At 38.3% G+C, this 72089-nt stretch overlaps 1 protein-coding gene across 2 annotated transcripts; it reads right to left on the bottom strand.

The window, feature by feature from the left end:
* Nucleotides 1–42825: 42825 nt before the first annotated feature.
* im:7152348 (uncharacterized protein LOC559250 homolog) lies at nt 42826–60955 on the bottom strand. 2 transcript variants are annotated; one of them, XM_039763091.1, is made up of 5 exons: nt 60682–60955; nt 60081–60181; nt 54273–54656; nt 49553–49647; nt 42826–43869 (listed from the first exon to the last, which is right to left on the bottom strand). In XM_039763091.1, exons 3-5 carry the CDS (start codon nt 54602–54604, stop codon nt 43862–43864), a joined length of 435 nt encoding a protein of 144 aa, XP_039619025.1. In that variant the 5' UTR covers nt 54605–54656; nt 60081–60181; nt 60682–60955; the 3' UTR covers nt 42826–43861. The 2 variants fall into 2 exon arrangements, with proteins under 2 accessions (XP_039619025.1, XP_039619018.1); XM_039763084.1 differs by lacking the exon at nt 60081–60181 and having other exon boundaries at nt 60682–60954.
* Nucleotides 60956–72089: the final 11134 nt, after the last annotated feature.

Raw genomic sequence — 72089 nt, 5'->3', positions numbered from 1 at the left:
TCTTCATTCCTGTCCTTGACAACATAGCTACCCATCACCTCCTCATCCCCTCTGTTCCCTTGGCCATCATGTCAATTGAAATCCACTCTATTCATCACTGTCTCTCCCTGAATACACCCTCTACCATTTCATTCAACTCACTCCAGAAATCTTCTTTCTCATCTCCTCCATTGCACACCTAAATTGTGGCGCATATGCACTAGCAATATTCATCATCACACCTTCAATTTTAGGATTCATAATAATCACTCTATCTGACACTCTTTTCACCTCTAAAATCCTCTTGACATACTGTTCCTTCAGGGTAACCCCTACCTTATTTTTCCTCCAATCCACACCATGATAGAACAATTTGAACTTGCCTCTGATACACTTGGCCTTACTCCCCTTCCATCTGGTCTCTTGCATGCACAATATATCAACCTTCCTTCTGCCATAATATTTGCTAACTCTCTCAATCATACTGCCAACATTCAAAGTTCCTACCCTCACTTCCCCTCTCCTAAGCTTCCTCCTCTTCTCCTACCTCCAGACACACCTTCCCCTCTTCTTCTCTTTCGTTCAATAGTAGCCCAATATCCCGCAGCACCCTAATGGCTAACAGTACTGGTGTGGGGTGTTGTTAATCTGGGCCTCATCTGGTATAGAAATCTATATTGTTGTCCAAATATTGGTCTGGTAAAATTTTACACTGGGACCCCTTCCTGATGTATCCCTCCCCAATTATCTGGGTTTGGGACCATCCCAAAGAAACACACCAGTTTGTGCATCCCCCATGGCTGGGTTAGAAATGGGTTACAAAATGAAAACATTTAAGTAATATACATTAATATATGAATTAAATCCATAGGTAATGTGCAGTGTGGGGAGCCTGCAGGAAGCTGACCAGCGTTCCTTGCTTAAAAAGTATCGTACCGAGATCTCAATGGCAATTGATGACCCTTTCCCATTACTGTATGGTTTGGTGGATCATGACATTATTCCTGAACAGCTTTTTAAGGTAAGAAGAGAATATAATGGAGAATAAAATTAAATTATTAAATACACGGTAGGGTGTAGCACTGAATTTTAATTTTTAAAGAAAGTCAAACTATGCCATGCCAGTTTAGTCCAGGTTTTCTTTTGCGTCAGTCACTGGCACCCTTGTACACTCTCCAGCCTCTAGTCATAAATGCTAGTGCTTATGTATTCTTATGGCCCCATTTACTTTTATTTTTACATAGAACCTTAAACAGCAAGACCTTCCTCCAAAGAAGGTCTTATTTGTGGATGTTAGACATTATAACATTCTAAAGTGGACAGTAGATCTCACATGTAAGTGTACTCTCTATTCTTATTTCTGGACATTAGTGAAGATCTAGGTAAAGTGACCGACTTTCCTCAGTCTTCTTAAAAAGAGAAAGAAGGTGAGAAGCAGCTTATTATTAAACATAAATAAGGTATGTCAAAGGAACGGTTTTCTATTCACTTAGAAAAAAATGAGCATTATATGATCACCACAATCATTTATACATAGCTTTCATATATCCAATACTAATGAACACAATAAATTTTCCAGACTTGCAAAAAGCCAATCTGAAGCAAAATCAGTGATTTCAAAGAGAAAAGGGAACATTCAAGAAGCCTTTCTTATTTAGAGCCAACAGATTGAAGCAGGCCACGTAGGAATGCCATTTAATGGAAGGTTAGGTAAATTGTGTGAGCTACTCCTTGAGTCTCATAAAGCAGAAGGAGTAACAGTATGAACCTCAGGAGTCCTGTTAATCAAATGACAGTGCCTTCCTGTCTATTGCTCCTTTTTATCCTATTTCCACCAAAAGGGGAAGAATGATAAAAACTGAGACGTAATGTCAGTCTTCAGGTAGGATGTCCCCTGTGCTGGGGATAGGAATGAAAATCACAGTTACAGAAGGTCCAGCCTATCTTGTGTCCCTTTAGATCAGTCCCTGTAAGGTAAATGTCTCAATAAAAACACTGTACCCGTTACCTGATATAATAAGCTTGTGACACAAGCTTAAAAGAATATTAAAGACAAAATCAGACAAAAAAACAGAAGAGAAAAAAATAACATGACAAAAGATAACATTAATTAACTATACTGAAAAATATGTAGATAACATAGGTGCAATGAAACTACAAGAAGCCCACCTGAGTGCCTTTATCTTGTTCTTATGTTTAGGATTCAACTGACTTATGTGCTGTTTACACAATATTGCCACATGATACCAGTTATATATTAGCCAATTTAGATATTGGCTCACTGATTCTGCAAGATGACATGTTAAAAACTGTACATACTACCCTTAATCCTCAGGGGCTTACTTCTGTCCTTTGGCTTTGAAGAAGGGAATGATTCCCAAAATGCATCAGTCTTTCTTTCAAGCCAGTAGTCATCTGAACAAGTTACTGAACATGGAATTTTTTGAGAGTTCCTTGCACACTCTGAAATAATGGACTTTGCTTTGTGTTGTTTTTTTTGGCTCACTATCTAAAAGAAATGTTAAATTATTAAGTTGTTTTTGTGGTGGTACCTGTTTCCAGTGGCATGCAGAGGGTAGAAGATGCCCAGGGCAAACTTATTGATTGTATGCCTCCGAAGGTGAGATGCTGACAAAGTGAATAGTAAAGAAGGCATATGAATATGATAAAGAAAGGCATATTAAATAAGAAATAAACACTTTATTCGAATTAAATATTCATTTAAGTTTGTTTCCCCATTAGATCTCATGTTCAAAAACAATTGAACTGGTTCATTTTTACATTATCTGTGAGGAATTATTTTTCAATGGTGATTAAAGCTTGGTTGATCAGACACTCTTGTGACATGGAAGATCTCAGATGAGTTTGTATTAATTTAAATTTTGAAAATGATCTTGCACAATTTGAAAATGTGATCGTAAGTAGTAATCTGTGTGCAATGCAAACCGTGGGAAAGACTTCCCTTCCAAACTGTACTAACCATTGGAGAGCATCCTTAAGATCAGGGGGAACTTATTCCCCCCAGCTCAAAGGAGCATCACAAAGTCAATCATTTTGTCATATAATTAAATTGCTGTCATATCATTATTATAGCAATCTGCAAAGGCTGAACATTCCTTTTTTAATCTCTCTCTTTCTTTTTTGTCTTCAATTGTGACTGAATGCAAATCCAGAAGAAATGAAAATCAGTTTTGAAGGTCTTGAAGATGAACACTGCGGTCTTCACCTTCCATTTTCATAATCTCTACCATAACTGTAGAATCTTTTTAGTAATAATTTGTTGTTTGTAGATATAATTAAAAACAGTCAAATACTTTAATGTATTTTCATCACTGTTTATATCAATGCCTAACTTTAGTGTGCTTATAAAGCTTACATGTGAAAGGTCACGGACCCCAACCAAACTCCTGTACATGCAAGAATTATAACATAACCCAGATTTACTCTGCCTACACAGACTACATATTTCTCCAACTTACCTTACTGGACTAGCTAGAAAAGGAGATGAAATAAGTGAAGTAAACTCATTCTCAGAAAAACACTTCACTGCACCAAAGTTGGACAAATGACCCTTAACATGTTAAATGCGCATATGTGACTGAAGGAGAGAGAAGGAACAGAACATCTTTCTTGTGCTGAAGCCCTTTTCAAGGTCTTTTGATTTATGGGTTCAATTTCCTGTCTCCTGTGAAATAAACATAGTTATCACAATTTTTTCAAGGGAAGGCCTGTTTTTGCAGCATGGGGCTCAGTCAGGCCCAGTGCTAGCACTTCTAGTGCTAACAAGTCATAGTGCTGAGAATGAGCTATAATAATTTTAATTTGTTCATATTAAATTAAAATTATTTTTGAAACAGGGATCTTCTAGAGAGCAACATTCTCTGGATTGGATGCCATCCCCCAGATATGGATGCCTGGGGCTGTTTCCCCTTTGGCTCCTCCCTCTGCACGCCACTGCCTGTTGCATATCAGAGAAATGTACTGTACATCCTCCATTCTTTGTAAAATCAAGTAAAACTAATAACAACATGTCAATAATTCAGTTACTGAGCCTACTATAATAATTAGTAAAGCTTCTAAACAAAATATGCTATTCACGATCCTCAATAACTTCCTAAAATATAAAAGGCTTCATTTTCAGTTAAGCTTTGCAATGACTACAGATGAAAGTTGGGGACAATATGCTTGAAAAATCCATACATTTTGGCATTATGGGCATTTTGTATTGTAGCTAGCATCAGTATTGGTCCTGCCAAGGGTAATATCTAATGATTTTCTTCTAAGATCACACAAATTGAGAGCAAGCGATGATAATTTCCTGAATAGAAAACGGCAGACTTGTAGTTATTGGATGTGAGAGGATAAGACATAGTAGTATGTGGGAACCCCTTATTTAGGGTAAAATAATGCCATTTGTAAGGTCCAAGTTGGACAACAAGAATTGTAGCTTTGTCAATTCTCCTTTGTATATTTTTGTGAAGTGAGGTCCTCATCTTACACATTTTTGCAGTCCTCCATATTTTGTGTTCAGGCTCCTGGATAACAAGCTGCTATACCATGTAGATTAATGTTATGTATTATGCTTTTGAAGATAGCTTACATCCAATAACTATCACAACCCTCCTTCCCAAAATGGCAACTGACAGGAATTGCTGAACCTGGTGGCCATGCCTGATGTTCATTATTTGTAAGGATTTTTTTTTTACATTTGTTGGTCCCAGTTTTGTTTCTCATTCTATTTTTTATTGTATGTGAATTCACTTCATATATACGCCTTCACTCCAGGAAGCTCTGGACTACAAGAAACGAGAGGGGATACACAAAGTCATGCACTCTGTGCTGTCTTTCCTATTGGAAAAGGAGATGCAGACCATTCAAGAATTCTGGAGGAACCTGTTTAAGGAATACAATTTAGAGCGATATCCCAAGCTACAACCACTCTACACGAGCTTCCCTAAAGGTAAAATGGGTTGACCAGATTGGTGCTAAAAGATTTTCAGGGTTGTTTTGATCTGAAATGTGTGTAATTTCTGCATGCAAGTAAATTAACTAGCATTGTGTAAAAAGTGAAGGGGTCTGACCTTGTAATTTTTGTTTTATTGATATGGAAATCCTTCATAATAAAATTATATAGTGTGTTTGTTGGAAGGGTGTGAGTGTGTATTTGGAGAGAAGGGGCTGATTTGGGCACCAATAACCTCTGAAGTAGTTGTACTAACACCAGGATCGTATCCTAAGTTTACAAGCTCTTGGGCCTGACAAAACATTGGTCCTGTACCCCAATACTTGCTGCAAGCCAGAACTAGCCTATAGACATGGTTAATTAAAATGCATCATTTAACTAAATGCAGATGTTTATTTATGTTTACAGGTTATCAAATACACTTTATATTTCCATTCTACTGTCTGAATAGATAGCACATATTCATTTACACAACAATATTTTGCAGTGAGATATTTATGCTTTACATGAAGAGCTTGCAATTGGGTAACAATAAAACAGTAGCCTATACATATTTTTCATTCAATAATAAAACAAAACTACAACATAACCTAAGACTCACAGTAACACAAATTGGGAAATAATGTGATCATTGATTAAATTTCCTCCTTACCTACAAGCGATAACAAAAGTCACAGTCAGTATTTCGCTAAAATTGCATGAACAGTGAAGTACTGGATTTTGCTGATTTGCAGCATTCATGTCTGCAACTGCCAAAGATCACAAGCGAAGCTGTAAACATCCAGTGCTGCTTGGGCAATTCTGTAGAGCTACAAACAGTAATGTTATAGCAACCAACATTATCTTTGATTAATCCACTTAACTCAACCAACTGAAATAGACCAGTACCTATCACCAGGTTGAAATCCGAGGTGGTATATCACATTAGAGGTCCATGGTGTTGTACGTTTTAAAGATAAAAATAGTGCACTTAGGCTTCATTGGTGTAGGAATGTGCAGGGTAAAGCTGAGCAGCCCTGGAGGGGTGGATTAGAAGATTGGCTAAATAACATTTGCACATGAAGGCGCAGTCGGTTGAGCCAATTTCCTTATTGACAGTCTGCGTGGCATATTTAAGGCACCTGCACCCACAATAGAATAAAAGAAAAATGAGTAGATTAGAAAGGGGAGAAAAGAATGGAAAATGCATCAGTGGAGCTAGTGAGTGAGACAGCCAGTGCGGTAGCGAGGAAGCAGAGCAGTCAGTGGCCGTGAGAGGAGGGCGAAGGAAATGGCGTTCCAGGGCCGGATCACGCCTACTGAACACCATGGTGGAGCAGAGAGTGATTGAAGGTTCCAAGGGTCCTGATGGACCAACTTCAGGTGGCAGGTTGATGGGGGTCTGCCTCTGAATGTGTGGTAGGGACAAAAGCTGAAAAGATGGACTGCAGTGGTTGGTGACCTGATGAGTGTGCTGGGGAGACAAATGGAGTGAGATGCACAGGACTGTCAGCAGAATTAAGAGAGAACCCAATGCTTGACTGTTTTATGCAAATATTTTAACCTGTGTTTGAAATGTATTTATGAATGACCTTTATCCTCCCTATTACACTGTTTTTATGGATTATTTATTGTGGGAGAAACATTGCACTGCACTGTTTGCACCTGGATATTGCTAGGAGAGTAAAAGCACAAAGTACTTTGCACCAACCCTTGTGTGTGTGTCTTTATTGCTCAGTCCATCCTTGGATCACGACTATCAATGTCCCAGGTTCAAGGGGAGTATGCTAGCTGTGGGATACCCAGGCATCACACCAGGTGGAAAACATAACTAGAAGAAACATAAAAAAATAATTCATATTTCAGTTGCCCTTCCATACAGAAGCTTCTGCCTTGCTTTTCTCCTCAAAAATTCATTAATAATATCATCAAAGTCCAAGTTCCTTACCATTGCACTTGGGTTCAGTTTCCAAGACTTAGTTGATTAATTTTCATGAGGGTTCCCCGACTTTTATATCTCTGAAGCCTATTTGGGGATCCATGTGTGGTTAACCCTTAGGCTGATGGTGATGGTGGAGCATACTGTACATGGATTCAAAGCAATAATTCAAATTAAAAATAACACAAAAATTGAACATAACATTACTTTTACTCAGAAATTTTAATTTTCAGAACTATAATAATTAAATTTTCCTTAAAAAACATATACCTTTCATTCTGTTTTATTGCATTAAAATAATTTTTAAGGTGAAATGTTGCATGTTGATTAACGTATGACAGTAAAAATCTCTGAACATGTAACAATATTGACTCTATAAACTTATGAAGTCCCTCAAATAGGAACATGATGGGATTCCTATCTGCAACAGTTAGAAGAGGGTTGTCTACTTATTAGCTCCCAGTCTGCTAGCCATTTTAAATGTATATTTTCCTGACTTGGATTTGCTGGGCCTTCTGGGTAACTGCTAATATGTGATCCCATTGATAGTCATACAGTGAATCAAGTGTCATCAACAAGTGAGTCTGCTTTTTGGTCGGAACTGGACTGCTCAGACCTGACCTGAAACACATTTTATGGTGTTGCAAAGAGAGATGATATTTTTAGGAGAAAGCAGTGTAGCTAATTCCAGAAAATGAGAGTGGGAGAGTGAGAGAGTGGCATCATCAGTTTTGAGTTGTTATTTTCTACTGTGATGAGCCAAACACAAATGATAATATTCTGGAATACTTTTGATGGGATTGTCTATAGAGATGTCTAGCAATTGGTAAGCAATGGTAATTCATTTAAACTTAAATACGTATATTCATATAAAGCCACTTCTAAATTTAAAATCAGATCTTTATACAGTTTTACAAAGATATCCATCCAGCTACCCACTATTGAGCCTATTTAATCCAGTTCAAGGTTATGGTTGCAAGAGCCTATCTTCATAATGTCAAATACACGTTGGGAGCAGGACACACTCATCCACAATTCTACATTTACCCATACTGATGCAATTTATTTATTTCTGACTTTCTTCTTTTGTCTCAGAGATGACAGATGTAAGTGGGATCAACCTGAAAAGATCACGTAGGACCCAAAGCAGTTCCAAGCAACTTTTACAGCTACGGGCCCCTCCTGCAAAGAAGAAGACACAAGAGGAGGCAGGGCTTATGGGTAGCCATGTTCAGGCGACTAATCCTCACAATTCTGGTTAGTACCATAATCTTGACTATATTCATGTAAATTGATTTGTTAAACACTAACATAGTTGTTAAACTCTAAGTTTAAAGACTTTTATCAGTACAGTAAACACATTTACAATTAATATGATGTCTAACTTTGCTGTTACGACCAAAGTGAAAGCCACTATTAGAGTAAGTGGAAAAGTAGTGGAAAAATTAATCAGATAAATAAATTAATGAAAACAAAGGTAACGACAAATTGTTTTCCACATATAACATTTTACTCTGACTGTTGTATTAACAATTGACATGAAATGCTGGGTTGAATGACCTGTTGATGCCGTAACAGTTCTAATGTTCTAATGTCACATTTGATGTTGTACAATTGCTATCTGCTTGGTTGGATAAATATTTTAGATACTATGACCTCAGTTATTGCCAGATGCATATTATTGACTTGCCTAGTAAACTCAGTAGTCAATTGTTCCTGAAGATAAGAGCTGGCTTATTTATACAAGACTAACTCTATTTTTCTAAATTTAAATGTGGTGTTTTAGCTTCTGACGAATCCCTGCTAACTTGGTTAATTTTTTTTTGTTCTTGTCCTTGTCAGTTCTCAAATACAAATGAATTAATCAAATGGAATTTTTTGCACTTCCATAAGCCCCCTTTATCGAGCTGTTAAGATAGGAAATTTGGCCTAAACAGCAGTATGTGGTTTACTTCTTTAGGAAACACTCAACAATGTGTATAATGGGTTTCAAAAACATTCTGTATCTTAGATTGTTTGAAACAGTATTGATTGCCTTATATAGGTTTAATATGTTTATCGTCTAGGATTTCTTAATATTAACTAAACTTAGAAACTCTCCATTGGTAAAGTTAAGAAATACTTTACCCAAAAATGCAATTTTTTATATGTTACTTACCGCATGTGGTTTGTAGTGATGGCCAAAAAGCGTCCTTATAGACTGAAAGCCTATGGTGACCATCACTGGACAGCAGCAAGCAATATCAAAAATATCCATGAAAAAAATCTCACATTATGTGTGTTGCACAATCCACATGTCAAGTCATCCAGTTTTATGCTTACAACATGCAATATACATGCACTTTTTTGCTAAGATATTGTTAAATAAATATCTCTGTAAATTGGAAATAGTTGACAAACAAGAAGCTCATTCACACAGGATCTTGACAATCGAATGAAGGGGAGAGTGTGTTCATCATGAATTATCCATTTTTGTAAAATATCTGGAAAACAATGGAAGAGGAAAAGGTGAAAGATCACTGATCTGTACAAATCCTCTGAAAGGAAAGGAAAAATCTACAATATATAAGAATGATGTTATGTGGCAAAATGAAAGCCATAGAATTAAATGAAAAGTTCTGTTATTAGAGTTGTCTTTTGATTAAGAAACTGTGTTGGAAGACAAAAATGCAGCCACTTTGGCTCTCCAGAACTAAACTTTGTGATACCTGGTTTAGAGAATACATGTAGTGCACCAGTTAGTTACTTTTTACTATATAACAAGATCTTAGTAAGAGTATTATTTGACCTTAATAACTTACTGTACAATTCATTCTTCAGTATAAACAAGGCCATCCCTTTAAAATGATGACTATAAAAAAGTGTACTTGTAAAGTTATACAGTATATACCATGAAAGTCATTAGTAAAAATTAAAATATTTCTTTTTATCTAAATGTTAGTTTCTATTAAAGAAAAATAAGGCTACAGTTCAGACTAATGGCTGCATAGATAATTTACTGAATAAACTAAATCTGGAATGATCAGAGGTGGCTTTGGGATTATGTGATCCTAAGGCTTGAGGAATCCATACAACATTTTCTATTTTCAGTGTAAGTAATATCAGCAGTAATTAAATATTATTTTTTATTTTATTTCTATTGCACCTTTCCCATGCTCAAAGTGCTTCATAGAAGTTCATAAAGACCAACAGGGTATATACAACACTGGGTTCAAATAATATCTACATAAAACACTAAATAAAGATACATACAGGATATAAAGAGCATTGAAACAGAATAAGAGATGATAAGCCAAAATAATTATACAAAAATACTACAAGACAACCCTGAACAGATAATATAATTTACAGTATAATACAAACACAAACCTTTAATGGACATGTGGATAGAGTGGCTAAACTGAAAGAAGAGTCAGAAAGTCAGGATAAGTTAAATGTCTTTCTGAACAAATGAGTTTAAAGTTGTTTTGTCAAAGAATGAATTGAGTCGGCTCATCTCACTTTGTTAGTGTGGTCATTCCAAAGTCTGGGCACTATAGAGCTGAAGGCCATGTCACCCATAGAGCGCAGGTTAGTTGGGGGCATAATGAGAATGCCATAATCGACGGACCTCATTAGGCAAACGTGAGCATAGTGATGGAGGAGGTTACTGAAGTAGTTCAGTGTAAGGCCATTTAAAGCTTTATAGGTTAGTAACAGAATGTTATACCCTATTCTGTAAGACAAGGAGAGGCAGTAAAGGAGAATAGACAAGTTTCTTGGCATTGGAAAAGGAGAAGTATGAGCGAACACACAATATGTTACAAAAGTGGAATTAAATAAACATTTTAATGTACTTTATGTGGGTAGAACAATAAAGAGAGGAATCAAAAAAAAAAAAAAAAGACACCAAGATTTTCAAGGGTGATTGAAAAGATTTAGTAACAATTAGTGTGACTTTGGTTTTATTGCATTTTAGTTTAAAAGAGTTATCTTGTACTATCAATGTTTCAATTTCAATGAGGCAAGTTGTTACCTGAGCAAACTCTGATAACATCCACTTTTAACGATGAAATAGATCTCAGTATTATCTGCATAAAAATGATAACGCAGTTCGAAGCTATGAATAATATGGCAAGGGGCACCATGTAGATATAAAAGAGCAGAGGGCTGAGAACAGAGCCTTGAGAACTCCTTCTGTGACTGTTGCTGAGATGGACCAGCTGTTGCCAAGACTAACAATTGCTTGCCTATTAGTCAGGTAGGACTTAAACCACTAGAGGGCAGTGCAAGAGATAACCAGAATGTTCTCCAGTCTGGACAGTAGAATATCATGCATGACAGGAACACATGTTACACTAAGGTCTAACAGATTTAATATCCTGGTTTGCCTGGAATCTGCTGCCATAAGTGAATCATTAGCTACTTGAAGCAGATCAGTTTCACAGCTGCACAGTGTTCTGAAACCAGACTGAAAGGCCCCATCAGCCTTTTACAACTTAAGTAGCGAGCTGGGAGGCGACAACATGCTCACGTTAATAAGTAAGAGATAAGCTGAAATTTGTCTACATCAATACCAAACTTTTTAATGATGGGGTGACAGAAGCAATTTACAAAGTAGCTGGCAACGAGATGTATTAGTTATTGTCAAATTTTGGATTTTCATCGATTTAGTTTGTGTGTTATGTGTTTATGTGTTACTGACCCTAGCTTGCCTTCTAACTAAGAATCCATGAAAGACTTTGATTAGCTTTGATCTAAGAGATGTAATCTCTACTGAAAGTTGTTTGTATATGACACCTACTGTGTGGTCATTCCCTGACCACCCCACCATAATTTTTGTATTTGTTACTTTGACAAAAGTCACTTTACTGCAATTAAATACAGTAAGTTGTACCATTACAGGTTTTCATTATAGGGAATCAGTCACAGGAAAAATCTTTATTTGTCTAGAATTCTGTTTTTGTACTTTAATTCTCCCAGGAAATGTCCTGAAGGCCAAAGCAGTTAGGAAGACAGAGGGGACAGAGATGCCACGGGTCTCAGTGGGTAATGGTAAGTTTTTTCATCAATTGGTTTATCCAGACAGCATAACTGGAAAATCAATATCAAATGAAGGAGCTTCAGATCAGTGGATCATTAGGTGAAAACATTTCCTGTTACTCTATGCACAGGGTTTAATGTGTTGACTATAATGCAACAGTTCCATAAGAAACAATGACAATTTACTATGAAACCTGCCATCAAGTTCACCAAATTAAAATCAAATTGGCATTTATATTACAAGCCCATGCTGTAGCTTTGTTCACCAGTGCACATATTCATTTGTATCTTGTCCTGAATGCAGGAATTCAAGCAGTTGCCACTGTCCAGAGGGCTGTTACCTTGTCCAGTGAACTCCCAGTCACCCGAGGATCTGTGGAGGGCATCGTCATCAAGCAAGTCTTTGAATCAGGTGAGAAGCAGTGCATCTTCCATACATACATGCATAAGTAGAGTTTACAGCATTAAGCGAATCCTCTCCTCTTAAAATATGTTTTAAAGATCCCTTTGAAGAATCCATGTGGTATTTTTATGATTGATTTCCTGTTTCAGTGCTTTGGCAAATTTTGGTCTGCAAAGACATTATGTCAATATTCCATTAAAATGTAATAAAGCCTAGAGAAAGGGAATCTAACCTCAAGCAATTAATTAAATTCCACCAGCAGTTCCTTGCCTTCATGGTAAAGCTGAAGACACCTCCAGGACCAAGCGGCACACCTTAAAGGCATTGCCTATCTGCTGATTCTTGAGATCACTATCATGTCTGTCTGTTTTGCCCTAGAGAATTATCAAAATATCAAAGTAGTATTACAGTATGTCAGCCTTACTGTTGCCATTTTGCACGCAACAAAACATATAACACTTTCAAACCAGCATAATCCAATTTAGGGTCATGGGAAGCCAAAAACTATCTTGCCAGCATCAAGTGCTTGCCAGGAACCAATCCTAGGCAGGGTGCCAGATTAATGCAGGCCCACTGAAGCATACAGGTGCAAATGTCTTAGATGTGTCAGGAATGTTACCATGAATAGTTTTTATTAAATAAATTTCCTATAGAAACTTCGGAGAACATAAAAAACAAATTAAGTCAATAATTAGTGTGACCACAGCAACAGCTCTCTTAGGTCCACTTGCATGCAGTTTCTGAAGGTTGTCATGTGGGGACTGTTCCAAGCTTGTTGGAGAACTTCCCATATTTCCATTGCAGACTTTGCCTGTTTTATTTGCCCAGTCTGGCTCAGTGATGTTGAGATCAGGGATTTGTGTGGGACATACCATCTGTTGCAGAGTATTCTGTTCCTCTTTTCATTGCAGACAGTTTTTGATGATTTCAATGTCATGCTGCAAAATGAAGTTGGAAACAATCAGACTCATAACTGCTTGTATTGTATGATGGATAAGAATCTGCGTAGACTTCTCAATAATGAGGGCTCCATCATTTTTGATCAAATCACCTACTCCAGTGTATTTCACTGTTGCCTGTACACATACATCCATATACTGAACCTGTTGTAATTTTTCCTGCATCACAATCCTTGTGTTTTCATTAGTGACTTAGTCATTTGACTCTACTTCCACCTCAGAGGAATATTTTTTTGGTCACAACTCTTCCATAAGGTCTACTTCTAATCAGACTTCTCTGGACTGAAGATGTAACAGGGTCCTAGGGGTTTCTGTCAGTTTTGAGCTGACAGCCATGCTGAACATCCAGTTTCGAAGGGAAGTAAGCTGTATTTCTCATTTACTACACTCAGTTTTTGTTTTTGAGCACTGTATTGCCATGCCTCATCTTTGATTACTTGTGCCCCTGAAAAAGCTTGAACAGCACATCTGGAAACACATTGTCTGCTGCAAAAACTCTGCTTGGGAAAGCCTTAATGGTGCAAGAGTTTCAAAGTAAAACAGTTCACACAAAAAGAAAAGATTAATGTTAAGAAAAATTCAGTTCAAAGCTTAAATCTTGTTACATCTCAAATCGTTACTATTTACTTAACATTTCTGAACCATTTCAAAACATTTTAGAACCATTTCTAAATGGTCAGAAAACTGTATGCTTATCCCATCTCTGAGTAGAAAATGGGTCTTTCAAGTCCCTCTTTACTGGGACCTGTTCTTACTACAACTAGGTTATTATCACACTGTTTCTCAGGTATAGTAAGAAGGTTCTATCTCTTACTAACTTATAGGGGGGAAAGACTATACCATAAGTTATGACCATACAAAGAAATTTATATTCTACTAGCAGAATACCCGCGCTTCGCAGCGGAGAAGTAGTGTGGTAAAGGTACGAAAAAGAAAAGGAAAAATTTTAAAAATAACGTAACATGATTGTTAATGTAATTGTTTTGTCATTGATATGAGTGTTGTTCTCATATCTATCTATATATATATATATATCTCTATCTATATATATATATATATATATATATATATATATATATATATATATATATATATATATATATATATATATATATATATATGCGCTTGGCAGGAAAAGTAGTGTGTTAAAGAAGTTATGAAAAGAAAAGGAAACATTTTAAAAATAATGTAACATGATTGTCAAAGTAATTGTTTTGTGTATTTGGTGGCAGCGTCACAAAGTTTTTTTCGTCTAGCTGCATCAGAAAATGTACCACAACGTCTGACACGCCTCCTTTTACTGTTTTCTCACAGCTTGGATTGCTGCTGTCATATATATACACACACACACACACACACATACACATATATATATATATATACACATATATATACACATACATATCTTCATATCTACATATCTATATACATATCTACATATACACACATATATATATATACGTACCTATCTACATCATATATACACACATACATACATACACACACACAAATTATATATATGTGTGTATGTATGTATGTATGTATGTATGTATGTATGTATGTATGTGTGTGTGTGTGTGTGTGTGTGTGTATATATATATATATATAATGTAGATAGGGGTGTGTGTGTATATATATATATATATATATATATATATATACATACATACATATATATACACATACATATACTTGTGTGTATAACTTTTATATATGTGTGTGTATAGCTTTGGTCACTGAGTGCAAGAGAGAAATAATAAAATATAGTCTATAAGTTATTAAACAGTAAAACATTAACGTTTTAAGAAGTACAGGTACATTGAGCACTACTGGAGTGGTTCGGGTAAACTACATTTTAAAGACTGTGTAACACAACAGGTAAGTAACTAACAGCAGCTAAAATGTATATGGATCATCTCTCGGTAGTTGATCCCTTTTGAAAGGCGCTACACGACGGCTGTGGTATAGAAATTACATTTTCTATGTGAACGTTCAAATTTGTGCCTCTGGTAATGTGCCTTACCGGCATTTAAAGAAATTAGTTTTGTGTCCTCTGCAGTGTTAAGAGAGAAAGGCTTTGGTTTGGGATAAAAGGAAAAAAGGTGTAAAGAAAGGAAAGTTGCCTTTTTCTTTTATATAGTATAGAGAGATGTGTTCGCTGACGTTATGATCGCCTTTTGAGGGACAGTCGCGTGGGTCTTGTGTAGACTGGTGAGACGTCCCTGCCATTAATCAGCTGTGATGGCACTGTCAGTCCTCTACTCGTGCGTGTCTTCATAATCCGGGTGAGAACCTCATAATCGTATACGTGAAAAGAAAGTGTGAATCGCCTTAATATTATTTTGTCGTGGTGTAGAAAAGGGGTCCCGTGTTTGCACTTGTCTGGGCTATAGCGCAGGGGGAGGATGAAAAAAATTAAAAGTGCTCACTTTGACTTAAGGCAGAAGCGCAGTCAGCGTCTCAAAGGCCGGCACAGCTATGCACGCGCTGGCTGCTCGACTTTTGCAGGGCAGGAGACCACAGTTTTTGCAGACACGTTCATGATATCAAAAGTCTCAGCGATCTTTGGAGGTCATTCATATATTATATATATATATATATATATATATATATATATATATATATATATATATATATATATATATATATATATATATATATATATATATATATCCGCCTACAGCGGAGAAGTAGTGTGTTAAAGAAGTAATGAAAAGAAAAGGAAACATTTTAATAATAACGTAACATGATTGACATTGTCATGAGTGTTGCTGTCATATATATGCCTGCCTAAATAAGTCACCCTCGCTTTGCTCTTACTTTATTTACCGTTCATTTAATCACGGCTAGTGGCGGAAAAATTATAAAATGGAAGGAGGATGGCTTTACCAAAACAATTATTGATGGCGAATCGATTATTCATAAAGCTTGAATTGGTGATCTGTTTTTCTGTGTTAACCTCATATTTTTTCATACTTCTTCTCAAACTAAGGTGGTGCGAGGGTAAAATGAATCGGGATGCGCTGATCAAAGTAATCGGTGTACCAGGAAATCATGCATTGACAAAAGCTCCCCTTTGCTTGTAATGCAAAGTGTGATTAAATGCATTATTTTTAAGCGTTATGGAGCACATGCATGAAGCTTCTCAGCTGTGCTTGTGCTAAGAAAAGGAAAGATTTTAAAAATAACGTAACACGATTGTCAATGTAACCTTTTGTAAGTAGTGCCTGGAGGATTCAGTGTGGAGAAACTCTATAGAGACAGCGTGTGTATTAACTTGTGGATTTTTCTGTGAGTATTTGGTGGCAGTCTGACGAAGTTGCTTCGGAAGACGGCGTTAGCTGCAGAGCTCAGCTCAGAGCCAAATGAGATGAATGGGAGGGGAGATGATGACGTGACTCCCCCACCCGCCTTAACTGTCAATCCCCCACAAACACAGTCTCTCAGAATTTGCATAAGCACACCCCTTCACCTACAATTTTAACTTAGTTATAAAGTGATCAAAACTCTCGTTTATATCCTGCGTCCTCTCATTAAACTTGTATCCCGCATTACCTGTGGGCATGTGAAACGCCAGCGGTAGCCTGTCTATGAACTTAATTTAAAGTTTAGGTTTACACCTTTCTTTCTTTCCGAGGCAGCAACACTCATGAATATGGTAGTATATGTCACTCGCTCGCTTCTTATTGTTTCGCTGCCTTCTCAATTATATAATGCATGTTTTCTTAAGCGCTTTTTGGAGGTCTTCCTGGTTTTCTACGCTGCGTTGACAGTCAGTTCACGTGATTACGTGAGAGGCGTGATGATGTCACACGAAACTCCGCCCCCCCACGTCATTCCAGCTCAACTCCATTACAGTTAATGGAGAAAAATACCTTCCAGTTATGACCATTAGGCGTAGAATTTCGAAATGAAACCTGCCCAACTTTTGTAAGTAAGCTGTAAGGAATGAGCCTGCCAAATTTCAGCCTTCTACCTACACGGGAAGTTGGAGAATTAGTGATGAGTGAGTGAGTGAGTGAGGGCTTTGCCTTTTATTAGTATAGATTTAAATTAAGCAAACATTAATATGAGTTTAACTCAAAACTTTAACTTTCTAAGATTGGCTCTTACAACCACAATGGCCCCCTTTTTTTCTGGTTGTTTCTTACCCAGTTTTATTCCCTCCACACAGGCGTTTCTGTTATGTTAATTTAATTAATTATTGTTTTATTAATCATTTCAGTTTAATCCACACATGATGTTATTGATCACTAGATCCTGTTTGTTTTATTTGCCTAACACTGCATTGTATGTCTACAAAGATTTCATACTTTTCATCCAGAAAGTTATCTATTGCTGTACTAATTTCTTTCTTTATTATATTGTTGTTGTTTTTTTTTTTTTGCAGAAGGAATGTTTGTAACTTTAAACTATACTCTTACAGTATCTATTGACACACTAATCTAAAATACATAAACAACTGTTGTAACCAGCAGGTCGTGCTGCAGCCTCCCAAAACTCAGACATATAAGACCCAACACCCAGACTTTTATTCCACACAACTCTTAAGAGGACAATTACCAGAGGCAATACACTTGCTCTTTGGTCGGTCTCTCTCTCTCTCTCTCTCTCCCTCTCTGTCTCTATCTCTCCACCTCCCTCCTGTGAGTGTTGCCTTCCTTCCTCCCAGCTCTGACTCAACCAGATGTGACAGGGTGGTTCCTTTTATCCCAGACCAGGGAGTACTTCCGATACCAGGGTATAACCCATTAAAAGCACTTCCGGTTCCATTGGAAATCCCACAAAGCAGGGATTTTTAACCTCTTCAGCTCCCCCTGGGCTGATTTACGTCTCTACAACTCCTATAATGCCCTGTGGGTGTCCGTGTGCCATCTCTGACACTGTCTAAGACAAACAGATTTGTGAACTATTTTAGGTGCCGAAGACTTTATCACAGTACTCTATATGCACACTCACACAGGAAGAAAACTGGAGAACTCAGAAGGAAACAAATATACAGTAGATGTAGGGAGAAGGTGCAAACTCCATACAGAATCAATCCATTGGACAAGAGCCATAATCACAGGGCTACCATGGGGCTCAGTAAATAGTACAGGGGTTCTTAAAATTGTAATCAGAGAACCCAAATAAGAAAATTGATACCATATGGGGACCCAAAAAGAGGATTATTACCATAATGACACATATACAAATAACTAAATAATAAGCTAAATAATAAAAAAAAAATGGAAAAAGCATTTTGGATCCATTCAATCATATTTCTCACATGAATATTACTAAAACAGAAATGTGGGGATAAGATTAGATTGGAATAATTTTAGTAATCCTAAAGGTAAATTCAGATACATACAGCAATAGAAACACAGAGAACAAGTATACAGATTCACTGGACAAATAATACAATCAAACGGTATAAAGATACATAAATAATATATAATGAATAATAAAAATTAAATATACATAATAAACTTAATGGAGGAAGTACTGAACTACCTAATATCAGTGGGCAGAAAAGACCCACAAAGGCGCTTCTTAGCACAATGAGCTAGAATGAGCCTTTGGGTAAAAGAGCTCCAAGAGAGCACCTCGTGGAGGGGATTTTCCATAATGGTATCCAATTTTGCCATCATCCTCTTTTCCACAACAGATTCCAGTGTATCCAGAGTTTGCCCTGTCATGGAGCAGGCTTTCCTAAAATGTTTATTCAGGCATTCTGTTTCTCTTGAGCTCAAGTTATTTTCCCAGGAGACTGCAGTGTAGAACAACACACTGACTACTATGCATTGGCAGGATATTTCCAGCATCTTGCTGCATGCATCAAAAGACCTGAGTCTCCTTAGCAAGTACAGTCTGCTCTGGCCCTTCTTGTACAGCACCACTGTGTTGTCAGACCAGTCCACTTTGCTGTTTATGTGAACTCCCAGGTACTTGTAGCTCTGCACCACTTCCCCATCCTCTTCTCTAATGGTGACTGGCCTCAGAGGCTTCTTGGCACATTGGAAGTTCACCTCCAGTTCTTTTGTCTTGCTGATGTTGAGTTGTAGATTGTTGTCCCTGAGGCACAAGACAAAGTCTTCCACAGTTTTCCAGTAGTCTGACTCACCTCCATTATTAATCAAACATATTGTTAATAAAACATTATTATTTAAAAAAATGGAATGGATTTCTAAGGAATTTCACCGCCATTCAAAATGCTTAGTATAAGGTTTACTTAAGCTGACAGAAATACTTTTGTTTTTTTTATAAAGGGTACACCACAAGAATGTGATAGTTTTTGAAAGATTAATATGGATGATCACTTAACTTAGTCACATGAATCATATTAATTATATTTTTGTGTCTTAGAAAGTTCTCTGTGATGCAACAATGGCATGTGGCGGACCACCGGGGCCCTTACCTGGCTGGGACACCTCAATAATAGAAGGACCATGGGGGAGAGCTTATTTTTGACACTATCTCCACCGAAACACTAGAGTGCAGCCCTCCTGTCATAGAAGCTCAACCCTGCTGGGGCCCGTGGGCACCGCCAGGGGGCGCCTAGACGTTTGCCAAGCCCTGTTTGGCAGCCCTTCCACCACACCTGGAAGAAGCTCATTGAACACCTGAGTGCTTCTGGGTGTCCTATAAAGGGAGACAGCCAGCACTACCTGGGGTGTCAGAGTCGGTAGGAGGTGGACGAAGCTTGCTGGAAGAGGAGTGGAGGTAAAGAAAAAGAGTGACGAGGGGAAGAAAAGAGAGAAGAAAAGGACTGGGCTTTGGTGCATTGCACTGTGCTGTGCTGTGCTGTGGGAAGCAAGAGAAAATTGCTTCCCCACGGAAATAAAAGTGTTGTGTGCTGCACTTGTGTCTGTGCCTGTCTGTGTTGGGTTAGGGCGGCCGTATGCACCCCATTGGTTCACAGGCATTATTTATAGACTACATCAGATCCCATACAACTGTAATAAACAGTACAGGGAGCTGTATATCACTTGCCACAGAGTTTGCTGTACAATAATGTGATTACTCATCACAAACATGTCTGTGACTCAACCCATAGTTTAAGACACACTGAGATAGAATGCAAATTAATAATGGATTGTTCACTAATTATTATTTTTCTCTCTAACTTTCTCATTTTTTTTGACTTCTAACTGACAAAATCAATCATATCGTTAAATACCTCATTTGTCTTGGTCTCTGTGCAGGGAGCTCCAAGAAGTGCATTAAAGTAGGAGGAGAGTTTTATTCACCAAGCAAATTTGATGAACATCCTGGTCGGAGTAAAACCAAGGTTACTAAAGATGAAATTCGAGCCAAGGAAACAACATCTGGAAGTTTAGTAGAGGTGAGCCTGGAAGAAAATGTACTGAAACACAGCAAATGTTATAGCCCAAAGTTAATTGACCAAATAGCTAATTACTGGATTGAGTCATTATATTTAATTTTACTGTTACCATTACAGTTGTTATCTACTATATGTTCCGGTAAATTTTTTTTGTTTTTATTTTCTTTACTTTTCTTTGCTGTGTACAATTGTACATCATATGTCCTTTAAGCAAACAACCTCTACACCTCTATGCAACTTGCCCTGAAAAATTATACTGGTTTGGTTTTCTTGTAATGTAGTACAAGTGGCAGGGGTGGCAGGTGTGAGCTCTAGTATCTCTGAGAATTAACGGCCATGAATAACAATGCCCACAAACAGTGACGAACAATGGCACTGAAAGGGAAGAAGGAGAATTAACATTTTGCACTTTGTAAATGGAGGAAATGCTCATTAAACTTTAAATCCCAGCAGAGATATCCATTAAGTATTTTCTGTTTACCCTCAAGCAATGCTCTGATGTGCTCTAATTGAATTACCTACTAGAAAGAGGAATGATGCAACCATGAAGAAAAGTTGTCATTTTGAGTGCTGTAGTATGACACCAGCCTTATGCTTTTATGGCACTCTATGCCATGCCTTTAACTAGCATGTTGTTCCATCCCTCCATCAGCAGGCATACCACATGGACTTCAGAACAGGTAGTTTGTCTAAAGCTAAGCATGTTCAGGCACAGCCAGTGCCTGGATGAGAGACCATCTAGGCAAAGTTTGGGATGCTGCTGGGAAAGGTATTGGTGAGGCCATCAAGGGGTGCTTACCCTGTGGTCTGTGTGTGGATCCAAATGCTGCAGTGCAGTGACAGGGACATGTGTAGTACAAATGGTGCTGTTTTCCAGATGACTCTCTGCGGTCATTAAAGATCCCTGGGCATCCTTCATAAAGAGTAGGACATATCTTGATGACTTGGCTAAATTACCCAACTCACCCCAGTCATTCTGGCTCCTAATCATCCCCTCAAATTGGCTCTAACTCACTGCCCTTCACCACCTAACAGCTAATGCGTGATGAATACAGTGCTGCAAAATGGCTGGTGGATGCTGCACATTAGTAGTGGTTCAGCATGTAAAGTGCTGTGAAGTAGTGAGAAAGCCTAAATAAACACAAAGAATTATTATTATTATTATTATTATTATTATTATTATTATTATTATTATTATTATTATTATTATTATTATTATTATTATTATTCATCCATCCATTCATTTTCTAAACCTGCTTATCCAGAGCAGAGCCCTGAGGAAAGTGATGACTATCCTGGCAAGCAAAGCAGGAGCAATACACTTAGACAAAGAGGCCAGCTCATCACAGGATGAACCCTAGGGCCAATCCACCTAGTGTGGATGTCTTTGGACTGTGGGAGTGTTGGATTATTAATCAGGTCATTAAATAGGCAGACTACGGGCTCAAGTTAAATTCAAAGAACAGCAGAAGGAATTGCCTCTGTTGATTGTGAGAGGTAATGGGGCAAATCTCATGGGCCGAGACTGGTTGAGAGAGATTAAGCTCAACTGGGGTGAAATTTACAGAGTATATACTGCCCCTGAGACTTTGGAGTCAGTGTTGGAAAGACACAGAATTGTATTCAAGGAGGGACTAGAAACACTGGTGGGGACAGAGGCAAAGATTTATGTGGATGGGGAGGTTCAGCCTAGATTCTTCAAAGACCGTCCATTGCCGTACAGTTTGAAAGACAAAGTGGAAAAAGAATTACAGAGGCTTCAGAGTAAGGGTATTATAGAACCTGTATGTTTTTCTGGGTGGGCTGCGCCGATAGTACCTGTAGTAAAAGGCTGATAGAACAATTTGCATCTGTGGAGATTATAAGCCCACTGTGAACCGAGTTTCCAGACTGGATAATTATCTAATTCCCAAAACAGAGGACTTATTGGCAGAGTTAGGAGGTGGTCAGAAGTTTACGAAATTAGACATCTCCCAGGCCTTTCAACAATTAATGTTAGAACCGGGGTCCCACAAGTTAACAACAATTAATACACACAAAGAACTTTTTCAGTATACATGACTCCCATATGGAACGCCATCCAGTCCTGGGATATTTCAGCGTACTATAGAAAATATTCTACAAGGCATCCCTCAGGTGGTAGTATGAATTGATGATATTTTGATTATGGGAAAGGAATATAAATGTCATCTTAAACACCTTGATGAAGTAATGGCAAAGTTAGCTTCAGCAGGACTAAGAGTACATAAAGACAAATGTTTTTTCATGGCACCTGAAGTTGTTTACCTGGGATATAAAGTTGATCGCCACGGCATACACCCCGTACCAGATAAAGTAGCAGCCATTAAGGAAGCACCACAACCTAGTAATCAGACACAGCTTAAAGCATTTTTGGGGTTACTGAATTATTATCATAGATTTCTACCAAATATGGCTACCACTTTGGAACCCTTACATCGACTGTTGCGCAAGGAAACTCAATAGTGTTGGACAGCTATGGAAGAGAGGTCTTTTCAGAAAGCCAAAGAAGCATTACAGTCTGACCAGTTATTAGTTCATTTGGAGGAGGGGAGAGAACTGTACCTGACTTGTGACACTTCACCTTATGGGGTGGGAGCAGTCCTCTCCCACAGGTGGAAAGATGGAACAGAAAGACCCATTGGTTATATGTCCCGTATGCTGACTAAAGCTGAGAGGGGTTATTCACAACTTGAAAAAGAAGCATTATCCATAATCTTTGGCCTGAATAAGTTCCATCAGTACCTTTTTGGCAAATCATTTGTAATTGTGACAGATCACAAGCCCTTGTTAGGACTGTTTGGGGAACAGAAGGGGATCCCACAGTTAGCAGCAGTACGCATTCAGCGCTGGGTATTGACTTTAGCTTCTTATGAATCTCCTTTAATGTATAAAGAAGGAATACGACATGCTAATGCTGATGCTTTGAGTCACCTTCCACAAGGTGGAGAGAGTGAAGAAACCCCACAAACTGAGGAAGTCATCAGGCTGTTGGAGCATATGGACAGCACTCCAGTTGGTGCGTACCAGAATAAGACTTGGACACAATGAGACCCTGTATTGTCAGTGGTTTATCAGTGGGTGCTCAAAGGGAACTGGCCAAATAAACCTGTTGAGCTAACTTGGCAACTGTATATTCACATGAAAGCAGAGCTGAGTGTGGTGGATGGCTGCATACTCTGGGGGAGCCGGGTTATAATACCTCCACAGGGTAGAAAGACACTAATAAAAGAATTACATGAAGCACACCCAGGCATCAATCGTATGAAAGCACTGGCTCGCAGTTACCTTTGGTGGCCAAATATGGATAAAGAAATAGAGCTTGCAGTCCATGAATGTATCATTTGTCAAAAAAATCAGGCTTCTCCTGCAGGGGCCCCACTTTATCCTTGGAAGTGGCCTGAACAACCATGTGCTCGTCTTCATATGGATTTTTGTGGACCAGTGATGGGTAAGATGCTGTTGATTTGTGTAGATGCACATTCAAAATGGATAGAGGCCCACCCAATGGAATCCATTACATCGTTGGCCACTATGGAAAAGTTACAAAGCATTTTTGCCACGCATGGCTTACCTAGAGTTGTAGTAATGGACAATGGAAGTAGTTTTGTTAGTGCTGAAATTAACTATTTTTTTTTAAACGAATAGCATTAGACATGTTACATTAGCCCTTTATCACCCGGCATCAAATGGTCTGGCAGGAAGAACAGCCCGGACAGTTAAAGAAGGCCTGCGGAAGTTAACAAGTGGGACACTTGAAACTAGACTAGAATGGTTCCTTTTATGCTATAGGACAACACCACAGACGACCACAGACATATCCCCTGGTGAGTTATTAATGAGGCAGCAACTACAGACAAATTTGGACTTAGTTCGAGACTGGGAGAAAGAGTGGCAGAGAAGCAAGTAAAAATGAAGAGTTGCCATGACAGTCATGCAAAGGAGAGGACATTCTCAGTGGGACAGCCTGTTTATATTCGGAATTTCCAGACATCAGGGAAACGTTGGATGCATGGGGCTGTGGTCAATCAGACTGGTCCTATTTCTTGGAGAGTGGAGACAGAGAATGGGCAGGTGGTCAAACGACACCAAGACCACATCCATCCCAGTTATGACCAACCTGGGGCACTACAGGCAGTGCAACAAGATGACTTCTTGGTTCCACTGGCAGATGATCGTCAGAGAACACAACAGGTAGAAGACAGCTCAGTAATTAAACCCCTTACTATGCCAGAACCTGAAGATGTGTCCAGTGACACACAGTTGGAGGACACCGACAGGGCAGAGACAGTTCCACCATTCCAAAGATATCCTGTTTGACTGAGGAAAACACCACCTTATTTGAAAGATTACTTTTGAATGTGAACAGGATTATTTTATTTTTACAGGAGGTTAGCAAAGCCAGTACACTAAATAGAGCACCATAAGTGGATAAATGATGATTATTCATATTATTATTGTCATTGATATTGCGCTTGTTTATTATTATTATCTTTGTTTTCTTCAATTCAGTACTATTGAGAAGTTAGAATCAATTTAAGGGGGGAGGTGTTGGATTATTAATCAGGCAGTTAAATAGGCAGACCAGGCGGCAAGGGACCTTGTGATTTTGGTTGCAGAAAGGTTCAGTGCTGATAAGTAAGCTCAGGAGTTGTAGGAGTAACTTGCTGTAACACCTGTCATTTCCAATAAGTTTGAAATAATAAATTCATAGCTGAGAAAGTATTCCGACTGGTTACTGGAATATTACAGGGAAGAAACCAGAACACCCAGAGGAAACCCATGCCGACACTGCGTGTGTTATTTCGTCATGTTTAAACAAGTAGCTCCCCATAGGACCTTCTGCCTTTTTGGTTAGTCACAATCCTTATCACAATATAAAAACTCACACAAAAAAACTGTTTTATGGTCTGTTATTATTTAAGCAAGCCATTGTCTCTCATTAAAATAGTTCTCTTTGTGTCTCTGGTACTGATGGATATGGCTGATGCGACTTACAAGTACAGCATACATTACTGTTGCTCACATCATTTTTTTTTTTTCTTTGTGGCAGGGTTTGCTTCTTTAGTGTTTATTCAGTCTATAAAAATGGTCACAGCTGACAACTGCCAAGATAATTCTTGAAACTGACACATCTGTTTAAGGCTCAATTGACAGTAATGTAATGGTAAAAAGGCACCATGGGTGATAAGGGAGAATTCAGCTTAAATATTGTGATGGGTCCAGCTGCAGGCCTCTGCAGCTTCGCTATCTAGTAGCTGTGCTGGACAACTAATTTGATTGCAGGTTTTCTTCACTTGGTTTACTTGACTCGAGTCAGAATACCCTCTACCAGCCCTAATCTTAACCGTAGTGTTACCAGGAGTTAACACTGACATAAAATATAAAGCGACAATGGAGTGGAGCTCTGCAGCTAAAGTCCATCCATCCATCCATTATCCAACCCGCTGAATCCGAACACAGGGTCATGGGGGTCTGCTGGAGCCAATCCCAGCCAACACAGGGACCAATCCTGGGCAGGGTGCCAACCCACCACAGGACACACACAAACACACCCACACACCAAGCGCACACACTAGGGCCAATTTAGAATTGCCAATCCACCTAACCTGCATGTCTTTGGATTGTGGGAGGAAACCGGAGCACCCAGAGGAAACCCACTCAGACACAGGGAGAACATGCAAACTCTACACAGGGAGGACCCAGGAAGCAAACCCGGGTCTCCGAACTGCGAGGCAGCAGCGCTACCACTGCGCCACCGTGCCGCCCGCAGCTAAAGTTGATTGCAAATATTACATTATACTAACAATGAGTGAAATAAAATTGATGTCTGTGCTGCACTTAATAGATTTTAATCTTTTAGCAATAGATTAAAGTAATTTAAACTGCTTCATCGAGTATTCACATCTTCATGTTTTCTGTATACAGAGGGCTGCATTTCTCAGTTGCTGCTTTTTCTTTGTTAACATTTAAACAACTCAATATCCCCTAACCCGAATGGAGCAAGGAAAATCTGCCAACGTGTTTGGGAGTTGTGACTTGGGGCCTCATGTATAAATGGTGGATATGTACAAAAATGTTGCGTACATCCATTTCCTCGCACAGCTTGAGATGTATTATCCAAATTTGGCGTAAAGCCACTCACATTTCCACGGTAGCCCCCTATATTGCATATGCATGTTTCTACTCAGTTTTGCAAACTGGCGGCACCCATCATCAAAGCAGTGCTACTGTTTCTGTGTCATTTATCTTTCTTTTTCATATTCACATCAATGACGCAGTTTTTATCAAATGCACTGAAAGTAATTGCATATTGTTTACAAATTTAATTCAATTGATTGTAATCATTCTGTAACAATATAATGGTGCATGGAATGGCCAAGCTATTTCAACTACCATAGCTGCTTTAGTGTTGTTAGAAGACATCGCAAATGGAAAAATTAGAAGAGAGTGCATATTTACAGATGATGATGACTGACTTCTAAATCAATTTTGATTTCCATGAGCTAAACTCTTGGAGCTTTGTGCTGAACTCGCGCCAGCTTTACAAAGGCAGATTTTGAGAAATTGTGTTCTCCCTGCTCTTTTGTGAATTCTGTCCACTCTCAGGCTTTTAACCATAGGAGTTTTTCAACATGAGCTTGCTGACTGATCGAGTATTTCACAAACATCACCGAGTCGCACCATGCCAGCTGTATAGGATGGTATTATCTGCTTGTCATCCAGATATATAAGATTTCATAACACTGTGGTTGAACTGCAAAACATCAAAGCAACAATGTCCAGTTTTCCAAATGTAATCAGAGTGGTCAGCTGCACACCCATTGCTATTGCAACACCTCTGGACAAGTTACATCAGCCAGGGATGAATCACCAAAAGAATAAGCTGGCATTACATCATATACAGTAGAGCTGGAGAACCTATAAAAATTGCAGCTCTATACAGTCTCAGGTGCTTTTTCCAACTAGTGTGGCAAAAGGAAAACAGTTCTTTTAAAGACAGCGAGTCTCCTAATATAGCCATGTAAAAAGAAGAGAATCGATCCTTTGTGTCACACAGCGTCGATGCTACACTATAAAGACACCTTCAGAGAATGAATTTGCATATGTAAATAGAATACATGTCCATCCTATTAATGTACTGCTCTATAGTGCATAGAAATTGTGTTGAATTGAGCAGGCACATAGCGTCCTGCATAATGTGAAACACAATAGGTGCTTGCCTGTACCTGAAGAGATGTGGTATGATGAACCCGACCCTGACCCACCAAATGATCAGCCAAACTGGACACCATTACAACTTTGTTTGAATGTAATTTGTGGTTAATATCACACAGTACATCCCTTATATTCCTATGTTCATTGGCCACATCTCTTACCACATCCACTATTGCATTTTTTGACTCCATAACAGTGTCTGTCAGCACACAGCCAGATGGTAGTTCAGCAGTTTCAGAGGCAGATGTGTGTGTGCAGCCAGCGCCCAAAGATGTGTTGGGCACAGCAGCACTATCACCACATGGAGTCGTGTCATCGGTACAGGGGTCAGCATTTGTAATATTGTCTGAAACAGAATAAACAGATGGTGGGCTGTGTGTCTATGATGCTGTAGGCCTAGCAGGCCCGTGATTCTTGTGCAGTGTGACCCATGAGATCAGAAGATAGCTGTTTGCATTAAGTAAGGAAATGCAGCCAAACCAGCTAAACGATGATTTGCATGCATAATAATACAATCCACCATTATAATGCGTATTTACATTACAAACATATTATATCTTAGAAGTGATAAATATGATCTACAGACTCTATTTTATTTAACTTTGAAGAGGATCAATGCTACATATTTGCACTGACTAACGTTTGTGGTTATTGGTCAGTTTTTATAAGTGACCTGTGGCCGATGTCAGGTCAGTAATATTTCAGCCAAGCTTCATTCCATCATGCCCGCTGTGCTGAAAGCCATTAACTGACAAGCAAGATGCTACATCCAGTTTTTTTTATTGTATTGGTGCATGTACAAAAACATAACATGTTTTTACTAACATTAAAAGGCAGTTTACAATAGTGTCTGAGTGCAGTATTCGGAGCAATTTAATGTACTCATATTGCAATAAGGGCACCTAGTGAAAATGAAGCTGCTTTTGTTAACAGTGAGCGGTGACATTCCATTAACCCACAAGTCATCTGTGATGCCAAGATAAGACTGACAAATGTTGTGCCTTGGTGGCCTTGGTCAACCCACAATTTATTTATTTTGAGGCAAAGTAGCTTTGGTAGACGTGATGGCGCTGTACATGATGGCTGGCTTGTTGGTGGGGTAACTGAGTAAACCCTCGGTGTTACATATGGCCTGTACTATACATTGTAACAGCAATCACGTCATTGCATGTGTCAGGTAATAATGCCTACTCTTTCAGACACTTGTGCCTTACTCTTTTACCTGACCCCAAGAATACAGAGGAGAGATGCTATATTTCCATGCATGATTCTATGCTCTCAGTTGCAGAGCGCAGCCAGATACTCTTGAACGCAGGTGGCGATGTCTCGATGTGTCAAGTGAGAGGCTGCTCTACTGGCCAATGAAGTTCTGCAGCATCATGACTGCACATATATGAGGTTAATTAGCATGCCTCTTATATGGATGTCTAAGGGGAGTGTTAGAGGCGCACTCATGTACACATATTTACAAAGTGTTTGTGATTTATATAGGACAAATAGAAATGTGTGGACACCAGGTTTTATAAAACTGATTATTTTCTGTTTTTTTGGCGTGCACATATTTTCACACTTGAGTGTGAAATAAGACCCTGGGGGGAGGGGGGATTGAAGGCAGAAAGGAAAAGAAGACTATTGTGTTGGTTGAAAAGCCAGTGAAAAGGTATTTGGTTCAGTAAAGTAAACCTTCTGAACCTGGGAGTTGCATCAGGGGTTTGAGGCTCTGAGACATCCCCTAGTGGTCACAACTATAAGACTATTGTTAGACAGCTAAGTAGAAAGATATACTGTACAGTGTCTGGAATATTGTAGCAGATTAAAAAGAGCCCATTTGCAGACATCTGCTCATAGTAAGACTGATGGAGAGAAACAGAGATGGAGAACAAAAATAGTTAGATCTTCTTAGGATGATGTGTAGAATGTTCCTGTATTCAAATTCGGTGTCTGGTTCTTTTTAAACAAATGGCACGCCTGAGATTAGAAGACAATAAGTACATTCTATTCAAGATTAAAGCTCACCCACATATGACATTTGCCTACCATATCATGACAACCACACCTTTAACTCATCTAAAAGAAGAGCTCACTATTGACATAGTGTTGCTGCATTAGTTTCTTTCAATTGGAAGTGTACAGCAAGTCCACATTTAAAACTGGGTAAGTATATCGTTCCTTCTTGAACTTACTTCACCTTTCTGCCATAAGTTGCGGTGGGATTCATTGTTCCAGTAAGGCTATAATTTTTAGGGCTCATTTTTCAAGGAGTGTGTTCCCTATACCATATAGAAATATCTAATGCTGAGTAGTATTGCAGATCCCAAGAAATGACGATGAATGTGCACTGTGCAAAGATGGTGGGGAACTCATCTGCTGTGATGGCTGCCCTAAAGCCTTCCACCTGAGTTGTCTGATTCCTCCACTAACTGAAATCCCAAGGTAAGACAGCAAGATCAACTCTTGAGCTAAGCCTGGAGAAACTTGTACATGTGATTTGGACATCCACATAATTTGGCAACTAAGCATAGCCCAATAGAAAAAAAAATATTTCCCATTACCTAGTGTTTTAGCAATGATGATATGATGACTACACTCTCATACAGTCCAACGGATACCTGTTCACAGAGTAACAAAGAAAAAAACGGAGCTATGAAAGAGTGTAATCTCAGTTCATTGAACAACTTTCATTTTTGAAAACATTTTCGGTTCTTAATCTTTTTGTCATTTTTGACCATGGTGTTACCTTTATGAGTAAAGAAATGGGTGGCCTCTGTCAGAGGAAGAAGAAAAATGGATGTGTCATTCTTATTTTACCTGCATATGGCACTACACATTACAGCTCTGATTGGCTGTAAAACAAATTCCCATACATTAGTGCTGTCTCTCCTTGTAACAAACCACATCTTTAATGTTTAAACTATCCCCTTTTCATGTCCATTGTGTTTTTTCGGTTCTGATATACAAACTGTAGATCCTTATCTGCATGTTTCTGTGGTTTTTTTTTTAATTAATGGCTGTTTGTTTCACTTCAGTGGGACGTGGCGCTGTCAGTCCTGTAAGGGGGCCAGCTGCAATACTCAGCTGCCCTCAGAAAGAGCCTTTCACATGGCTCAGGTATGTGTTTAAATGTTATATTTTTATTTTTTAATGCTAGATAGATAGATAGATAGATAGATAGATAGATAGATAGATAGATAGATAGATAGATAGATAGATAGATAGATAGATAGATAGATAGATAGATAGATAGATAGATAGATAGATAGATAGATAGATAATACCCTAGGTTGAGTACAGCTGATTGGATAAACCTTTAAAAATGGTTGCATGGAGACATTCACCATCTTCTCCTAGGTTACAGTCTTCTTGGCTAAGCATTAAAAACAAGACAGGTATATCACTATGACATCCCTAAATCTTTCCTCTGGTATACCATTGAAAGTCTTTACCTTTATGAGGTAGAGTTTGCCTGCACATCTGACAATGCAGATGGATAAGAAAATTGATAAAATAAAGGAAACGCCTATATACTGCAAATTGCTACTAGGGAATGTACTAGGGTGTTTGGCTACCACAAGCTAGAAGACCAGCTTCTGTTCCAAATGACATTCATTTTGTAAATGTGGGGAACTGCATTGGAGGCATTCAACACCAGTTTTCCAGGAAAATCCCTGCAATAATCCTGAGATAGATAAATGAGTTAGACAATAGAATTGACACTGCAATACTGAAGTCACAGATATCAATCTTTTAGGCTAATGGGCTTACATTCTGGTATGACGCAGAAGCTGAGAGCAGAGAGTCTGTGCCTTCAAGAGGGTTGGTGCTGTGACAGCTTTTGCTTCCCTCTTCATATCCTTGCATCCAAGGAATAATTTCCAGGTTTCTAAAAATATTTACAGCTTAGAAATAGTAAATTTTCCTAAAAATATAGCCCAAAGGTAGGCAAAAAGACACACAGGAAAGAGGAAGGTGGTGTCAGAGCAAGAGGATCAAAGCTCAATCTGGGGGGTCCCCTCAGAGACATTTCAGAGTGATAGAATGGGTATTTACCACCGCACAATGGGGTATGGAATCCTCTGTGGTTTTACAATGGTAAAGAACATATATCAGTCCAAATAGCATTGGATGGGGTGCCATATGGATGAAAAACATGGTAAAAATGCAGTGGATGGAAGTGTTGAAAAATATCCCAGAATACCGCATTATTTCTAAAAGAGTAACCCCAAAAATGCAGCCTTAAAAATAAAAAAAATAGCACAGTTGGTTGAGAAAACGGTGGTTGAAGGTAATGTTCGATGTCCTGCTGTAGTCCTGATAAAGAGGATTGCTTAACTTTTTTCCCATTAGCTCAATATGTATTAATTGTACTTGTAGAGGATTTATTTAAGTTAATATTTTAAAAGTTTGTGAATTTTGAAAACATGATGATTTTTCACAGAGTTGTTCAATATTTGTGTACATCAATGTCAGCTAATGAAAACATTATATTTTAATAATGACCATATCACTTAACACTGAATTTATCTTCAAACCTATGACTATGAAGAACCTGTTTTTTAATCTCAATACAGTATATGCCATCACTGGAAAAGATGAAAGTGCTCTAATTTGTTTTTTGCAATCATTTTTTATAGCAAACGAGTAAGACACAATAACAAAGAAACACTGATATTCATTTTATATCACATATATTATTAAAAATAAAGTGCAGAAACAAACCCTACAAACTTTACTAGGCATTCCCCCAACCTGACGGAAATAACACTGAACCAGTATGACTGATCTGAATTGTTTTCTGATTTGTTAACATCAGAATCCAGGACCTGATTCCAGAAGTAGTTTGGACCCCACTGGTTCTGCTGTTGACATCTCCTTTTTTACTTCCCTGACCTCAAAGTCCTTGGCTAACATCACAACCACCAAAAGTAGTCAGCCAACAGAGATGTCTACTGAGGTGAGTCTATAATGTTGATTTATAGGCAGGTCTGCTGGAGAAAATTCAGCTCGTGACAACTGAAAAGTGTGGGAGAACACAGTGATTAATGAGCAATCAATTCATTCATCCATTATGGAAGGAATGTCCTGAGCTGTGTAAGTGACTGAGTTTCTGATGCAGAGGAGTAAACCTGCAACAATAAGAAAGAAAGAAAGAAAGAAAGAAAGAAAGAAAGAAAGAAAGAAAGAAAGAAAGAAAGAAAGAAAGAAAGAAAGAAAGAGAAAGAAAGAAAGAAAGATGGAAGTTAGGTTGCCAAAGTGTCATCCTCTAGTATGACATGTGGATATCACTGAGTTTCCTTTACTCCTGAAACCACATCAATCTTGTTATTTCAGGCCACTCATTCACCTTTGACCTTCAGCTTTAAAGTTGGCCTCTGCCATCATAAAGCAGGAACTTTATATATAAAAACATTCTTAAGCTTTAATGATGGTTTTAAATGTTCTACTTAATTTACTTTTTTCTTCCACACTTGCAGGATTTTTCATGCCCCTTTATGATTCCCAAAGGAAAAGTAGCATTTCTATGTTTAGTGCAAAAGGGGTGCTTCCCATATCTCCCAGCAGATGGTGCTGTTGTACAATTCATAAATAAGCACTAAACAATCCCCAATAATTGAACTACAGTATTATTAAACTGTTTGTAGCAAACTCAACTTAGTCCTTATGATCAATGTTTTAATTATTATACTTAATGCATTTTCTTATATATACAAAATAAATGCATCTATTGCAATGGTTCTCCATTTGTGGGGCGGGGCACCAAGTAACAAAAAGGGGGGTTGCGAAGATGTGAAAATAAGAATCAAAAATATGAAAAAAACATCTGTTGAAACCAAAACAAATTAACTTAAACTACATTCTGATACTAGAACAATAAATATAGAGTTAGATAAATGTCTATGAAAGTTAAGTAGGTATAATAAAATATGCATCTACATTTCAAAAAAATGTTGGGGGGGGGCGATTAAAGCTGTTATGAAAACTCGGGTCAAAAATACTTAAAGGTAAATGTTGAGAAACGCTGATCTATTGGATTATGTGAGATTTTCTTTGTGTCTGGCAATGTTAGCCTTTCTAAATATTTAAAATGCTTAGAATCTATAGGAAGCGCTGAATGGTCATCTAGTCTTACTCTTTTTGAATTGTATTTATTGTAAGAATTGGGACCCTCAGAGTTTCAAATTTTTCAACATTTTTATCACACATCAGATTTTCATCTCCAATGGTGGCATTTTTTTATACTTTATTACTTCTATCAGTTATCTGCAGCACCCTGTATTAATAGTTACATGTTCTTTTGTACATTTTTTCTCATAAGGCTGAATTTCGATTGAGTAGTGTCAAAGTTAAATCACAAAGCCAGTCCAGGATGAGAATACTTTTATTGACACGTACATGGAGTTAGTCAGTACACGGAAAGATATACTTACAGTTGGTGGTTACATTTCTTAAATACACTTTGTCAATTATAGATATACGTGATCAGTTTAATTTCTCATGTCCTTGCTAGTTCGTGATAAACAGGAGCCTTGGAGTCAGGATTCTGCTCCACTAGACTGTACTGCTTTTCTTATCAATACCTTGTAATAAAAACCACAAACAAGCATAAAGGTTTGGGGTGTTTTAAGCCCCGTATACTGTAAAGACAAAAAAAAGGAGGTTGAGTCAGTGTTTTCAATCCAGTACAACAGACAGTCAAAATAAACCGGGTCGGACATTTTATAAGGGTGAACAGGAAATGATGGGGAGAGCAGTGTTGCGTGATGGCAAAAATGATGTCATCTTTGGGGGACCGGAGGTTAGAGAGGACCCCGGAAGCTGGAGGGAGTTGTAGACTTCCAGGTACGTCTATGGCGGCCGTCTAGGGAAACAAAAGAAGAAAGGTCAGTACTTCGTCCTTGTTCCCCGGCACGGCTGATTGCGGTGCCTGGCTGGTCCTTAAGCCGCTCCCCATGCGCTCGTGCGTGACAACCTATCCTTGTACTAAAGTAGCAGCCGGACTGGGTGACGGATCAACAGACTTTAATTAAATGCTTTCTAATAATGCTAAAGGCAAATGCTAACAATTAACAAGGACAGAAGTCATCCAATATAATCAACATATAATCAATTTGTGAAAATCCTATTTATCAGTAAATATCAGCTCTCACAGTAGTTAACCTCTTTTCTATGTGATGCTCCTGCACTCTTCAATCCACACTCAATTCTACCAGTGAGGCATGGGCACGAATATGACATAAACTTTAATAACTAACATCAATAATAATAATTCAGTTTGGCCACATTCAATAGCCTACCTTTGACAACTTCAGTTTATAAATTTATCATTTGTTTAGAAAGATTCAGCAGCAGGGGACTTATTTACACATAGCATTAAAAACTCAGACATGTTTGAGGAGCCTGGTTTTGCAATAGGCAACACAGTGGAGGTTTTGCATTCTTGTTGAAATGCATTGTAGGTTACTTTGGAGTTTTTTTTAATTTTCAATTTATAGCAAATAGTTACATTACCTGTTAGAGACAGGTAATAAAATAAATTGAAAACATTTGATATTTGATTTCTCTTGCCCTACTTTCAGTCTTTTTCCTGTGCCTTTCTTTCATATCCTCGCATGTCTAGACCGCTCCCTCTCTCGAACATGTTCCCATAATGCCTGTGTGTCAGACTCTGTGATTTTGAGGCACCTTGATTGCTTCCAGTCTGTTTTTTGGCTACCACCAATGGTATACAGGCCCCCATTACCATCTGTGGGAATATCATTCATATTCTCGTGAATACTTCCCATCTTTTCAGGTGACTCAGCGTTCCTCCTACACCTTTACTTGGAATCCTCATGTGTCTCAATCTCGCTTGCCCAGTTTATCCTTTGTCATTTGTGCTCCTATAAAACCATGCTTCTGGGTTGCGCCTTATTACTATTTAGTGGCCCAACATTTGCTTTGTTGTTGTTGAAATTCTCCATTTTAAATCTTTTTTTTTCGTAAGAATAAAAAATAATGTCACAATCAGGAATTGAAAATTGTGTCCCTAATGTATTATGTCATCATCCTTACAAATGAGACTAAAGGATTGCTTGGAGGGATCATGCGCACACACACGCATAGACAGTAGCATTTTATAATATAATATATATTTGTGATATTTCAAATAGCAACAACATTCATTTTAATTATTTGCTTGAAACTTGTATTTGTAGAGCTTAATTTTCCCAAAACAACAACAACAACAACAACAACAATAATAATAATAATAATAATAATAATAATAATAATAATAATAATAATAATAATAATAATAATAATTCTTTATATTTATATAACACTTTCTCACTACTCAAAATGCTTTCATTGTGAGTGGGGAGCCATTTCAACCACCTCTAATGTCTCCTGGATTTTGCAACGGCAGCCATTTTGTGCCAGTAAACTCACCACATTTTGTCTGTTAGGTGGTGAAATGGTGATAGACAGCCAATTAGAGAGAGGAGATATTTAGGGGACCAGAATGACTAGGCCATGGAGAGCAATTTTAGCCTGGGCATTGGAATTAACCCTGCTGCTTACTAAGGATGCTCAGGGATCTTTTATGACTACATAGCGTCAGGATTTTGGTTTTATGTTTCATCTGAAGGATGGCAGTATTTTTACAGCACAGTGTGCCTGTCAGCGCAATGTGGCTTTGGGATCCCCACACAGGGTAACCACCCTTACTGGCCTCACCATCACCTCTTCCAGCAGCAATCCAAGCTTTTCCTAGATGGCCTATCATCCAACTACTGGCTGGGTCTGAACATGCTTAGCCTCAGGTGGATGACCTCTTCTGAAGTGCATACTCTAAAATGAGTATCATAGGGGACACAGACATGAAAAAATAAAATTAAAAGGTGAACATAACTATGACTGTAACTTTAGAATTTCAATAAATTGCGACAGACTAGCTGAATTCAAGGCAAAAACATTAAAGTATCCCAAAGGAACTTACATTAAAACTTTGCCTAAAACTTGTCAAACATTGTGCTCCGTCACTCACTATTATCTTTGAATTGACTGATAACATTCCTCACGCTCGATGCTGGCTCCGTAAAAAGTTCTCTGTAATCAGCTTCTCACTGACAATCAGATGGTGATCAGATGCCTTCTCTGTAATGAACACAGTAAACACAAATCATGGGTTATTATTTTGATCGCATTGAATTACGTGATTATATAGGGCTAGTTGGTTTATGTAAGAGTTCAAAATTAAATTTCTATGCTTGGGGTCAATTGGGCTGCTTAGGTAAGGTTTTGCTGTTGCTGTGTCTGTTACTGTAGTCTACCGGTTATGTCAAGTAAAGAGTCCATATTATAAGTCTGTAGCAACTTAAGAACATTAAGCAGAGGCTTTTAACTCAATTTTGTCATCACAAAATTTATGGGGGATAATTGGTCCAATGCACCCCATTGACTGCACCTATGCAGCCAGGTTCATGTCTCCAATTAAGCTTAGAGATGTAAGATGGAGACTGGAAGATGAGGAGAATATCAACACCACCAGGGTAGTAATGTGGGTCACTTGCGCTATAAGGTAGTGGTGCTCACTTCTCTCCTATGGTACTGTGTTGTAAAGTGTGTATTTGTACATAAAAATAACTGAAATGAACATCAAGTCTTTCAAATAATGCTGAGTGTTACCACAGGATGTGTAGCACAGCAATCAATAGTTAAGTTAAAAAATGAGTACTGAATATGGGAGAATAAGGGAATTAGAATACATTTACATAATGATGCCTTTTGCGGCAAAAATGTACTATTTCCAAATTCCTTTTTGAATGAATTAGAGATTTGGTGAGCTGTAGCTTAGATTCCAGGAGCAAAAATCCAGTATTACGGTCGTGTATACTCATCCCCTGATCTTGCCCCCTAAAAGTCCTTATACATGTCTGTGACTGAGCCGCTTCCAATCACTTCATACAGTGGCCAAAAGCTATTTATTTTTTTTCCAGTAGCTTTACATTATTGGAGTTAATAGGTCAGGTCAGGTTGGGGAGCATGCACTGTTACAGCGCATTGCCGAACACCACACGATAAAACAGCTTGGGATCTTGATAGGTAACCCCCCCGTCAGACACACGGTCCAGTCCCACTCTTTGTAAATGACCATCTATCAACCACAGCCAAGTGTTACGTTGTTGTGTGGGCGTCTCCTTGGCCTGCTCCAGTCCAACAATGAGGGTCCTGTGAGCCAGATCACTCTCCAGGATTTGCGCCACATGGCCGTAGTGCCGTAACTGACTCTCCCTCACAATGCAGGTAATGTGCCTCACTCGGGACTCTTTGAGCAACCACTGATTGGTCACACCAGCGGTACCCAAGGATTCTCTGAATTGACAAAGTACCAAAGGAGTACAGTATTTGTCTCAGGTCACTGGATAACGTCCATGTCTAAAAACCATATAGCAAAACAAGAAGCACAAGGACTCTAAAGACTTTGAACTTTGTCCTTTGCATAGATATTGAGAGCGCCACACACCCCTTTTCCTGCAACCTCATGACCCCCCCATACTCTCCAAATCCATCTACTAACTTCATAGGAAGATTCACCAGAGACATGAATGTCATTGCCGTAAGTAAGTAAACCTTTCAACAAGGTCGACACTCTTTCCACAGACAGACACGTTACTGACAGTAATACTCAAAGCAAAAACCCAAACACTAATTTAGTACATGATCCAATATTGGAAACCATAGTTAGTGCCCTATAATCACTCAAACTTGGAACTATGAGTTCTATCTGGGTACATTTTAATTGAAATAGTTGCATGTTGAAAAGGTATTGAGCACGAGTGTGGAACTTCAGGCTCCTACCGAGGACCACCTGAAGTGCCCAATGTGTGTTGAGCATTTTATGTCCATGAATATACCCAGAGACTGGAGGTATCCATATTAGACAAAAACATGCTTTCTACTGCCACCTGTCTCATCTAACATCTCCTTGCTCTCTCTTAGCGACCAGTGAACCACCTAGCAAATCCAAGAGAGAAGTGTGGGATATGTGGGCAGGAAGGAGGCCTTACTCGCTGCTCGCACTGTTTCCAGCTGTATCATGCCCACTGCTACTTTCCAATGAACAGCTCTGCTGACAGACTAGGGTTTGTATTCACCGGATATTGAGAACAGGGAGCTTATAAACAGCTGAGTACATGTGAAGAAGAAATCAAAGACTTTTGTCTTTCCACAGAAACATCAAACTTCGATGCAAATCGTGTACTCGTAGTGCTCCAGAGGCAGAGAGCAAACAGATCATCACAACTGTGGGGAATTCACAGGTACACTGCCTGGTTTTATATTGTAGACAGCAGACACAGAGAGAGACAGACATATGTAAATACATATTTCTGTGTTTTAGGCACATATTACCACCTCTTGGTGTGCCTTCTGAGTTTCCTCTAGTGGTTGGTGATCAGGTCAAATAATACTTGTTGACAGGCCTGGTAGAACAGTTTGTAATGTCCCAGACTAAACAGATTTGAAAATGCTGGCACATTTACAAGCAAGGCAGATATCATATTATTTGAATATCCCTTTTTGTTCCCTTATCAGATTACATTACCTGAACATGCAGTGGGGAAAAGTAATGCAGCATCTGAGCCAATCGTTGATAAAGAAGAGTTTGATTCCTTGATTGGTGAGGTAAGGAACTCCTTAGTCTTCTCTGCCAGCAAACCCCTTTCAATCTTTGAGGTGTTGATGGATGTCATGGGCATAGTGAGCTCCATGGTTCTGAGCTTCCAGGATGTATTAGTGGACACAGGTGGTAAGGGGCTCAGTGAAGGAAAGAGTTTAAATTCATAATATGCCCTGTCAGAGGCATCTTTACAAACCAAAAAAAAAAGTGAAGTGAAACAAAAAAAAAAACAGGAACACATGCAACATATAGAATAATGGAGTGAGGGGAGGGGATAACATTAAGTGGTGTGACCATCCTGGATTTGTCACTGGTATGGAGGGGGTGCACACAAAGGAAGAGACCCCTTCAAGAAGCTAATAATGGAGTACAATAAATCACTTAAAAAGGTAACAGCTTACTTTTTGTGTGGAATGCTGGAAAGATCTAGTGTATGGATATTTGGCCACCAAGGGCGGTGTTCCCTTTAAACACAATGAAGCCTGTTGTTGCTGGGCAGTGTTCAGAAGCCATTAAGAAGGCTAACAGAATGTTAGGTCATATAGCTAATGATGTATAGAGTACAAGTCCAATGAGGTTTTGCTGAAGCTTTATAACATACTGGTGAGGCCACATCTCCAGTCCTGTGTGCAGTTTTGGTCTCCAGGTCACAAAAAAAGGCATAAAAGTGTTATAATAATGTAAATAACAGCTACTAGACTGATTCTAGGGCTACAGAAAAAGAATTATGAGGAAAGATTAAAAGAGCCGAGCTTTTTCATTTTAAGCAAAAGAAGATGAAGAGGTGACATGATTGACGTTTTTAAAATTACGAAGGGAATTAGTACAGTGGTATATTAAAATGAGTTCATCAGGGACACAGCTGGAAACTTGTTAAGTATAAATTTTGCACAAACATTAAGAAGTTTTTCTTTACAAGAACCACCACAGACCTTCAAACCAGACTTGATGCTATTTTGGAATAATTAAGTTGATAGGAACAGTGAGCTTTGTTGGGCTGAATGGCCTGTTCTCATCTAGATTGTTCTAATGTTCTAAGACTCCTCCTGTGCTGTGTTGTAGTCATGTGTACTTTTGTTGTTGTATAAATGCTTAGATCTCTAACTGTTACTATTTAATTTGATTGTTTTTCCTTCTTTGTATTTGGAGTTAAAGGTAAATATGCTGTGTTATGCCCGGGCGCGTATAGCCACCCTAACCCAGGCACAAACAGGCTGAACACAGATTAAGCACTCAACACGCTCTTTTATTTACACAGTCCAGCACAGTGCACAAAACACCAACACAGTCTCATCGCTGCTGCCTTCAGTCATTCCTCCTGACTCTGGCTGTTGGATGTTGGCAACTGGCCCCTTTTAATAGGGCACTTGGAAGGACTCCAGGTGCCCAATGAGCTTCTTCCGACAGCACTTCCGGGTATGGCCACAGGCCTCAGCAGGGTTGAGCTTCTATGCTCATGATTCATGACCCCACTTTAAACCAAGGGGAGTGCCCTCTGTCAGTCTGGGGGAGAAACTGTCTTAGAAGTGCTCTCTGTACCAGTCCTTCCATACTCAGGACGTCCCGGCTGGGTATGGGCCTTGGCCGTCAGCCACAGCTGTTAAATGTAGTACAGGGCATATGACATAAAACTTGATAAAGCAGGGCTGTGGTGGCACAGTAGTCAGCAATACAGCCTCAGTGTTCTGAGCCCTGTGTTCATTTCTAAGGCCCAGTCATGGCCTGCAAGGTGTCTCCACATTCTTCTCATGCCCTTGCGATTTATTTGTTTCTTTTCCTCTCATCCCATAGACAGCGAGTTAGGTCCATATGGTTGTCCAAATGGGTTTGGTGCAAGTGAGTGAGCGATTAATGATATCAGCATCAGTACACTCTGCAGCCCCACTCAATTTTAGTTCTACCCAAGGTTGGTGCCAGGTTTAAGGGTTACCATTTTGAGCACCAAATATGTCCTTAATTTAAATAACCCATATTTAGTGAAAAGTGGGCCAAGCAGCAGAGGTAAATGAGATGCGAGACGGAATCAACATCTAACATGCATGTGAGAGCCAGGAGAGTGGCATTTAAACTGCATTGTGTCCAAATCTTGGTCTCTGTCAGAAAAGTCAGAAATTAAGTAAAGTTGAGAAATCTGCAGAACAAATCACAATAAACTTTTCAAGCCATGTGGTTAGTTTTATTTTGATCTACTTGTGGGGTAATGTAAAGTCTTTTACAAGTAAATAATGCATTTGTATACTGTTCTCTGTGCTATTCGTCACAGTTTGTTTACCACATTAATGGAAGAAGCACAACAAAATGCAAGAAAGCTAAAATAATTTGTAAACATTTGTAACTAGTTATTACATCAGTCTTTCTTTTCAAGCCTTGTTATTAATACTTCAATGAATAGGCTGAGAATTAAACAATAAAAAGTCTTGCAATGCCCAATATTGTATTCATCTCACTAAGGATTTATAAAATTAATTATCAGTGTTACTAACTTCTATAAAAATGGTTCTTCATCATTTCCACATACTTAAAAGAATGAGTGAAAAAGTTAAAAGTTATAGAATTGCAAAAGCCAAATCCTGGTCTCAAACATCAAAATGTTGTGTATGGTTGTAAAATAAGATGTTGTTTAATCTATGAAGTTCAAATAGTGAAAGCAATGGCACTCACAGGAGTGGTAAATATTTGAAAATAACAGATTATTAAGGACGCAGATAGAAAGAGTAAGTCTTTCTTAACTGTTGCAACACAGACACCAAGGTGTGAGAGACAGGAATAGCACAAATTTGTGTGAGATGAAATGAAAACTGACTTTACTTACATAGTCTAAAATAAAAAGAAATATATTGAAACTGGGAATACAAAATGATAAGATGGATGAAAACCAACATGATAGATACAGAAATTCTACTGCAAATGTTCAAAAGTGATGCTGTTAACAGATAATAGCTGAGGTACTGCTGTCAGTGATAGATCAAAAGATGAAAAACAACGTGAAAAAGCAGTGATGTGATGAGGGGTAACCATTACTATCAGAGGCTTCATATTGAAATCATTTTCTAAGTGCTTTTTTTTCTTCCTACAGACCTCCATTGATGGCATTCTACAGTGGGCCCTTCACAACATTTCTCGTCCTCTTGCTGAAACCCAAGGCTATTTTCAGTGATCTACTTTGGTTCAAATGTCTAGGATTGCAGTTTGTTTAATACTGGAAAAAATAATCCCAAATTTAAAATATAATAATCAAGTGTGTCTGACCCCCAAAGAAATTATGTTTCCATTGCATTGCTCTGAATACTTATGGATTTGGTCATTTTCTTTTTAATTTGGATGATCTGCTGTTTTTCATCTTGACAAAAAAAAAGCAAAAAGTCAAGACATCTCTCACAATTTAAAAAGAAAGAAAGAACTGAGAGGGTTTGGGCAAGAATACTTTATAGTGAATGTAGCCAGTGTATATGGGAGTGGTTTAAATGTACTGTAGTAACAGTCCTCTTAAGATAATTATAATTTAGTACGAGCAAAGTGCTTTATGAATAGTGAAAGATGCTATATGAAAAGATCAAGTGAGGAAATATAGAGGAAGTTCTTAAATATCATGAATGTTTTTATTTGAAACTGCTTTAAATATTACCATGACATGGCTCACTATGAAAGGCACTATATAAAAAAATGAAGAGGAATCCAGCTGGTTTAATGTTAATACAATTTCAAAATATCCATCATAGTAAAGGATCTCGGGTTCCAAATGAGCTCCATTAAGCACGTACAGATGTACAGTATATTCACACACACACACACACACTGGTTTGAAGGATCACATTTAAACACCCAGTGCAGACACACAATGTTTGATAGATGACCTTATAGCCATCCATTCATCCACATTACTTGAAACATCCACAGTCTTGTTATAATATTAAGGATTAATTTCTTCTTATTAAAAAAATGACAGTTCGCTTAATAAAATATAAATCCAAATAAATAATAAAACTTTAAAATGCTGCCTGATGGTTTCATAAATTACCCAACTGAAGCTTTGCCTTGTCTGGAGTTTAATGGAAGGAGGCTCTGGTGTCCAGTCTTCCTCTATGATGGCAAACATGTGTCCACTTTGCTGCTAAATGTTCAGTTTCAATTCTCTGCTCCTCAGGATCATGGGATTGGTGCAGAAGAGTCACAATAAGCAGACATGAAACAACTTTGAGTTAGGAAGATGGCAGCTGTCTGGAGATTGTGACTACAGGACAGAACACTACTGATGCTGGGAAATGCTCCTGGGATCCTATAAGGGGCATCATTACACATACATTATAGCTAATGTCTGCTTTTCTCTCCTATTTGAACAGGCAGTGAGTGTTGGTCCATCTTCAAACTATAGATCCATTCACTGACAAGACATTCTGATCATCTCACTGTAAACAAATAAGGAAACAAAAAAAGGTTGATCAAAATAAATGTTTCTTTATACATAAATAAGTACTTTGGTAGCAAGTGTGGCTTTCTATGCATACATGTAAAATACTTAAAAGAAAATAATCATCATTAGGCACCATTTAATGACTATGTATCAAACATTTACATAACTGACATTTGAAGGCACAAATTCCTTGACAACAGAGACATATGCAGCTATCTAAAGCTGCTAATTACTTAATGACATAGAATATCAATTCTAGATATTTGTATGCTGTTGTATGTTTTGACATTTATACAAGAGCATTGCCAGAGATAAAAAGTACACCTCTATAAAATTATTAGCAAAAAAGCGCAATATATAGATACTTTATTCCTCCAAAACTACAAGAAAGATAGACAAGTAGCCTAACTCTTCTGCCTCACAGTTCTAAGAGGCCTGCCTGGTCACTATTTGTGTGCTGTTTTCATGTTCTCACTTGTGGCTGTATGTACTTTTTACTCCACATGCTGCATCCCTACATCTCGTACATTCTAAAAAGACAGGCAAATTAAATTAAACTGGGGACACCAAGACTGGCTCTGCATGAGTGAGTGTAGATGTGCATGCAACTACACCCTGTGAAGAATTAGCTCCCTTTCAGGTTAAGATCCTCTATTGATGCCAGGACAGGTTCTGGCTCTCCATAATCCGGAAATCAGATACATGGTCTTGAATATCAATAATTATTAAGAGAATGGAGAGGCACATGCAGATATTTCTGTATGCTGGTATCAAGAAAATGATGAACAGCATGATCAAATGCATACATCTGATACAATAAATTTGATATGTCAGGGGAAAAAATAACCAGGCTGCTAACAACCAAGCACTATTTGCATGTGCCTGGTATACACTTAAGCGAAACTGGGAAGACACAAGGAGAACATATCCTCAGGCAATAATAATAATAATACATTTTATTTATATAGCACTTTTCCCATTCTCAAGACCCTCACAGGTAAGAGTTATTGAACATACAGTATATTTATTTTATCGCCTGTTTACCTAATCGTAAGTTTGCTGTATTAATAATGCATTGACTTAATAACTTGCCAAGCCACAATATAGTGATTTTTGAGACAAAGAGATGAATCCTGGACTTTTGTGAGTCCTCCTGCATAAGAAACAATGGTAGGAACTTGGCCTATTTATCTATGCTATCAGATTTTTTTCCTTGGCATGATAATTTTCTAATAGTCCTTCAGGGGAGGCAGCTGGTGACTTTTGTTCCAACAATAGGCTTATTCATTCTTCTGTATCCATAACTCGATTAGACCAGTAGAACCTTATCAATATGGAACAAGTGAGATAGGTACTTCTCCCTTAACAAAACATTTGTAATTTGAAGTATCAAGATAACAGTTTTATGAGAATAAGAGAACAGAAGGGAAAATAAAAACTTAATGGATCACGAAGGTAAACTCCAGAAGGTCTAGTTAGGTTTTATATTCTGGGAGCTTTGTGGAAGAGGTCATAAACACAACAAACTGTGCAAATTTTATTTTATTTTTTTCTTGTAAGATAAAGCAGACTACAAAAATGAAAGTTAGTCCTACATAACATTAAGAGAGTATTTTTATGATAATCATGCTTACAGGCTTTACAGTTATAGTTTCTGTGATTTGATAGGGACGCACATTATCACATGGTTGGGACACAGACGGGTTACGAGACTTTCTTACCGTCATAGACTGAGCCAGCCGTGAATAAAGGTGACTGAACTTTATTAACAATTTTGACACATGTATATTTTTTTCCTTGTCAATCCCACTCAAATATTTTTTAACAAAAGAGAGGGGACTTCCTGGGGATCTCAATATGAAAAGATGACATGATTTAAAATTATCTGCTTCTGCTGATAATTTCAGAATTTTGATTAAAAGATTTGTTTGTGATATAATAACTTTTGTTGTACCTTGATTTTTTGTGTGATCAATTATTTATTGAACAGTTCAAAAATAGTAAACTAAACAAAACTTTACAGAACATTTATAATAGAGACCATACCATTTATTACGTATGGAGTAATCTGCACCTTGTATTAGCAAAGTTTTAATGATTTACCATTGTTTGAACCTTGTGAACTCTTTACTTCATGTGAGTAAATAAAAAAAAATGATCATCAAGGCAAATAGTGTTATCAACACATTACTAAAAAGAATATCATATCCAAAAGAATAAGCTGAGAATCAAACAATAAAGTCTTTCAATGCCCAATATTGTATTCATCTCACGAAGGATTTATAAAATAAACTAGGGGGCTTCGCTCACCAACCCCCGTTTTTGTTTTTCCGGATACACACATTTAAGATTTTTTTTTTTCTTTGAATTGTTGCTATTTCATTAGTTTTACTTTAATTTCAGAACTTCTGTAAAAACAATATTTGGAATCTTTTGAGTCCCAATGTGCTAAATCTTTTTAATGAGGTCAGTGAGATGTGTTTAATGATAGGTTTCTCCGTTTGGAATTTCAGCACAGACAAAATAATCTGCATCATCAGCAGTTAATAATTTTTTTTGTAAAGTAACCAATAAATGCATATGAGGTAAACTCCGTTTTTGAAATTCTCTTGACTTAAACTTCAAAGTCTTATAGTATTTACATACTTCTGACATATCACCTATGTCTATATATTCGATCTTTTCGTTATTTCTCCGAGTAATTAATTTCTCTTTCTTTGCGCTATTGCAATGTTTACTTTCTTTGTTTTGACACTGTCGTTTTTTTCTTCTTTCATTTTCTGTACCTTGCTCTGCATGTGTTTCGTGCCTATGTTTTTTTTTGAGTCATTTGAATTCCAGTTTTCATTATCTCTAACCTGTTCTGCATGTATTTGGCCCCCAAGTTTTTTAACCTCTTTATGACGTTTTACTTTGTCTTCTACTTTGTTTTTTATTTCTGACCTCGCTTTATCCTGCTTTTGTTTCAATAACACCTGGTCTGTGGTGATTACTTTCCCTTTTTCAAGTAATAATTTCCATTTGTTTGCGCTACTATGATCTTTACTTTCTTTTTTTATATACTTTCTAATTTTCCTACTTTCATATTCTTTAACTTTCTCCACATGTGTATCGCGCCAACATTTTTTTGAGCCTTTCGAATTTCACTGCTTTCATAATCTCTAACCTGCTCTGCATGTGTATAGCGCCAACATCCGGATTGGACGTGCTTTTTATTCCCCAATTCCACTTGTTCTGGGCTGATAATTACTTTCCTTATTTTCTGAATTTGGACCTAGATTATTCTTTTTTCTCTCTCTTTTCTACGTGCTGCTTTCTTCTTCGCTTAGTTGTCTACGTTTCATTTAGAACGTATTGTCCTTATATGCTTTATATGGGCAGAGAGCCCTGGATGTGTGTGTGCTCAAAGACAAAACACGACTGAGTGTTTTGCTGCCCGTGTTCTTATTTGGTTGTAAGTAGGAGTTGTAAGTAGTCTTGCAAGAATCTCATGTTCTACGTCATCGTGAGACGGTCATGTTTAAGGTCCACGCGAGATGCACCGTGGCAAATCTCTTTAGTCTCGCGGGTCTTTTAAGTGTCTTCCGTGATCTTAACGTGAAGATCACATCTCGTCACCCTACTGTTTCTCTCCAGGATTTTTTTTTTTATAACATCAGTGTTACTAACTTCTATAAACTTCTATCTTCTGGATCCACTTTAATCCAGTTTGGCTGTGGAAAAGTTGGATCTGTTCTGGCAGCATTAGGCACAAAACACCACCTCAAGACACAATGGCAACCCACTCCTAGCAAAGAAATAGTATAATCATCTTGCCAGGATCAGTACTTTTCATGACAGTGTAATAACATGAGTATTAATTACTGTCCAAAAATATAGATATTTAGCCATTGCTTGGATCTCAGCTTGATATTTGGTCTGTTCAATGTGAAGGGAATTAGTACAGTGGATCAAGATTATTATTTTAAAATGAGTTCATCAAGAACACAGACTCACAGTTGGCAACTTGTTAAGTGTAAATTTCGCACAAACATTAGGAAGTTTTTTCTTTACCATAGGCACTTGGAATAGGCTACCTGGTTGTGTGATAAGACAGTATGATGAGGTTATTTTGGAAGAAATAAGTTTTCACGTTCTCCTTGTTTCTGTGAGCTTTCTCCAGGTACTCTGGTTTCATCCCACATCTCAAAGATGTGTGTCTGGTTGACAGGCGACTCTAAGGGCCAGTTTATACTTCACGCTCAGAGCGTGTGCATGCATGCAGCATGGCTGCCATGTGTTCCCTGCGTTAATTTGACACGTCCTCAGAAATAATGTATGCGCTATTTACAGTACCAGGAAAAACTAGGGGGCACTGTGTGATCAAGTCGGAACATGACGTCGGAGTCTCTGTTTACTATCAACATGTGACAGCAAGCCGCTTTGCAAATCCTGTAGGATCAATGTGCATGCTTTGATGTTTGATGTTTTGAAGCAAAATGCTGACATACAAATGTATTCTTGGTGCTTTTCAAGTATTGCATATTCAACTTCGTAATGACAAGATACATTATAAAGGTCTCACAAACCATCAGCTTTTTTTTTGCACCTTCACAACAGCATCAGAATGTACAGACGTATGATTGAGCCACAGAGAAAAAAATTTAGGGACACAGTAAAAAGGTCTGTTTTGTGATTAAAGTGGAAATTTTGGCTTTAATCTCGAAATTTCCACTTTAATCTTGTAGTTTATTTTGTCATTAAAGTAGACCATTGTAATCGTCATCTTAAAACTGACCCAATTGTTAATCGCTATATGCTTCTGGGACTTCCTCCTGAACTGACAGCAGCAGCAAACAGCAATCGCCACACAGAATATGTTAAATGTTTGATATTCCAGCTCCCTGAATATTTACAATCCTTAGATTTATACTTGATATCACATTAATGATGAAATGCATTAAAGTATATATATTACATTTTACAGATGAACCGTTAACTTCATTTAAATAATGAATACTGTTATTAATTACACATGTGGGGGTGGCACAGTGGCAGAGTGGTAGCACTGCTGTCTCACAGGGAGTCAAATCTCTGGTGTTCCCTGCCTGGAGTTTGCATGTTTTCCTGCTGGGTTCCCACAGTGTGTTCCAGTTTCTTTCCAAGGACATGCAGGTTTGTGGATTTGATGTTCCTAAAATGACGCTAGTGTATTCACCTTGCAATGAGCTGATGCCCCGTCCAGGGATTGTTTCTGCCTCATGCCCGGTGCATGCTGGAATGAGGGCATACCTGGGTTGATGGATGTAATCATCCTTTTCAGAGATATTGTTGTTAGGTGTCCTCGGAACTGAATGGATGTTTCAGGCAATTCACGTTTTCTGACTATGGTATCTCGCATTGCCACCCACTGGAATCTTGCAGATTTACATAAAATACGAGCACAAATATAAACAGTATACCGCTTGCATAGCAGAAGCGTCCACAGGAGAATACGTTGTGTCACATGAAGTATAAACCTGGCCTTAGTTGTCCAAATGTTATTTTGGATATATGTGTGGATGTCTCACATGAGTCTGGCTACTCTACTTATCATGTCGGGGTAGAATCTGGCTCTTGTGATGTACTAGCTGAATTCAGAAAATGCATGGATCATTGGATACTGATATAAAAAAAGTATATGTGAACAGTTACAGTACCTGTAGCTTCTCTGCTATTTCGTCTGCTTCGTCTAAACCAGAGTTTCTTCAAGAATGATGGAATTTTCAACTTTGGCCGAACAGCTACAGAGTTACTGAGAGCAATAATAGAAAGGTATGTTCAGTGTCAGTTATACAAATAAATATATATTTTTGACTGTGTTATAACAAATACAGACACACAAAATTATATTTGTACATGATAGCCCCCCTAGCAATAATAATAATAAATATGAACAAATAAAAAATGATCAAAAAAAAAAAAAAATGTGCTGGCTAATTTTCTATAATGTTTTTTTATTATGTCATCAAAATTCACTCAAATCCATCACAGCGTTTCTGAGATAGTGGGGTATTTAGTTTTTCTATTGTGTGTGGGTGCTTTCACCCTTAAATATCGATATCTTGAAATGCCCCTTTCTTAGTGGTTACCTACAATCCTAGATTTACCATTCTGCCAAATTTCAGCTTTTTAACTAAACAGCAAATACTGTTTTGAGTGAGTGACAGAAGGAGTCAGTCAACTTTGCATTTTATATATATTCTTACCAAAAGAGGGGGCCCCAGGGTCCTGACTCCAGATACAAGTGTATATATACAGTCAACGGTTCAAATCAAGTGAAATTTTATTAAATAAAAATACCTTTCACAAGTTCCGTCTTCCAGCAAACTAGCAACAACAATGTAATAATGAATCTCCTCTAGGCAAACCTTGTCCTGTAACTCCAGACTCCAAGTTGCCTGGGTGAGGAGGAATGGCCTGGCCTGTTTTACACCAGACCCGGGTGTACTACCAGAACTGCAACATTGCACCTAGGAAGCACTTCAAGGCCAGGCAGAAACCTCAAAAAGTTGGGACAACTATTCCCTGTAGCACCCCTTGGCAGCACCCATGAAACCCCACAGGGCTGTCCCATGGGACTATGCCCTGCAGTTGTGGATCTGAGCACACTGGCCCAGTAATGCTGCCACCCAGAGTACCAAAGATGCATGCAGTCTATACTACCTCGCCAAATCCATCTACTGTTCTGGACTCTTGGGCAGGTAAAGGTATTCTGTTGAATTCCATCATGATGCCAGTCCATGATGGCATGGAGTGTCCAACTCCAGGCTGAGACAGCATGCCCCCTACTCCTAAACACTCACTGCTCTGGCCCCCTGGCCAGCGAGGAAACAGGGTCCATCCCGGCCAGAACACCAATCAATCCTGGTCATCCTCTACAATATATACATACAGATTTGTGCAGTCTAAATGTCCAACAATAACATGGCATATTTAATTATTCTCTATATACTGACAGTTGCCCTCCAATTACCTCTATCTCAAGTTACAGGGTTATTTTTTGTTGAGTTAGATCACTGGCCTTGTGGCACTTGGACATTTTGAGTACCCCAAAAATACCTTAAAGTAATTGTCCACTACCAAACAGTCCCTTGAGTTTTATTTACACTTCCACACCTGCTTTCCAAAAACGGCTTGCCTGGACCTCAAGCTTTTTTTGTATAGTATTTACCTGCTTTAGTATGGATATACAGTAGAAAGAAAAAGTATGTTAACCCTAAGGAAATAGCTGCATTTACATTATGTATAAATTTGTTTTAAAATTTTGTATAATCATCATCTAAGCTACAATAACGAACAAACGCAGTCTGTTGTAACTAAGGACATGGAAGTTGTTGCATTGTTCTTGTACTTACTGAATACATTATTTAAACATTCACACAGTAGGCTGGAAAAGTATGTGAATCGCTAGGCTGATGACTTCAACAAAAGCTAACTGGAGTTAGGAGATGGCAAACATGGAGTCCAACCAATGAAACAAGATTGGAGGTGTGGTTTAGAGATACTTTGACCAATACAAATTTCAAATATTTTGATGGTGTTGTTCACAAGAAGCATCTGCTGAAGTGAAGCATGACTTGCAAAAAAACAGAGCACAGAAGAGATTGTATGATCAAGAATTGTTTATATGCATAAAGCTGGAATGGGTTACAAAGCAATTCCAAAGATTTTAGATAATCGTCATGCCACAGTTGGACAAATTATGTGAGGTAATTGAGTACAGTGGAACCTCAGGTCATGAACGTCTCAGAACACGTACAAATTGGGCTACGACCAAAAAGTTTACCAAACTTCTGCATTTGTTAACGACCGCACACTCGGGTGACGAACAAGCCAGTTTCCCTTCCGGTTCGTATGAGCCGATGATTTCCGCACATGTTCAGTCTCTCCATGTGCATTCGCTGTGAACTCTTTGTGCTCTATTTCATTTCCCTTCCGGTTCATATGTGCCGGTGATTTCCGCACGCGTTCAGTATCTCCACAGTACATTGTTCTTGATCAGACGTGCATCGTGCTGAGGGACTTTACCTCAAAACTGTAATCTCCTCTCCACCCAGTTCTTCCTCACTTCCTTCATGCCAGAACTGGAATCATGCAAGATTAGTTTTCTTGGTCGTTTATGGTTAGTTTTTGTATAAATTACGGATTTTTCAAATGTTCATTTTTTTCCCTGTGCTTAAAACACATAAAAAAAAAAGTGTTTACAGCGAGCGTAAGGCTGTAGCGTGAACTCTTCCAATATTAGTTTTCTCTGTTCAAGGTTTTCTCAGTGTTATTCAATGTTTTTACATTTAGTTTACTATTACACTGTGCATTCAATAGTATAATTAACTATTTTTGTGCTTAAAAATCTTTAAAATACAGTGGACCCTTGACTTACAAACTCAATTCGTTCGCGAGGGCTGGTTGTAACTCAAGTTGGTTGTAAGTCAAGACTATTTTCCTCATAAGAAATAATGGAAATACCCATAATGCACTCCGAACCTCCCACAGCAACACTTACTTAACCTTTTCATAATGAAAAAGGGTTGTATAATGCGCATAATTTACCAAAACACCAATCATTTTTCTAATGTACTAATCAAAAAGTTATAAAAAGTGCCTAGCCTAACAGAAACAACAATTTCATACTGTACTCACCATTTAATTGGACATCTTTGGGCTGCAGGAAGGGAGGAGGAGGAGAATGAAATGGAAGGTGGTTATTGTTTAAAAGGAGCCTCCTTATGCAATCGTTTCTTTGTAAAATTGTCGAGATGGTGGATTTCGACATGCTGTACATATTAGCGAGATTGGTCACGAACACCACTCTCATATTTCCGCACAATTTCCTTCTTCATTTCGATTGTGATCGCTGTTTCTCAAGTTAAGAATGACATTAGTCGAGCACTCGGTTCAAAGCTGGCCATGTTGTGAACGGCTGTAATAATACACTCCAAAGCAAGCCGGTGCTGACTCAGCCTGATGACATCATCATGTGCCGCGCCAGCCCGCTAGCTAACATCCCTTAATAATCGCTTTCTTTACCTTCATTACCTTCTCTTCCTTCCTTAGCAATTATGCGTCTTGCTTGCCATGGTCTTAGTGAATTATATATTATATATATATATAGATAAATCACTGCACTGACCGAAATTACGTCCACAAACACATGTATCTGGGCTCCGACTGACGCTTACGAACGCTCTCAGCTGTTTGTTTACAATCGCACAAGCGCCCGCATTCGGGTCGTAAAGCAAGATGTTGGTCGTAAATCAAAACAAAAATTTTGGTCGTAACTCAAGTTGTTAGCATGTCAGGCCGGTCGTATGTCAAGGGTCGACTGTATATATATTTACATACAGCTCATACAGTCCGGAATGGATTAATTGTATTTACATACAATCCTATGGGGAAAATTACTTCAGGTCACGACCAAATCGGGTTGCGACCAGAGTTTTGGAACATGTCGTGACCTGAGGTTCCACTGAGCTGAAACAATTCTGTATGGATCAATGGCCCAAAATGTACTGTATACTGAATATTGTGAAGATCTGATTTGCAGCTACTGGAAATGTTTATTTGAGGTTATTGCTGCCAAATAATGTTCAACCAGTTATTAAATCCAAGGGTTCTCTTACTTTTTTTTTAATGTTTGATGGGTACGTTCAATAAAGACATGAAAAATTGGAGTTTTTTAAGTGTTATTAGCTTAAGCATATTGTGTTTATCTATACTTGTTACTTGATGAAGATCAGATCACATTCTTTGACTAGTTAAGGTAGAGCACCAGTTAATTCGAAAGGGTTTACATACTTCTTCTTGCCACATCTCCAAGTCTATACTCAGAGTTCTGAAGTCAGTAGTAATAGCACATTTAGCTTTCAAAGCATCTTTATTTTCCCCAGCAGAGCAGCCGAAAGAAGAAGAAGAAGAAGAGGTAGACTCTTTTGATTAAGCTCCAATTCTCTTTGAATCCACTTGCACTTCAGTAGGCTATGAAAGTCATTATAATTATTGCAAGTTGAAATGTTACAAACACTTTGTTATGTACTCGCAAAGACAAGTGAGTACTTTGTGAATTTAGTAAGGTAACTTTCTAGAATTGTCATAAAGCACTGCATGAATGTGGGAAACCAAAGTTGAAGGCTGGGCTGGTGGTATTGCTTGGTGCTACAATTTAGAGTGGCACCGCAACAAAAAGGGAGACTAAAATTCTTTAAAGTGTGAATTTGTCACTGTCTATTCACAATTCCAGTGGGCTAAATGTTCCAAATATAAATACTAAGAATAATTATTTTTCTTAATATACAGTTTTGTTTAAATACATTAGACACTTGTGCATTCTGAGATTCAGTATTGAGCATTTATTAGGATGCCAATACAATTATACATTACCATTCAGATGTGCCTTCTGTTAGCACTTCTGTTGTAATTTCTTTTCCTTCCTCCTCCTCCTCCTCCTCTTCCTCCACCTCCATTTCGGGGATCTGATTCCACACTTCCGTATCAACCCACAGGGCCTCCTGTAATGCCAATTCTTGTCCAATGCAGGTCACTCGGCGACAGAGGGGGCAAGTAAGGGCAAGGGCTCCTTTCCGCTCTTGGGACACACAGCAGAGGCAGGGAGTGCAAAAAGTGTGTCCACAGTGCAAGAGACGGGGCTCTCGTCCTGAGCGTGAGTAGGGCAGGTAACACACGCCACACTCCATGTCTTCAACTAGTGCCATCTCTGTCAAGAGCAGGCAGAGCACGATTGTGCCACTTTTATTGACAAGCTACCTGAAAAGAAAAGGAATCACAACTTTTAAAGAGCTGGAACAGTAATGCCATTCTTCACAAAAATGGATAACAGGCTGCAACAACATTTAAAATTCAAATGAATGTGGTATGGCATGGCTCTCTTTAGAACATTTTACCTCATAGTGCAGTCACAAAGCATATGCTAATATAGTCTTCCACTCCAGCGGGAAGGTTTCAAGCAACAGGAAATGGGGTGAAGGCTCTTGATAATTCAGACAATGGTTTTATTTTAGTGTTGCATGGGAGACCTCCAGCACTCACCGATGACATAAAATTGCAAGCTGGAGAGCACTGTCCATTTCAATTAAAGAAAGGCCGTCTTCATGATTGGAATGCACTGGAAGTGCAGGGGTTGTCTACATAACAAATTTGGGCACGAGCTTCAAGAAAATGCATAGCTAAGAGCTGATCAGAAGAAATCGAGGGCTGCCAGAGCTTTCCGTTTTCATGGCCCTGTTTATAAGTCTTGCAATAACATTTTATGTTGTGAACTGGTTTATCCAGTTCAGTGTTGCTGGGTATTGGTGCCTATCTTTGTGGCACTGGGCAAAAGCCAATCATAAACAGGGTGCCAATTTAGCAAAGGGCACACTCACTTTTCAGAGCCCCTTTTATGGACACCAAAAAACTCAACTGATGTCTTTGAGGTGTGTGTGTGTGTGAGCGCGAGTGAGCATGTGTGCGTATCCTGTGATGGACTGATGGCACAGCCTACGTGCGACTCTAAATTAAATATATGGGTTATAAGAAAATGGATGAATGAGTGTGCCTGTTTTATATCTGCATTCGGACAGTCTGAACCAATTCTAAACACTACCGTTATTAAACTGCATAGATTTTTGCCCAACTGTGTGCCGAAACCCCAAACAAGCTCGTCTAAGAAACGAAACACCTTAAATAGCATTTACAGATATCATGGTTTGCTCCCAGGTTTTTAAGAGAGTTGTCCTAGACAGTCTGGATTTATTGTGAACATTTCCAAAGCCTGGGAAAAACTCAAAGGAAAGTACAGGGTGGGTCAAAATTACGTTAACATTTGAATGGCGGAAACAATTTATTCACAAAACATACTTCATATTTGCAAGATGATTTACAGGAATGTCTCAACCTGTTCACCATCATGTTCAACACATGTACAATATGTGGCACATAAATTGTCCACAAAAATTGTATACAAGTATATACATAGCAGAACCATTAACATAATTTTGACTCATCTCTGTACTTATGAAAATTTCTAGTCCGCTTTATAAAATGCAGTAATGCGCACTGGAAATACTCTTTCCACAACAAAAAAAACATTCTCAAAACCACTTAATCCAATTCAGAGTTATGGAGAGCTATAGCCTAATCTGGCAACATTTACACAGGGGTAAAAGCAACCTTGGATGGGCAAACACTCATGCCCACTGCCATAGCCACAATTTGGAATCACCAAGTAACCTAATTTGCACATCTCTGAAGGGGAGGGAGGACATCCAAACAGAAGACATGTGCATGTAACAAACCTTTTGTTCAGCTTAATTCAGTACTAGATTCATTTACTCCTTGATAAAGGGGAAGAGCTAAAAGGTAATTTAGGATGACAAGTAAAATCTTTTTGTTTAAGGTTTTTAGGACAACATTTAATTTATAATGTAGTCTTACACAGTCTAGGGTGAGATGCGTCACAGATATAATGTCCTGGATTTGACTCCTACTTCTAGGTACCATCTGTGTGGATTTTTCTCTTTAGGTTTATGTGGAATTTCATCTGAATGCTCTGGCCTTCCTCTCACATCTCAAAGTTGTGTGTTAGAATAACTCACAGTTCTAAAGTGGCCTGAATGGATATATGCGTGTGTGGTAAGGCTGACCTTGAACACATTTTGAAAATATACAAAGAGTCTGACCAATGGTTTGCGTCTATGTGGTTTCCTTCTACATCCCTAGCATGGGGTTAGGCCAAGGTTAAAACGAACTGTATATTCTGAATAAGAAATTCAGTCTTTTTGTGCATTGTAATTAAATGACACAAAAGAATGACATGCATAAAAGGAGAAAAAAAAAATCCACACACAGTTAAAGTAATCATTCAGTATGTGTAGCACTAGGACCACTGGGAAAAATGCCCATCTCTCATCTAAATGCCCTTTGTACAGCCTTAGGCACAAAGCACACACAATAGCGAGTCTGAAACAAGAGTCATCACTTGACGTCTCATAGAATAGATGGCAGCTGGCAGGAGGAATAATAAAATGCAGAGTTTTAGAATTGTGGTTTTGTTTGCCAAGAAAACAAAAACGACACAAGATATGCCAGCAGGCTTTGTTTAAAATATAACGCGTGTAGCCAGCTAGCCATCTTCATTTCCGCCTCCACTACTATAAAATGTGAAAGTGGACTTGCAGTTTCATTGAGGTAATGTACCGATAGTGTACTAGCTCAGTGCATGCAGCATGTACAGTATTTGTGACGCTTTAGAAAGACTTCCAACTGTCGCTACTGCTTACAATGATAATCAAAAATTTATGTGGGCATACTAAATGGGTCTTTACCAGCCTCTTTTTAAAACTCTTATCCTTAACAGTTGAGTTTTAGTAAATAGGAAAGATTACTTACAGGCCAATCCTAAACTAAACTAAAGCTTTAGAGGCAAAGTTTCAAAAATGTTATATTATCTTCCAAGCGCTACAATTTCTGCAGTATATAACAACCATCCATGTTATACACCAATTTTTCACATTACTGGGTTCCAATGGCAATTGCAAAAGAGCATAAAGGACAAACTAACACTCCAGTCTGTTACAATGCATATTCACACACACATTCACTCCTGTCAGGTAAACCTTGAAGTTGTGGGTAGGTTCAAATCCCACTTCTGACACAATGTGACCATGAGCAAGTCAATTTACCTGTCTGACCTCCATTTGGAAAAACAGGAAGAAACATAACCAGATGTGTGCCACTCTCAAATGCTCCAAGTCAGTTAGGATTAAGGTGTCAGCCAAATAATAATTACTTATAATAGCATCTTGCCTGAAGAAGGGGCCTGAGTTGCCCCAAAAGCTTGCATAGTGTAATCTTTCTAGTTAGCCAATAAAAGGTGTGATTTTTGCTTAACTTCTCACTACTTCCACAATGGCTAACATACAACACCCTAGTATTACAATAACATCTTTAATGTAACATGTAAGAAGGACATACTATCATTTTTCTATTTTTACAATGGATTTGTGAAAGCAGAAAAAAGTATTTTGCTCTTCCGGCAAAACAGTCAATGCAATTACACGCAAAGGTAAGTAAGCTGCTTAAGGCAGAAACCTGGTTTCTTAAAAACCTCCCGTTTACAAGTGTTAGTCTCATTATGGATGTCAAAACACTCCAGCATCATTAAACAATACAAAAATGAGTTAAACGTCATCACTGGCCACCTTGGTTCTGAAAACAAGCCTGTGTCTCCCGAGATTGTGCTGCTGAACTTAGCACTGCATGTTCAGCTCGTCAGTAGAAATGTAGTGATTTCTGAAATACTGAGACAGATTATTTCGACCAGGATAAGTAATAATAGCAATAGTGTGAACATTTGTCTTAGGAAATTTTTCTTTGTGAATGCTTCCACCATTCTCTACCCATGGCTGCTGTATATGTGTGTAAACAAAGACGGGTGGGATAAGCCAAGGCTAACAGAGTGCAACAGACATGCACAGATTACAAAACCCTTAACTGCAAACCGGTTATGGGCCATACAACCAGGTTACTTGAAGAGAGTCAAGTCTATGTACATTACTTTGTCTTCTCAGAGAACAGTTTAATAAAAGGCATATAAACACATTCACTGTTGCATTGGTTAGCGTTGCTGCCTCCCTGTTCCAGAGTCCCGGTTTTGTTTTGTTTTTTTCAGAACATTAGAACAATCTAGAGGACAACAGGCCATTCAGCCCAAGTCCTCACCAGTCCTATCCACTTGATTCTTCCAGAGTAACATCAACTCTAGTTTGAAAAGTCCCTAAAGGGGCTCAGAGTGGTTTAAAGCCAGTCACTCTTTGTGAGGTTTGCATATTCTCCTGGTTATGTGGACATTTCTGCATGGAGTGCATCTTTCACCACACATTCACATACTAAGAGTGTCAAGTTAACTGGAAACTCTCAAGTGACCATGCGGATGTGTTGGTGAGTTGCCATCCAGGGTGTATTTTTGTCTGGTGCCCCCAAGCAGTTTGCATAAATCCCAGCCCCCCTAACAACCTCCCATTGGAACAAGCAGATCTGCAAAACAAATGAACAAACAAAGCAGTATTCTTTTTTGATGTTATTTTTTAACTATAAAGTATATAAAATAATCTGTGATGTGTAAACTAGGCACATAGATGTTCAGTGACTAGTGATCATAAGTGTAATCATGGCAAATGAAACTACATTTTTAGGCAGTGCTGTATTTAGACTTGGTGTGGCCCTAGGCTATGTAAAGCTTGAAAGCCCCTTGTTAAAAAATTTTCACCAGAAGGTCTCAGAAAGGTGCAAGAAAATGGGACCTTAGGTCACCATAAAAAAAAACAAAACAAAAAAAAAACTGAAAACGCATACTGTATATACCTTTTCATTATATAACTGCAAGGTATTTAGAATGAAATTATTTCAATTCAAATCAATTTAAAAATCAACTGATTTTCAAATGAGTGCATTTAATGAATTCATATTTAAAACTACAGACGTAATAAGCCACATGAAATTTTAAAAAACAAAAAAAAATCTGACATTTCTTTGAAACCCTAAACTGTAGTTAAACTTATGCCTAAATCCAACTCTGCTTTTATACTTCTGTATCAATGCTGCGTGTTGTGGATGGACAGGACAGCATAAGACTGACCAGCTTCGTTGTTCTGAATGGCCTGTTCCCCGCTATATTGTTTTAATGTTCTAATGATGTTTATCATGACAATAAAGTACGACTGGCTCACAGCTACACAGACGTTGATAGCTGATTGGGCGGAGTTATTGATAGATGGATGGATGTATTTCTTAAATGTTACATTGTCTTCAGCACACTACAATTTCTGTTGTGTATAGCGTACATCCTTCCATTTTAAAAACCCATTTTTCACACTGAAGCGCACAACAACACTCCAGTCCAGCTCGGCTTATTCGCACACACACTCATATCACGTAAACTTGCGCGTAGTGAGGCAGATGGATTTGGACTTAAGACCCTCTGGTGGTCCATTCGAATCCTGCTCCTGTTGCCGTGCGACCACGAGAAAGACACTTTAGCTGCCTGTGCTCCAATTGGGAAAAACAAAAGAAATGTAAGCAATTGTATCTCAAATGTTTTACATCGCCTTGGATGATGGTGTCAACCAAGTAAAATTAGTAGGTTAGCTATTGACACAATATAAAGAGAAAAATCTCTCTCAAATACCTCACCCGATTTTAGTGCTGGGGAGTCAGATCTGCGGCGCCGTTTCAGTGTCATTTGAGTGTCGAGCCGTGGTGGGTCTCGGTCACAGTGTCAGTGTATAACGTTACTGTTAAATGAGGACAAACGATTGTTTATATAAAAAGCTATGACTTACTTATTTTGTTAAACAAAAAAATAAATAATCAAACCATCACTTTACGGTTATGTGAACAAAGGTGTTTGAAACGCAATATCGGCGATCACATAAATAAAGTTCAAAAGTATCTGCTCGCCATGAGCGAAAAACAAATCAGTCCCAAAGAACACACTGCAACGGAGCGCTCCATCATTCGTTATAATGGCTCATACAGTGCGGGACACTGCGTCGTTTATTTTCCAAAATAGCACACCAGTGTTTTGTTTTTTAAGTAATAATTGTGTCATTTGTGTCAAATGTGTTTTTTTTTCTGTCGACTGTCAGCGCTGTTTTTCGCGACTTCTACAGAATGTACTTTGCCGGTTAATAGTCAAACAAAGGAGCCAAATTTCTCGTGCCGGTTTATCACCCAGCGGTGCGACGAATAGGGCGCGCAATAATAATGAAAAAAAAAAAGGAATCGGAAGTACCTGTCGAGATTAGAAGGTTCAGATGCCGGCCGGACGAGTCCCTGGGCCCCTCAAAGCTGCTCCTACTGCCGCACGCGTACACGAGGCTGCCGATATTGTTGAACAAGGAGATTATGAAAAGGGGGGCTTTAAAAGGCAGCTTTGGGGCAACATGGGAGGGCTTTCGTCGAAGTATATGCAGATGGGCCATTGTTTGCTGACAGTTGGCTGGCGGCAGGTGGAGGACGTTTAACCTTCCACGCGTACAGCCTGCAGGCCCCGATCGTGGTTGCTAAGGCAAATTAGCCATGTAAACAGCTTTGGTATTGAGCTGGAAGGAAAAGAAAAGGAGCTGCGTTCATATTGTAAAGATAGATAGATTTGTCCAAAAGGTAAAAGAAAATGCTCACAAGCCCACTGCTACTTGCTTTGTATTTTATTCAATTCATTCACCATTTCAAACCTGTTCAGGTGTCAGAGCCTATCCAGGCAGCGCTGCTTAAAAAGGCAGGAAAAAGCTCTGGATTAAACAGCAGTCAATCAGAACAGAGTTGACAGGTACTTCAGTCAAAATCCTCCCATCAGCAAGCCAGTTTCCCCTTATTTTGAGGACCCACTCCCGCCTATTCTGAAAAACAAAATCTCTTAAAAATTGTTTAGCAATTACATGCTTAATGCAGGCTGTTTTAAAATAAATGGAACACTGATCTGTTGTAAGGTAAGGTCTTGTCACTTGTTTAAATAAATGATTTTGCAGACTACCTCAGGGGACATTTGTACTAAAACATTTTAAATTGGTCAGATAAAAATATCATTTCTTGCTTGTTCATTATTGTATGCGATCTGCAAAATAAAGGGCATGTTTTTGCACTACATGGAGGATATTCACAAATGATGGACTTTTGTTATCCAATACAGGCTAAAATACATTACTAAATGAACAATCATGCTAATTAAAAATCACCAAATGTATGCTTCAATGATATTAAAATTTCACTAACTTACTGCATGTAAATCTCTCATAGGACAAAGTCCAAAGACATACCAGTTTAGGTGGACTGGCATTGTTAAATTGGTCTCTGTGTGTGTGTGATCACCCCAGTGTCCCACCTAGTGATTGCTTCTGCTTTGCACCTGATGATTGCTGGGATGGGCTCCAGCCTCCCTGCTTGTCAACCATGCTTTGGAGAAATGGGTGGGTAGATAGAAACACCACTTTAATCATGAAAAGGCAGTGTTCTGTTCTCTGATAAGGTTAGTTTAATTGTAAAATTAATAAATTTAGTAGTAATAACTTACAGACACAGTTTCATTAACAAATCAAAAACATTTAGAAAAGTGAAAGTAATCATTTAAATAATGGATACTACTACTTATAAGCTACCCCTGCCTTGGTGATTTGTGAGTTGTTCTTACAGATGTTAATTGTTACATTGAAATTTACTCAAAAGATATGATTCTAATCTTGTGAAGCTAAGAACCGGTCCACACTAGTATGTTTTTGTTTAAAAATGCAGACATTTGTCTAGGGTTCGGCTTTTGTCCAAAATACATTCAATGGAAACAAATACTTCTGAAAACGCTCTCCAGAGCCGTATCATTTTAGGCATTTCAGTGTGGATGGGTGTAAACAAAGATTTCTGGAAACACCAGCTCCATCTCACTCTGGTTGGTTCATGCTTATTATGTGACTTTTCCCCAATTGGATCCTTCTCATTACAATGTCTCATTCCCTGACTCATCACCCTTCACAGAACAAAAACTGCAACACAGCAGACATAGAAGAGTTGCTTTCCATGGCGTTAGTTGAGTTGCTTACTTGTATGTCTTTAAATTGTGTCTTGTGTAGTTTGTAGATATTGTGTTCAAGTGACTACTCACCCTGCAAGACAAAGCTGCCAGTCGTATACAGTGGTGTGAAAAACTATTTGCCCCCTTCCTGATTTTTTATTCTTTTGCATGTTTGTCACACAAAATGTTTCTGATCATCAAACACATTTAACCATTAGTCAAATATAACACAAGTAAACACAAAATGCAGTTTTTAAATGATAGTTTTTATTATTCAGGGAGAAAAAAAATCCAAACCTACATGGCCCTGTGTGAAAAAGTAATTGCCCCTTGTTAAAAATAACCTAACTGTGGTGTATCACACCTGAGTTCAATTTCCATAGCCACCCCCAGGCCTGATTACTGCCACACCTGTTTCAATCAAGAAATCACTTAAATAGGAGCTGCCTGATACAGAGAAGTAGACCAAAATCACCTCAAAAGCTAGACATCATGCCAAGATCCAAAGAAATTCAGGAACAAATGAGAACAGAAGTAATTGAGATCTATCAGTCTGGTAAAGGTTATAAAGCCATTTCTAAAGCTTTGGGACTCCAGCGAACCAAGTGAGAGCCATTATCCACAAATGGCAAAAACATGGAACAGTGGTGAACCTTCCCAGGAGTGGCCGGCCGACCAAAATTACCCCAAGAGCGCAGAGACGACTCATCCGAGAGGTCACAAAAGACCCCAGGACAACGTCTAAAGAACTGCAGGCCTCACTTGCCTCAATTAAGGTCAGTGTTCACGACTCCACCATAAGAAAGAGACTGGGCAAAAACGGCCTGCATGGCAGATTTCCAAGACGCAAACCACTGTTAAGCAAAAAGAACATTAGGGCTCGTCTCAATTTTGCTAAGAAACATCTTAATGATTGCTAAGACTTTTGGGAAAATACCTTGTGGACTGATGAGACAAAAGTTGAACTTTTTGGAAGGCAAATGTCCCGTTACATCTGGCGTAAAAGGAACACAGCATTTCAGAAAAAGAACATCATACCAACAGTAAAATATGGTGGTGGTAGTGTGATGGTCTGGGGTTGTTTTGCTGCTTCAGGACCTGGAAGGCTTGCTGTGATAGATGGAACCATGAATTCTACTGTCTACCAAAAAATCCTGAAGGAGAATGTCCGGCCATCTGTTCGTCATCTCAAGCTGAAGCGATCTTGGGTGCTGCAACAGGACAATGACCCAAAACACACCAGCAAATCCACCTCTGAATGGCTGAAGAAAAACAAAATAAAGACTTTGGAGTGGCCTAGTCAAAGTCCTGACCTGAATCCAATTGAGATGCTATGGCATGACCTTAAAAAGGCGGTTCATGCTAGAAAGCCCTCAAATAAAGCTGAATTACAACAATTCTGCAAAGATGAGTGGGCCAAAATTCCTCCAGAGCGCTGTAAAAGACTCATTGCAAGTTATCGCAAACGCTTGATTGCAGTTATTGCTGCTAAGGGTGGCCCAACCAGTTATTAGGTTCAGGGGGCAATTACTTTTTCAACAGAGCCATGTAGGTTTGGATATTTTTTCTCCCTAAATAATAAAAACCATCATTTAAAACTGCATTTTGTGTTTACTTGTGTTATATTTGACTAATGGTTAAATGTGTTTGATGATCAGAAACATTTTGTGTGACAAACATGCAAAAGAATAAGAAATCAGGAAGGGGGCAAATAGTTTTTCACAACACTGTATGTGCTCAAACTGCACGAGCATGTTCAGTGCTATTGACTTGCCACAAGCTGTGTGCTCAGGCTACATACGTATGATGCACACTGAATTGATGCCCAATTTGTTGGTAATATCAGAAAATTGTCTCACACTACAAGATAGATGACTGACATTTCTGACAGAACGGAAATTCTGCTGATTGTGTGACCGCCCAATCGTGAGTGGCAACCATTCTCATACTGGATGTGAAATGACAGCCAGTCAAGTTGAAATTCGGGTTGCCATTGCAGGCTGAATATGTTTTCTGGTCATTTTAGTATGAATGAATATACTTTAGTACAAAGTGTTAAAATATTAGCATGGACAGAGATTGTAAAAAATGTAGAAGCATGGATGCTTTTAAGTAAAAATAGTAAAATAAAAAAAAAAGTAGAAGTGTGGATTTAGCCTATGCCAACAACTTCACATAACTCTCTAAGCTAATACCAGCCTTAAATTTGTGAGCTGGATCTCTGAATCTTGTTAGTAAAGTCAGAAAAAAACTAACAGGAGAACAGGACGGCCTGGTGCAGGATAAGAATGCTACTGTAAGATGGCCATCAATCCCGACGACTCCGACCCCAAACTAATTATACATGAGCAATAAGATGAGCGGGTGGTGCAATGACAGGTGGCTGTTGCAAGGTAAAGCGTGTCGATTACTGCTGACTTTGCTTTCATTGATCATTTGAGGGAGGGGAAAATGTGTAAGGTGTTAAATCCTATTTCCCTGGGAAGGTAGTTCACATTAAAAAAATCACCCTTATTTTTAAGAATAAGTCATATTTGAATCCCCCCTATGAAACTTTTGTCCACATTATTCCTCCATTGGCCCTGATTTCCCCACAATAATGAGTGCATTCCCCCTGACCTGGCAACCCTGAATCATAGAGACATTCCTCACACACAAAGACCCCTCTATCTGGGGATAATTCAGAGTTGCCAGTCAACAGAACTACACATTTTAGAAGATACTGTATGTTAGTAAAAGTCATAAACACACAGCGAGAATGTACAAACTGCCCACTATTCATCCAGGACACGGGATTCATGAAGTAGCCACACCTATCACTGTGCTGCTGTGTTAGTATCTTGGTCATTGGTCAGTTCCATGCCTGCTGGTGTTGTCAAGCCAATTAAAATACAGGGAAATGTTTCACTTATTAGACATAATACTGTATAGATAATGAAGGGCTGAACCTTTATCTGTATTTAATGCAAATTAGAGCACTTTTTCAGATTTGAAAGTGTTTTGTAACCCAAAGTCATCGACCAAATACTATTTATTTGAATCCAGTTTGGATGTTAAGGTGGGATGGGTATTGGAGAAGTTGTGGTTTTGTTTCATTTGTAGTAAAAAATCAAGTTTCAGGATTTTGCCAGCTGAAGATTTAATTTAATTTTGCCTTGACAAACCAGTTGTTTCTGAAGGTTGGAGAAATTAGCATCTGTGGTTGAACATAGCCATATATAGTAAATTTGAGGGGAAAAGCAGCAACTTGCAGAATATGGGTGTTGCTAGTCACACTTTGTAAATGCATCATTTAGCAAGTTATAAAGTAGCCCAAAAGTAACACCAGTTGTAAATGCAAACTTTTTACCCTCAAAGCTGGTATATTCAACAAAACTTGATTTGTGAGAATACTGTAAATATGGCCACCATGAAAAAGTCCATTAAATGATGACAGAAATGGAAAAACCTAGCACAGCTCAGTTTTTAAAATCCCTACACTAAACATCAAAATCATTGGTACAAGCATTAAAAGAGGATGACCTGAAAGGAGCTGGAGCTCAGCCTACCCCAGCAGAACTGGATACCAGGCAGGACACAGCCCTGAACAAGACACTAGTCCATCACGGGGCCCACTGATGTTAAGAACACCTGAGAAAAACGGGCAATCAGAATTTTATTTGGATTTTATCGAATAACAAGTAGGAAAGGTATAAGTTCAGAACACCAGTATAAAAGCACACAAAGCCGAGCAAGATTAAAAACCAAAAAGATTCAAAGCCAGAAATCCTAACATTTTTGATTTATTCTTATCTAACAAATGCAAAACAAATGATGGTTTGTTTTTAAGAAAGATTCAACACTAAGATACTAGAGGCTTTGTACCACCATCCTTTATAGACAGAGCATGGCAAGCAACAGGCATAGGAAAAATTACAAAATGATGTTGACGTGACATCACCTCAGCAATGAAAGAATCTACAGATAATGGAAAAACACATTAAAATGAAAACTTGACTCCAAGCAAACATAACATTCAGTTGCTAACATATAAATACCTACTTCACCTGTGTTAGTTTGGGAATATTCAAGGAAAATATTGAAAAGAAATTGTACGACTCTATGAAAAACCCTCCATATACAAAAACTTTTTGGTATAGTGCAGAACGTTGTGAATACTTCTAAGTTAAAATACAAGTATAAATTATGCTAATTACTAAATACAACATTGGTACACATATAAATGCAGGTTTGTTAAAACATACAAACAACAACAAGAAACTGATTAAACATAAATGGAAACAATATCTGTCCATTAATTAATCGATGAACCATGGCTAGTTGGCAACAGAGGAGATTAACAATGTAAAAGAGAAAGTCAAAAATAAAGTCCCAGACCTGGAGACCTCGGTCAGCTGGCCACTTACCTTCTCCTGAGTTTTCTACAGTGAATTCTGTCCTGGCCATCCAATCTGATGTGAGAATTTTTCCATCTGATAATTCCAGTGCTGCTTTATCTGAGATGACTATTCCATTTGCAGGAGAGCAGCTTGGCAGTAGAACAGTGGTACTAAGTGCCACATCCAGATACCAAGAAGAGAACCAGAATAGAGCAGAGTTAGTAAGTGTTTGAGAATATTGTGATAATTATATTTCTGTACAAATGACTAGCAAACAGAAATGTAGTCTGCATAAGCAATTGACAGCTCTAGTCAGGGTATGCTCAACTAAGGCAGTGAGTCTTCTGCCTGGATTTAAAAGCTGAGACAGAACAGTTATCTCTTATATTACGGTAATAAGCAGATAATGCAGAAGCTTTGGGGCCCTGTAACTGTACTTTAATATACTGCACTTTAAATTTTGAAAGTGCTGAAACATAGGCACAACAACTGAAATATGTGCAATTTCATGGTCTCTTTGTCTTTCAACAAACATGAGCAAAATATTTGATTCTTTTCTTCTTGGAAACATTACAGTTATGTATGCTTCTTTCTAATGAATTAAGGTTTTGTTAAAAATATCAATTTATGAAAGTTATAGGAAGACACCAGGAGCATAAAAACTACATGAATGAAAGAGTAGCTATTCCATTACCTCAGCAATGATAATGAATGGGTCAGGTTTGTGGCTATGTGCTAATCTTTTAATTCTATATTATGCTTTAAAAATCATCATGCTTCTTTTGCTTGGCAAGAAGCAACACTTGGACCACGGGCACTGCTTGCATTGTTTAAAAAAAAAAGATCCAACTTTGGAGGGACACACATTATACATGAGAGTGCCCACTCACTACTAGACTACTGTGCCTATTATGTAGGCCTCACACTTACACATTTCTTATAACACTGAATACTTGCAGTTAGCAGTGGCATGTTCGGGTTGTGGCCATACCAAAATGTCATGAACAGGGCCTGCATACTCTGTGCCTCACCTAACAACAGAAAGAAGGAGTGCTGGAGCTAAATAAACAAAATTGATCCCCTGATTTTCATTATATCTTTAAGCAATGTAGTAGTCAAATGCTTGGAGAGAAGACTTTGAATTCTTTTTGATGAGCCATAAACTTGTAAGTCATTCTTTGCCTGAAATAAATGCATCATCTTCCAGTGGCTCACAATTTCCCATTTTGTTGTGTAGAAGAGAGATAAGAAGAAACCTTGAAGGGCATTCAGAGCATGATGACAGAAAAGCTGAGTGAAGAGAAGGAATCTTAGAGAGATAAATAGTAAGCAAACTCACTCAGAATAACATGAAAGATGTATGGAGTGGACAGTAAAAGTGTGTCAAGAAATGCTACTGGGGCTCCTTCATACCTACGACAATTCACCTTTATAATGCCTCAGTGTAACTGTTCTCTCATCATTAACCAAACCACAAGAAGTTCTTTTTGGTAATTCTTGTGTGTGTTTGAAGGGGGTTGTTTTTATTGTTTGCTGTAATCTATATAATGAAACGGTAATGCATGTGTGTGTGTTTCCAGTCCTTGGGAGCAATCTAATTTATCAGTTTGGCTTTGGTTAGAATGGTCAGTTTCTCTGTGGTTGCTCAGTCAAATGCAATTGAAACAGGAAGTGCCAGGCAAGGGATGATGACACACATACGGACACTGAGGAAAGGCATAAAATGAATGGTTACAATCGTTGGATTGATTCACAAGATTACGAGTGACATTTCACAGCAGGTAATGGGAGCTCATCTACCATTGGTGGTACTCAAAATGCAGACTGGATGCAAGTAAGGAGCCTCGAAATGACAGTCTGAGAAACCGGTCTTACATAAATGTGATCGAAAGAGGAAGTGCCGGCCAACACATGTAAGGCTACTAAGGAAAGACATAGGTCATACACATAAGGCAGAAGATATCAAATATCAATTAATTAAATATTTATTCTATTACCTGTTTTCAACAGATAATGTAGCTTGTATTTTCTGTAAAATTCCATACAAAATAAAGTACTATCTGTCTGTCTTTCTATGTAAGAAATCTGAAAAACAGACTATAGCTAATATTCGGCAATTATTGAAAATCCTTGGATTTATTAAAAATTAACATATACCATAATTTACCATATTTACTCTTAAAGTCATGCATTTCCCTAAATGAATACTAGAATTTAATAATGTTACCTGTTTTTGGTTATCAATATGGAGAATGACTTTTATCAGCTATGCTCATAATGCAGCCTTAGAAATTGTCCCTCATGTGTCTTGCTTAACTGACTACTGTTACAAGTTTGGACATTTGGGGCCCATGCAGGAAACAAGATGAAAGACACATAGAAAGGGGCATATGCAGCGTTAGAATTATGAGATGTTTGCCTGCTTCCTACAAGGGTCTCAAATCAGCAGTCTAAAAGAATTGTGACATTTGATGTAATGCCAGTCACCAGTTCCTCCATACCCTAAAGACCAGTCTGGTTACCCAGAAAAAAGAAGGCATAGACTCCTGTCTCTGAGAGCTGGATGGAGTTGTAGTGGCTGCAGTAGTCCTTTTCTTTGTCATTCCAGCTTTCTTTTTTTTTTTCAACCATACTTTCTCTGCTAGACTTTGTTCAGATCTAATGTGCACTTTACTAAGTATTTTATTATGTTTTGATTTTCCTGCTCTGGGAGTTACTGACCCTTGACAAACCCTTGTAACATTGGTTATGCTTTCCAATATACCATCTCCTGTTATGACAATGGATATCTTTCCTCCTGATGTCTAACAGCTAAATCTTACTTAATCTAAAATTATACTGCATTATAGTTTACTTTGCAAATTCCTGATGTTCACATTGTTGTTCACATTCTTGGTCAATAATGTTTTGTTGACTGTCTTAGGCAGACAAATGCTTGATGCCACATCTACTAACATTGATTGTAAGAAGTGATGGAAATGTCATTGCTCATAAAACACACTTAAGGCCATGCCGCTCACTCACGCTATGCCTAACACTGTGTCTTTGGAGTGTGTGGAGAAACCAGAATCTATGTGAGAAAAACACACATGAATAGAACAAACAGCAGACCAGCCTAAAATTAATTAGGGACTTTTGGGATTTAATATGTTTGTTGCACTGGCTGTTCTATCTGTCCATCCATGCATCCATTCATCTATCTTCAGTTGTTACTAATCTTGGTTAACATCACGGATAGTTAAATGTGATATAGCAGCAATGGGTGCATGGATGGGAACATGCCTAAAAAGGTCAATCAAAGAGCTTTAACAAAATGACAAAATTCTGTTTATTATAGATTTAAGGGAGATTGCTTATCTGGCTGATTATTTAATTTAACATTTTAATAAGAGATAAATAGTAATGTATTTTACCAGACAGTACCAGAACAAAGACTTTCATGCTGCAAGTGATTTGTCTACTAATCCCATCTGAAACAATGGGTCTCTATCCACTTAAGTGACACGTGGTCTGGACGTTTGGCTCTTTGCCTGATTAGCTCACATGTTGTAGGTTTATGAGCTTAAAAAAACCTAGTGCTTATGATACTAAAACTAGCTACACGTAGAAGTAAATTAACATATTATATTATATTATATTATATTATATTATATTATATTATATTATATTATATTATATTATTAGTGAGCTTTAATTTAAATTCAGAAATAATGACATGCAATGGCATGTAGCTGTAGTGTAGTAGGAAAGTAGCCTCCCATACAGAACAGCCTGAGTTCTGCCGTGCACCAGTGGTCCTTGGTGTTAGGGATTCTGCTTCTCATAACAACTAGAAATACAGGATTTAGGAAACATAAGAATATAGTTCCCTGCAGTGGGCTGGTGCCCTGCCCAGGGTTTGTTTCCTGCCTTGCTTGTTGGCTGGGATTGGCTCCAGCAGACCCCCGTGACCCTGTAGTTAGGATACAGCGGGTTGGATAATGGATGGGTGGAAGAATATAGTTAAACACACACAATTTTATATATATACTAGCAAAATACCCGTGCTTCGCAGCGGAGAAGTAGTGTATTAAAGAAGTTATGAAAAAGAAAAGGAAACATTTTAAAAATAACGTAACATGATTGTCAATGTAATTGTTTTGTTACTGTTATAAGTGTTGCTGTCATCAAGGTTTTGATTATCATTATTTCTTTCAATCAGGTTCGTATTTGGAGGACATGTTGTGTTCAAGTTACATTCCGTGTTTGTCAGCCAAATTGGTACTGAATCTAAGATGTTTAACAGGCATTACCGTTATTAAGTTGTGGATTTGCCTGCGAATATTTAGCGTCAGCGTGTCTTTGAACTTGTGGAATTGCCTGCGAGTATTTAGCGGCAGCGTCTCTATGAACTTGTGGATTTGCATGCAAGTATTTAGCGGCAGCGTGTCTCTGAACTCGTGGATATGCCTCTTATATATATATATTTGCCACTGTGCATATTTTTTCTTAAATAAGGTCAACCATTTTTTAGTACAGTTTTACATTTACATTTTTACATCTACATTTATTTGGTGGGCACATTTATCCAAGGCAACATACAACATTTAGCGACTCTAGCCTAGTCATGAAGGGGCTTTGGTTTCCCAATGTGCATGTAAATTAATCATTATTTTCACTTATCAAATGCCGATCATGTAAAGTTATCCATTATTATTATTATTATAAACCTTATTAATGTAGCCCAAGCAGAAAGTTGCTATAATGCCTCTGTTGCTGTCATATAACATTGGACAACAAAATAGACAGATAAGAGCAATCGTCTTATATTTAAGACCCTTATTTGGTATGTTTGTTTCTTACCCCTACCCTTACCAGGTTTTGCCTACATTAAATTTTTTCTTCCTAACCCTGGTAAACAGACTGACACACAAATACACAGACACACACGGACACTTATCCTTTGATTAAGGCAGATATGTTTATTCATGAGCTACAGTAAACTGAAATATATAAGACAAAATCCATTTTAGGAAGAAGACTATAAATGCTGGATTTACATTTTGTTTACTAATCCCATCTATTTTTCTGAATCAAATTTTTCCAATTAAGAATTCTGAGCCTGTCTTGGCAACACGTGGTATCTGTTAATAACCAACCCTGGATGAGGGCCAAGCCATTGCAGTGCACTCTCATACACCCTCAATCCCATTCATCTACTGATGTTGCCAATTAACCTAATGCATATGTCTGAATGAATGTCGACAAGCATAAGAGCTG

The sequence above is a fragment of the Polypterus senegalus genome, chromosome 1, assembly GCF_016835505.1.
Source record: "Polypterus senegalus isolate Bchr_013 chromosome 1, ASM1683550v1, whole genome shotgun sequence".
NCBI classification, from domain to species: domain Eukaryota; kingdom Metazoa; phylum Chordata; class Cladistia; order Polypteriformes; family Polypteridae; genus Polypterus; species Polypterus senegalus.
The sequence above is the reverse complement of the archived record's forward strand: the minus strand, read 5'-3'. Positions and strand labels throughout refer to the sequence as shown.

What these genes read in the sequence shown, in the direction of transcription:
- im:7152348 (XM_039763091.1), bottom strand. Translation starts at nt 54,604, where the DNA reads ATGGCACTAGTTGAAGACATGGAGTGTGGCGTGTGTTACCTGCCCTAC. An exon ending in ACAGAAGGCACATCTGAATG is followed by an intron (nt 49,648 to 54,272) that starts GTAATGTATAAT and finishes TATTGCTCTCAG; the next exon opens with TAACTCTGTAGCTGTTCGGC.